This window comes from Hyaena hyaena, unplaced genomic scaffold (assembly GCF_003009895.1).
Source record: "Hyaena hyaena isolate Hyena2069 unplaced genomic scaffold, ASM300989v1 scaffold_98, whole genome shotgun sequence".
Classification (NCBI taxonomy): Eukaryota; Metazoa; Chordata; class Mammalia; order Carnivora; family Hyaenidae; genus Hyaena; species Hyaena hyaena.
This window is the reverse complement of record NW_024080730.1, coordinates 3438422-3505249: the sequence shown is the minus strand read 5'-3', so window position 1 is coordinate 3505249 and position 66828 is coordinate 3438422. Positions and strand designations below refer to the sequence as shown.

At 64.8% G+C, this 66828-nt stretch overlaps 4 protein-coding genes and 1 long non-coding RNA gene across 8 annotated transcripts in view; 1 reads left to right on the top strand and 4 right to left on the bottom strand.

The window, feature by feature from the left end:
• Window positions 1-4622: 4622 nt before the first annotated feature.
• Window positions 4623-7117, bottom strand: CDKN1C (cyclin dependent kinase inhibitor 1C). Its single transcript, XM_039235351.1, has 4 exons — window positions 6967-7117; window positions 6081-6739; window positions 5409-5543; window positions 4623-5309 (listed from the first exon to the last, which is right to left on the bottom strand). The coding sequence occupies exons 2-3, from the start codon at window positions 6727-6729 to the stop codon at window positions 5410-5412; spliced, it is 783 nt and encodes a 260-aa protein (XP_039091282.1). The 5' UTR covers window positions 6730-6739; window positions 6967-7117; the 3' UTR covers window positions 4623-5309; window position 5409.
• Window positions 7118-16206: 9089 nt separating this feature from the next.
• LOC120233914 lies at window positions 16207-20994 on the bottom strand. The gene is made up of 2 exons (XR_005528944.1): window positions 20957-20994; window positions 16207-16428 (listed from the first exon to the last, which is right to left on the bottom strand). It is a non-coding gene; the product is annotated as an uncharacterized LOC120233914 (long non-coding RNA).
• A 350-nt stretch (window positions 20995-21344) lies between these two features.
• SLC22A18 (solute carrier family 22 member 18) lies at window positions 21345-39003 on the top strand. The gene is made up of 10 exons (XM_039235472.1): window positions 21345-21488; window positions 23689-23786; window positions 24483-24643; window positions 24997-25129; window positions 31838-31950; window positions 32362-32469; window positions 33229-33329; window positions 36449-36550; window positions 36761-36881; window positions 38770-39003. Exons 1-10 carry the CDS (start codon window positions 21345-21347, stop codon window positions 38946-38948), a joined length of 1260 nt encoding a protein of 419 aa, XP_039091403.1. The 3' UTR covers window positions 38949-39003.
• Window positions 39004-40691: 1688 nt separating this feature from the next.
• PHLDA2 (pleckstrin homology like domain family A member 2) lies at window positions 40692-41547 on the bottom strand. The gene is made up of 2 exons (XM_039235477.1): window positions 41070-41547; window positions 40692-40966 (listed from the first exon to the last, which is right to left on the bottom strand). Exon 1 carries the CDS (start codon window positions 41473-41475, stop codon window positions 41080-41082), a length of 396 nt encoding a protein of 131 aa, XP_039091408.1. The 5' UTR covers window positions 41476-41547; the 3' UTR covers window positions 40692-40966; window positions 41070-41079.
• Window positions 41548-50868: 9321 nt separating this feature from the next.
• NAP1L4 (nucleosome assembly protein 1 like 4) overlaps window positions 50869-66828 on the bottom strand; it is a 44687-nt gene continuing 28727 nt past the window's right edge. For 3 of the 4 annotated variants that reach the window (XM_039235394.1, XM_039235393.1, XM_039235391.1), the window contains 7 exons: window positions 63559-63698; window positions 62306-62451; window positions 60511-60533; window positions 60123-60242; window positions 57709-57738; window positions 57264-57320; window positions 50869-51839 (listed from right to left, as the gene is read on the bottom strand). In XM_039235394.1, coding sequence (XP_039091325.1) covers window positions 51801-51839; window positions 57264-57320; window positions 57709-57738; window positions 60123-60242; window positions 60511-60533; window positions 62306-62451; window positions 63559-63698 — 555 coding nt within the window. In that variant the 3' untranslated portion in view covers window positions 50869-51800. Of the gene's footprint in view, window positions 51840-55624; window positions 55659-57263; window positions 57321-57708; window positions 57739-60122; window positions 60243-60510; window positions 60534-62305; window positions 62452-63558; window positions 63699-66828 lie in introns of all 4 variants that reach the window. The other variant, XM_039235392.1, reaches the window with a different exon arrangement.

The window sequence follows — 66828 nt, the reverse complement described above, 5'->3', positions numbered from 1 at the left end:
GGTTCAAGCCCCGCGTCGGGCTCTGTGTTGACAGCTTGGAGCCCAGAGCCTGTTTTAGATTCTGTGTCACCTCTCTCTGCCCTTCCCCCACTCTCTCTCTCTCTTTCAAAAAATAAACATTAAAAATTTTTAAAAACAAAAAGAAACCACGCTCGGGGCACCTGGGGGGCTCAGTCGGTTAAGCGTCCGGCTTCAGCTCAGGTCATGGTCTCACGGTTCGTGGGTTCAAGCCCCGCGTCGGGCTCTGTGCTGACAGCTCAGCCTGGAGCTGCTTCAGATTCTGTGTCTCCCTCTCTCTGACCCTCCCCTGCTCACGCTCTCTCTCTCTCAGAAACAAATAAAACATTAAAAAAAAAAAAAAAAAGAAACCACACTCTGGATCACATGGCAGCCGAGGCTATGGGGGCCCAGGGCTGAGCCGCCTCCTGGCTGGTGACCCCAGGCCCCTTGCTTTGCTTCTCTGAACCTACTGTCCTTGCCTGTAATGTGAGCGCTACCACCTCATTGAAAAAACCAACACGCGTCCACAGGGCCTGGCTGAGAACGGGAATCAGGGCAGGGAATGGCAAGAAGGGGCTTTGACCCTGCTGCCCCGTCCCTGGAAAGGCCTCCTCAGCTCTGAGAATGACCCACGTGCCCACTTACAGGAACCACGGAGGCCTCCCCGCCCCAGCTTTCCCCTCCGGCCCAGCAGCAAGCCCGCCCTGCAGGTCCAGGTCAGCCCTCCCGACCCCACCGGCCGCCCCAGCCCCTCTGGCCCATTACCCCGTCGCCACCCCAGGCCTCTGGGCCTTTGCCCTGGCCGTTCCCTCTGCCCGAACTCCTCTCCCGGTTAATCCTCATGGCTCGTGCCCCTCGCCTGTCGGGCTCGGACATCACCTGCGGGGGGGCCGGGGCGGGGCTTCCGGGCAAGGCCTGCTTTAAACAGTGAGTGATGCATTGCGGAATTCTACTCCTGACACCGATACTGCACTGTGTGTTAGCTAAAATTTAAATTTTATTTTATCTATTTTAATGTTTATGCATTTTTGAGAGACAGAGAGAGACAGAGCACGAGCGGGGGAGGGGCAGAGAGAGAGGGAGACACAGAGGCGGAAGCAGCTCCAGGCTCCGAGCTGTCAGCACAGAGCCGGATGCGGGGCTCGAACCCACAAACCCCAAGATCATGACCTGAGCCAAAGTCAAGCGCTTAACCGACTGAGCCACCCGGCTGCCCCTAAAATTTAAATTTAAAAAAGAGAGCAAAGGAAAAATTAACATTCCATTTCCCGTTGGATAAAAAATAAGATAAAATTTATTGTTAAAAAAAAAAAACCCCGCAGCCCCTTGCCCTCTGCCCTGGCGGGTGGCACTCACCGCCTCCACGGTGGCTCATGTACCGCGTCTGAGGACATCACCTCCCACTACAGGCGCAGCCCCTGCCGGCGAGGACCCTCCCCTTCAGTCACTGCCGTGGGGCGCGGCCCAGAGCGTGGGGCCCAGAGCGTGGTACAGCTTGGGGGGGCGGGCAGAGTGTCTGCCCGCTGGGGCCTCTGCTCGGATGCCCTGCAGCCCCTCACCGACCCCACCTCCCCCTGCACCCAGCTGCCTCGCCCTGTTTGTAAAACTGGGCAGCTCATTCCGTTGAGGTACAGCCACGGACTCTTGATTTCGGCTCAGCTCAGGATCCCAGGGTCACGGATGGAGCCCAAGTCCGGCTCGGGCTTGACATTCCCTCTTTCTCTCCCTCTGCCCCTCCTCCCCCTTCTCTCTCTCTCCATATGTATGTATGTATGTATGTATGTATGTATGTACTTTTTTATGTAATAAAATAAAATATTAAAATTGCCTTGGGGGCGCCTGGGTGGCTCAGTCAGTTGAGCGACTGACTCTTGATTTCATTTCAGCTCATGTCAGGATCCCAGGGTCATGAAGTGGAGCCTGCATCTGGGTGTGGAGCCTGCTTAAGACTCTCTCTCTCTCTCTCTCTCTCTCTCTCTGTCCCTCTGCCCCTCTCCCTGCCCACCATATGTATGAAATAAAATAAAATTAAGTAAAATAATAATATGATAAATAAAACAATATAACAATTGCCTCATTCTCGTCACCCCGGGGCCCTCCACTTCTGCAGACTAACCCAACCTTCGACCCCGGCCCAGCGGACCCCGGGAGGCCCAGACACCCAGAGGAAGAGGGCAGGGAGGGAGGCCCGGCAGGCACGCCGCACACCGCACTCGTACGCTGGGTCACGTCCGAGCCGCGTGTGGGCCCCACGCACCTCCCGGACCTGCTCTCCGGCCTCGTCCGGACCCCCTGGCTCAGACGCGCTCGCCCGGCCTCCTTCACGGCCTCCGGCCTCCGTGGCCTCCAGACCCTATCCCACCCGAGCACACAGCGCCACCCCGTCCTGCAGCGTGTGGCTAGAGCCCGGCCCAGAGCCCGGCCCGCAGCACTGGCTCAGTCGGACCAGTGGGAGCCTGCAGAAGACAATCGTCCCAGCCCCTGACGCTCGTGCACGCCGACGGTGTGTGTGTGAGCTCACACTCCCCTCCTGCAGCCCTGGGGGCCTGGCCCCCTCCCCACCTCGTGCCTGCGCGCCAAGGGACAGACAGTACGGTGGGCGGTCCCGAGTCCCGCAGCCCTGCCCCTCAGTGCCTCCTCCTCCCGCAGCTAGCCCCATGCCTCAGTTTCCCCTGTAGACAAAAGACGACGGGGCGGGGCCACACTGGCAGGATGTCGCCGGGGAAGAACTCAGGCTGGTCGTCATGGTGTGGCTGTTAGGATTAGTGCTACTATTGTCATGAATCCCCAGGGGACCTGGGCTCAGGCCCTGACTGAAGGCAGAGCCACCCCACACGCTTGCTGACCGCCCGGCCTGCTCGCCGGTGCTCTGGGCCTGGGCAGGGCCCGGGGGTCCGGAGAGGAAAGGGCCGTCCCGAGAGCGGGGCACACACTCCCGCTCTCCGTCAAGAGCACAGGTGAGAAAAGAGATCCGGGCCCGTCGCGTGTTCCTGTTCCCGTAACGTCCTCATGTGAGAACCACGGGGCAGCAAAGGCAGGAAACCGAGGCCCATCGAGGGAAAGCAGGGCTTGCAGGGGCCACGCGTGACTCCAGATCCAGTGCTCTTCCCCCGGGGAGGACACCGGGTACCCACTACCACTGCCCGCGGGGGTGCTGGGGGGGGCCCTTCCCAGAAACCATATTAATGTGTGTCCTCCTGCCCTGCTTTTGAGAAAGCCCAAAGTGGGGGCGGGGGCGGCAGGTGGGCGCACTCGGGGTCGCAGGCCCGGGCAGTGCGCACAGCGGGGTCGCAGGTCTCGGGAGGGGTCTGCTCAGGGGCTCCTTCCCCACCAGATTCGGTCATGGGCGACCGTTTTTAATTCAGGTAGATTGGTGGGGGGAGGCGCTCTGCCAGGGGCCGGGCCCAGCAGCCCCCCGTTCACACCTCCTCCACCAGGCTGTGGTCACACGGGGGTGGGGGGGTGGGGAAGGCCCCCTCCCCACAGGAGAGGTCCCGACAGGCCCGGTCCCCAGGCGCCCATCAGGCTGATAGCAAGTGGAGGCGGCAGGGCGCCCCTGCTCTCGGCTCCTGGGCATCTCCAAGTGACCTGTCCAGCGCCACCCCCTCCTCCAGGCCCGTCTAGGCACTTGGGGGAGGTTAATTACGAGTCTAGATGCATCTTCCAAAGGGAAGGTTGGGCCCAGCCTTTGTCCCTGACCCGAGGGGGACGTCAGTGCTGCGCACGGCCCCAAAACGGTTAACTTAAAAACACCGCCGGTTCCGCTTCTCGGGGCCCAAGGCACCGGCACAAATACTGCCAGGCACAAATACTGCCAGCCGTCAGTTTGTGCCACTTTACGTCACCCTTTCCATTGTAAGCCATAATTTTCAGAGGTTTATAGGTCAGCTATAAAAAAAATAAAATAAAATAAACCTCCTCTTTTCGACTAAAAGAGAGTACTTTGAAACCAGGAGGCTGGTGGGTGCGCGCCGTGGATGCGACTTGAGTTCCTGGACTCCAGCTCCTCCGAGGCCGCGGCCGCCCCGCCCCGCCCCCACCTGGCCCCGGGCGCCTCCCCCTCCCCCGTGCCCCCCACCGTCGCAGGCCTTCAGGCTGCCCCTCCCCCACCGCTGGCGCGAATAGGCCGGCAACGAGTCAGGGCTCCCCTGGCCCCACCGTGGGGGACCCCGGCCCGCGAAGCTGGTGACCCCGGAGCCTTCGGGGCTCCACCCCGTGCTCTGCGCCCCCCCGAGCGCCGACGCCGCCATAGTCGGGAGGGGGGATGGGCCAGGGCCCAACCCCTGCCAGGTGCCCACCTGGGCCCGATGCGGGCTCAGCCCAGCGCAGCCGAGTGTGGGCCGTTTCCTTGCCCCCAGGGCGCCGCACTGAGCCCGCGTCTCCTGGGCCTCGATCTCGGCGCACAGCCACGCACGCACGCGAGGGGGGCGCACAGAGCGAGGGCGGGGCCGCTCATCCCTAAGTTAGGGGCCTGGAGCAGGTGGCCTCGGGCCAGGCCTGCGGAAGAGAAGTCCCTCTCCCTTCGGAGTGGATGCCTACAAAGTAGCCTGGCCGCCCCCTCTGTCCAGTGTCCTGTCTCCCTAACTCGTGGGGGCGCCAGAGAAGAAAGGTGGGAGGCCGAGTTCAAGGACACACGGGCTGACTTGCCTTTATTTGGAACCCGGCGGCCGGGGCGCCAGGCAGCGGTGCGCACGGCCCGGGAGCGTGTTAACAGACTTGTCTCCAAGTTCAAAATAGGCATAATAATAAGAGAGACAGAGAAAGCGCGAAGAGAAGTGCTAGCTAGCTGGGCGTGTGCGGCGGCTACAGCTGGTGAGCGACCCCCCCAAGTCCGCTAGGAGAATAGATGTCACACTTGTCGTAACCAGATGCGGTGCGTGCCTGTGGGTGACGCGAGCCGAGCTATCGCGTGGCAGAGCGGCCCACGCCCCGTATAAATAGAAAATATAAGTTAGTATCACTTTAAAAACTTTTTGTACAAATATACATGTTTTTTCTTTTTTCCTTTTTTTTTCTTTTTTCATTTTTTTTTTTTTGCACTGAGTTTCAGCAGAGATTAAACATTTTATATAAATGACTCTTAAAGCTTTACACCTTGGGACCAGTGTACTCTTCGTGCGGAATACATTTAGATATAAAAGACGTTATTAATACATTGCACAGTTTTTTTTAAATTTTAAACATAAAACCGAACGCTGCTCGCTGGCAGCTGCCGCCGGTTGCTGCTACATGGACGGTCCCAGCCGAGGCCCAGCGCTCCTGTCCTGTCCGCTGCCCAGCGGGTTCCCTCGGGCTCTTTGGGCGCGAGGCTGCGGGAGAGAGGCCGGTGAGCGACGCGCGGGGAGACGCGGGGCCGCGGGGCGCGGGGGCGCCCCCCGCCCCCCCCCCGCGCGCCCCGCCGCACCCACCTCATCGCAGCCGCTTGCGCGGGGTCTGCTCCGCCGAGCCCACGGCCGGAGCGGCGCCAGGGGCGGCGCAGCCCGCGGGCACCTCGTTCGACGCCTTGGCCTCGGGCGCGGGTCTCTTGCGCTTGGCGAAGAAATCTGCGGGCGACACGCGCGCGCGGCCGGTCAGGGCGGGGTCGGCCGGGGAACCCTGGAAGGGGGCCGGGATGGGGAGCGGGCGGCGGGCCGGCAGGGGGTGGGGGGGGTGGGGGGCGCCGTCCCCGCCCGCGCCGAGGTCCGCGGCGGGTCAGCTTTGTTTACGTCGCCGCGCAATGTGCTGTGTAAGCATTTCTCCTTGTCCCGCGGCCAAGCCCCCCGGGGCCGCCGCCGCGCTTAACCCCCTCCGCGCCGCGCTCGCCGCGCCGGCCGCGCCCGGGGAGGGGCTCCGGGGGCCGGGGAGAGGCCCCCGCGCCCGGGGGGCCAGGCGCGCGCCCTGCCGTCCCCCCCGCGCCCGCCGCTCGGGAGCACAACAGCGGGGCGCGACGCGGTGCGGGCGCAGCCGCGCCCTGCGCGCTGCTGGCCCTTTAATGCCACGGAGGAGGCGGGGACCGAGTGAGGCCCCCGAGGCCGGGGGAGCCCGGCCGGCCGGACAAAGCAGGGCCGGGCCGGGCCGGGGCGGGGCCGCGCGGGACTCACCGGAGATGAGAGGCCCGGGCAGCTTCTTGATCGCGGCGCCTCCCGCGGCAGCGGTGGTGGCAACAGCCGCGGCGGCGGCGGCGGCATTGGCGGTGGCGGCGGCGCCGGTGGCAGCGGCAGTGCCCGGCGCGGGGCGCCCCGAAATCCCTGAGTGCAGCGGCTCGGCGAGGGGCTCCTGGCTGCGCGGCGGCGGCGGCACCGCCTCCGGCTCCTCGCTCTCCTGCGGCGCCGCGGCTGGGGCCGGGGCGGGAGCCACCGCCGGGCCGCCGGACGGCGGCGCCGGCGCCTCCCCGAGGCCGTCGAGGGGCTCCTCGGCCGGCGGCGCGGGGGGCGGGCTGTCGCCTGCGCCCTCCGGGCGGGGCCGGGGCGCCAGGAGCAGGCGGCAGCGCCCCACCTGCACCGTCTCGCGGTAGAAGGCGGGCACGGAGTCGCTGTCCACCTCGGTCCACTGCAGGCGCCCGGGGCCCCGCAGCGGCACGTCCTGCTGGAAGTTGTAGTCCCAGCGGCGCTGGTCCTCGGCGCTCAGCTCGGCCAGGCGGACCCGCAGCTCGCGGCTCAGCTCCTCGTGGTCCACCGGCCCGAAGAGGCTGCGGCAGGCGCTGGTGCGCGCGAACATGGGGACGGTGCGGCGGGCGGCCAGGCGCTCCATTGCCAACGCGCTGCAGAGACACACGTCGAGCCTGGCCCGGGGCTGCGCGGGCCGGGGCCGCGGGAGAGGAGAGGAGAGGAGGAGGAGGAGGAGGAGGAGGAGGAGGAGGAGGAGGAGGAGGAGGAGCAGCAGGAGAGCAGAGGAGAGGAGGGCGGAGGCCGGGTGCAAGCGAGACCCCGCGCAGTTGGAGCCTGCATTTGCAAAGGGTCGCGGCGGGAGGGCGGGCGCGGCGGCTACCTGGCGGTCGGGCCTCGGGCTGCTCCTGCGTGTCGCTTGCGGTGTCGTCCGGCCGGCGGCCGCGCCCCCTCGGTGCCTGTCCTCGCCCGCTCGGCTCGCCTGGGCCTGGCTGGCACCCACCGAGCGCAGAGCACTTGGCCTGTGGAACGCCCAGCCCTCGCGCGCCCCTTTATACGCGAGGGTCCCGACCCCCCCCGCGCGGGGGCCCCGCCGCGATTAGCATAATGTAGTATTTTCAGTTTCAACAACACCGCGGCGATTGGCCCGCGCCGCTCTGCCCCCGCCCCGCTGGCGGCCCGGCCCCCGCGCGCCGCCCATTGGCCGCGTGCACACACCCACCCGAGGGCGGGGCGGGGCGCGCGGGCCGATTGGCGGGGCGCGGGCCGCGCGCGGCGGCGGGCGGGGGGCGGCGAGAGGGGCGGGGCCCGAGTTAAAGGGCGCTGCGGGCGGTAACGTGACACCGCGGCGCCCCGCCCCCTCGCCCCATCCCCCCCGCCCCCCACCCCCACTCCCGCCCCCCTCCGGCTCCTTTGTCTGCCGGCGGGGGCTGCGAGGCGGCGGCGGCGGCGGCGCGGGCGCCCCCTCGGCCGGCGCTCCCTCCTCGGCGCGGCGGGGCCCGGCGTCCGGCCAGTTCCGACTCGCCCCCCGGGGGCACCGGCCCCGCCGCCCGCGCTCACCATTGGGCCCCCAGCGCCAGCTGACGGGGCTCGAACCCGCCGCGGGCGTCTGGCCCCTGGCGAGGCGGGGTCTTCGGCTGCCCCCGCGCGGCCTGCCCCTGCTGTGCCCGGGGCTTGAGTCCCGGGCAGGGTTCCGCGCACCTGGAGCCCTAACACACCTGCTGGCCCCAAGGCCCTCGGAGCGAGAGGGCAGCCGGCGCCACTCTTCCCCCGAAGCGCGCAGTCTCGGGCAACTTGGGAGCCTTTAGCCCCTGCGCACGGAGTGGGAAACGGGAGCCCCTCCGAGGCTGTGCCCGTCATGTCATGCACCAGGTGCCCAGCACCCGTCAGGCTTGGCCAGGCCACCCTAGGCTTGGGCCACTCAAGGTCCCGCTGCCCATGCCGGCTGGAGGCTCTTGTCCCCGCTGGGCATACTGGAAGGCGCATTAGAGCCTCCTCCCCGGGCTGGGCCTGGCCCTGCCTAGCCTAGGGCCTTGACTGGGTATACTGGTCCTCTGGGCCAGCTTTACGCCCCCATCACACAGGGAACCCCCAGGTGGGAGGGGGCCAGCGGCGGGCAGCAGGTGCCCAGGCTAGCTGCTGTGGGAGCTGTATCTGTCCCAGGGTCCCGGAAGCCTGGCACCCCTCACTGTGCCCAGCAAATAATTGTTGGTTCCTGGGAAAGGACAGCCCTGAGAGTAACTGGGGATGCGAGCCAGAGGCCCTACTGCAGTTGCCAGGGAGGCCGCCTCCCGGGGCCCAGACCCCGTCCCCCCGACACGCAGTGCTCCCCAGCGGCACTCAACCCCGCTGCACCAGAGGGACCATTACTCTCTGCTGCTTTCCCCTTGGCCGGGCCTGTTTGGGGGCTGGGAGCCCAGGAAATGCCTCCAGACCCGCCCACGAGATAAGAGCAGCCCTGGGCTGGGGGCGGGGAGGGCCAGGCACCTGTTGAGGATCCAGCAGGGCCCTGAGCTGTCAGCCCCTGTCCCCAGTGAGCCCGTGAGCCCCGCCAGAGGAGTAAGGCTGACCCAACCTCAACCTCAACCCAGACTGCCTCCCCCACAGGGTCGGGCGGGCTCCAGGACACCGCGCGGATGGGATGCTGTGATAACGTGCAGATGTGTCCTGGGGGAGGGGTCCCGGGTCCCGGGTCTCCGGGAGGCCAAGTTTGAAGCGAGGGCATGAGACAAACAGAAGGGGGCATCAGCGCAGGGTGAGGGCCGGGGCAAGGTGCCGGACTCTAGATAGAAGGACCGAAGGCAGTGACTCATGATCGGCTTTTATTCTGTTCTGTACACAGCATTCCAGAGTCCCCACAGGCGTGGATGCTACCGTTGTTTATCTTCAGGAAAATAAAGAAAAGCTGGTGACGGTTTCCGAAGCCCTGTGGACCCTTCATGAGGGGTCATCACCTGGCCTGGGGTTACCCTGCCCAGCCCCGGTGCCCTGGTCACACCAGCTTCCCCGGAGCCACAGCGGGTGGTGACCACAAAATGTGGAACCAGGTGGCCACCAGGATTTCCCAACAGGTCCAGATGCCGTGGCCCCCGCCGGAGGAGTAGCCCGCCCCCAGCCCAGATTCAGCCTCCAGGTGGTATCCCTTCCTCTGGGAAGGAAGCCACCCTGCTCCCAACCCCACTCTGGACGCTCAGCTGGCCTGAGCTCTCCTCCCCAGCAGGGACTGCCTGGTGCTCTGGACACCAGTCTGCCCTCGGCCCCCTAAGGACAGGGGACCTTGTAGGTGCTTAGCAAGTGTGCAGGAGCTGACCCTGCCCTCCCCATGTGCTGTCCAGGGCTGGGATGGGCTTAGAGGCCTCACGCTGACACCCCCATGGGTGCCAGCTGAGTTCAGACACTTGGGTCCCAGCACTTCCTGCCCTCCCTCCCCCCGCCCCAGTGACAAGGCTAGCAGCACGTGACATGTCCTGCCTCTGAGCGCTGGGAGTGGCGGTCCCACACACCTCATGTCACATGGTGTGGCAGCAGTGGCTGCCCTTAGCTGGCGCCGAGGGCCGCCCTGATGGTTTTGTGAGGCCCCTTGGTGGGCCTCGCCTGTTGTGGGGATGGAGCTCTACCGGGAGCACTAAGCCACCGGCACAGGCGGGGAGGGAGCTGAGTCGGACTGAACCTCCTCCAGCTGCCCGCCTTTCTCTTTGCTCTCCCTCCGGGCTTCCTGCCCTGCCTTCTATTTCTCCAAAGGCCTTGGGGACATCTCCCCTCTAGGCCTCGCTGGGGCAGGGAGCGGACCGCCTCTAAGTATGTGACTGAATTTGGGCAGGGGTGGTGCCCGCCGGCTCGCCGACCTGCAAGTCCCAGGAGTGGGGCTGAGGCCCTTCCCCTGAGCCAGGGACAGAGCTGGGGAGGACGGCTGGGGGGCTGGGGGCTGAGAGAAGCCCCGTCCTCCACCCCCAGGCGCCCCGAAGCTTGCAGACACCTCCCTGAGTACAACAGCCAAGCTCTACTTTTGTAATTAAAAATATATCTGAAGGAAGAAAGGAAACACAAGGGACAGTGTTTGTACTCTGGATTGCTGCAGGTCACAGAAGCAGGGGGGTGCGGGCCCTCGGGGCAGCAAGGACAGGCTCCCTCGATGCTCCAGCACCCCCAAATCCCGCAGGCATGGGATGGGGGGAGCCCGAGGGCAGGGTGACGGGGTCGTAAGCCCCTGGGGGCTTCTCCAGTGTGCACCTCTGTCCTTCTTACCCCTTCCGCGCAGTGCGTTTCTTCTTCCTCTGAATGAACAGAATAAGGGCCATGTCCCCAGCCCCTGTGCAGCCGGGGGGGGGGAGGGGGACGCCACCAGTTTGGGCCACAGATAGGAGCAGAAATGCCCTGTACCACCTCCAGGCAGGGACCCATCCAAACCAACCAAGCTCTCCTGTCCCCTCCCCCACTGCTCTGCCAGCCAGATTGGGGGGAGGGTGCAGCAAGGGGCTTCTGGGGACAGCAGAGCCTCTGGGTGACAAGCCCTCGATGACCACAGGGAGCAGAGCCACCCCACCCCCAGCTCCCTCTGCGCACTCACCTGACTGAGATAGGAACGAGAAATAAAGGGTTATCGCGGTTTGAGCTGCTATGAGCGAGGGGAGGGGGGTGTCAGAGCAGCCGGCACCCCCCCCCTGCCCCCGCCGGACTCACTGCGTGGCACCGGCCTGTTTGAGGTGTCATTTTTCTAGAAGAGCAGACAGGCCCGGGCAGATCGAAGGACTTACTTGGTCCCGCTCAAGTGCTTACGACAGCTAACCCCAGAACCCAGGCCCTCGCAGGGCTATCTCCCCCCACGGTGCCCCCGTGGTCGGCCCAGGGAGTGGGCCCCTTTTGCAGTTGAGGAAACTGAGGCTCGGAGGGAGACACTCTTGCCCGAGCAGCGAGTGGCAGAGCTGGGCGGCCGGGCAGCGCCGTCCTCGGCCACATGCTGCCTCCTGGTGGCCGCCTCCCGCCCCAGCGTCCCCAAGCTCCCTCCTCCCGGGGAGCCGCAGGGACCTTCTGGAAGCCCAGGACGCTGGGGCCCAGCCCGCGTGCACCCCACAGGGACCCTGCCAGGGTGTGTGTGTCTTTGAGGCCCCCGGAAGCCTCCGGATGGACGGACGGCTGTGCGGGGCGGTGCCCCCCCGGGGGAGCGGTGTTATGAGTGCCGACAGCACCGGAGACCTGGAGCCGCCCTGCACCCAGGCTCAGCCCCCGGCCTCCCTTAATCCTTCCAAGAACCGGGACTGGGAGGCATTTTGATGCCTGTTTTTGCAAGAGAGGAACGCACCAGACACTCTGAGAGGCGAAGCAATCTCCTCGGAGCCCAGCGGCCGCAGATGCGTGCCTTTCTCCAGCCCCGGGCCCCTCCCGCACTTGCATGAGGGGCTGGGGGGCCGCGAAAGCAGGAGAGGAAAGAAAGCAAGAATTCCCTGCAGCCTCCCCGCCTAGAGCCGGAGCTGGCGTCTGGGCGGGGGGCAGCGGGCTGTGGCCCTGTCCTGGGATGGTGACCCCCCCCCCATGTGCCTCCCACCAGCTCTTGCCTGGCTCAGCCTGCCCTCTCCTGTGCGGGTCTTGGCCTGTCACCACATACCCCACTGGGGCAAAGCCCCGCTGCCCCATCCACACCCCTTCCCCTGCCCACAGCCCCGGGAAGGGCCGGACCTTTGGCCTCAAGCCACTTCACCCAACAGTGGCCCTGAACCGGCCTGGCCAGACCCCTCGGGGCGGCTGCTGCCCCTCAGAGCTTCACCTCCACAAGATGAGGCCTGGAGGCCTGGAGGAGTGTGGAGAGTTACAGATTAACTAGCCAGCCTCCGCGACAGGCAGCCGGCCCAGCTCTGAGCCGGGGCTGGCGGGAGGGGGCTTTCTAGCACACTTGGCCGGGGCCCAGCGCGGCGCAGCCAGAACCTTCCTCCCCGCACCGACTTCCCGCGCTCTGCTGGCCCCGCCCCCAGCCCCCCCAGGACGGGCTGTTCTCGGGGCGGCTGCCAGGCACGTCGTCCGCAGGTGCCGGCCTCCCTCCGGTGGCGCGTCCACATGCCGCACAACGCGAATCCAAAGCTCGGATTACAGGGGCTGCCTTGTGCTCCGGGGCCGGCTGGGCCGGGGGTCCTCACTCCCCGGGAATTAGCAGGAGGGGCCGTGGGGGAGGCGCGGAGGAAGCAGGGAGCAGCACCGGACGGGCCAGGGGCCGCTGCCCCTCGGGGTCTCAAGCAGAGGGCCCCCTCATCCCAGCTGGTCCACGACTGTTCGGGGCTCAGCACTGACCATCCCAGGAGGTCGTGGACATGGGTTCTCCCAGCTCCCAGCAGACCTTCGCGGGGCTGGGGAGGGTCCCCGGGGTAGGGGACAGGCAGGCATGGACTGGACAGGTCTGAGGACACTCTGTGGCCAGCGGCCAGCTCTGAGCGCCTCCTCTGCACCCACGGGACACACACTAGGCAGCTCGGAGGCTCCCTCTGTCAAGGAAAGAGCAGGAAAAGCGAATCCCTTCCTGGGTCCTGTTCCGCTGTGCACCCCGGCTTCCTGTCCAGTCTTGAGCAAGCGGGCACCCCTATGAGTTAGCACTCTCTGTCCACGGGGACACCAGGGACCCTGGCTCCCGCCCGGTTTCCAGCGCACCCACAGGGTGCTCAGAGAAGCCCCAAAGCCAGGGAGGGGGTGTGAAGGCCCGTCCGACCCCCGCCCCTCCCCTCGCCCTGCGGTTAGGAGGAGGGAGCCCACCAGGCCCCGGGCTGCCGCGCATGGACCGGGCGGTGCATGCTGGGCCGGGCGAGGGTGAGCTCCCCGCCTCTGTGACCCCCTGATCAGGCTCCAGGAGCAGGTCAGGCCCCCGCTGGGCCAGGGAAGCAGGAGGCCCCCACCATTCCACCCGTGCAGCCACTTACTACATTTCCTACCCACCGTGCCCAGGGTTTCAAAGGTGAGCAGTGGGTGGTCAGCACCGAGGCCAGGAGCCCCGGGCTGTCCCTGCCGCCCAGAGGCCGCGCGGAGTAGGGGCTCGGCAGATGTCCCCTCCCTCCCTCTGTGGCCCAGACACAGCTTAGAAAGCCGCAGAGGCGCCAGAGGTTAGAGCCCCTGAGCCCCGGGGCTGCCGGGCCATAGGCCCTGAGGCCCAAAGCTGGGCGCTTGCTGCCCCCTAGTGCCCGTGGATGGCACTGCAGCCAGGAGCCCGCCCCCGGGCCCGCCCACCTGCCCGCGCACTGGCCACTGGGAAGGAGAGCCTCGGGGGACCCCAGCGCAGCCCTCGGGGGGCCCCTCGTTCGTCCCTCACCTGGTGAGGGAACTTGGGCAAGGGCCTGGCTCTGCGGGCCCGCAAGTCTACTCTCTGAATGGGGGTCGGCCCAACATGGCCGGGCAGGGCTGTGCAGGCGGGAAGCCTCGTTTGCAGAAAATACCCCAACCCCCGTAGGTGTTGGGGGGACTGTCACGCATCAGCGGGGAATAGCAGTGGCCTCCCCAACTCCCCTACGTCCAGTGGCTGGGGGGCGGGGAGCCAGGTGGCCAAGGAGCAGGGAGAAGAAGGGGTGAACCCCCGACGTGCCAGCGGGCCCCTCCCTCTGGTGCCCCTCAGCCCTTCCCCGCCCCCCCGCCCCGGGTCCTCCTTCCCTCCCTGCCCTGTCCCCCCATCGCCCTCTGCCTCCTCTCCCTGCACCCGTGCAGCTGGTCGAAGTCCCGGGCAGTGGGGAGCAGAGCTCTGTGGCCCGCCTGGGCCGCCACCGGTTAGGCCTGCCCCTGCCCCGGGGCCTGACGGCCCAGCCGGCCACCGTCACCAGGCAGCCCTCCAGCCACCCCTCACGACAACACCCACCAGGCCAGTGAACCCGAGTGCATTTCTGGGCCGGGGGAGCGGCAGATAAGAAAGCAGGCCTGCAGACATGTGCGCGCCACAGTGTCTGCCAGCTGCCCCCCAAAATAAGCCTGCAACTGAAGGGAGCTCTGGGCTACCAGGGAAGGCCCGGGTCCGCCCCGGCGGCCAGGCACAAACCCCCAGCCTCCTCTGCTGCAGGGGTGTCCGTGCTTGGATGGCGGGACGTGCAGTGCAGCAGGAGCCCCCAGAGGAACCCACCCCAGGTTTGGGAGGAGGAGCAGAGTCCTGGCAAGGGTGAGGGTCCCAGGCAGGGACGTGGCCAAGCCCAGGCCCTCGCCAGTCCCGGCTGGTACTGAGCGTGAGCCCAGAATGAACCGGATTTCCAGAGAGGGCTCCAGGGGCCTGGAGTGCAGCCCAGGCACGGGTGGCATCGTGAGGGTGCCGAGGAGGCTTCGAGACCTCCGGCCTGGGGCCTGGGGTCCCAAGATTTAACGGTGGACACAGGTGCCCCGAGCAGAGGTTGGAAGGGGGTGTTGAGGAATTGCTGAAGTCAGGCAGGCAGGAAACCGGTGCCCCAGGCCAGGGCAGGGGCTGGGGACCCCGGAGGGACGAGGTCAGAGGGCACTGGGACCCTGGGATGTGGGGGCATGATGAAGGGGACAGCAGGCCTTTGCTGGGGGGATGGGGGTGTGGCCATCTTCCACAGCAACCCCCCGTGTTGGTGGCCCCCATTCCTGCTGGTGGCCACCTCGCTCTTCCCCGTCTGGCCGCTCTATGCCGGCAGTATTCACATGGCACGGGGGCTGGGGCAGGGGCCAGGGAGGGGCACTGCCTGGCGAAGGCACAAACCTCAGGCTTCGGAGTCAGATAGCAACTGCCTCTTGCTGGAGCTGTGCGACAGTGGACAAGTCGCTTAACCTCTCTGTACCTCTGCTTTCTCCCGTGTAAGCTCCTGATGAGGCTTCGGGGGCCATGTCCTTACGTGCCGGGCGCAGCGGCCAGCACCGTCCCCACAGTCACTGTCTCTCTGCACACCTAGAGGGGAGGCCCCTCCAGCTGTCCCCGACATTTGCCCTGAGTGCAGGGACCTGGGCTGCTGGGGAGACTCAGACCCCGACGTGGCGGGTATGCCCCCCAACCTCCCATCACATGCAGGCCCCTAATAACTGTCGGGCCGGGTGCAACAGCGTTCCCACGCTGGGCGGCTCGGACGGCGCTACCACCCCCTCCAGGGTCCTGGGGTCCACGGGGCACAGGTCCCCATGACTCTGCCCGGCACTCAGCAGTGCTCTCGGCAGCCCCCGCAGGACGCTGGACAGTGCGCTGCTGGCCGCACACCCTCTCTGTGCCGGGCAGCCCCGGGCACCGTCTCACTGAATCCTCCCAGGCCATTTCACAGATGCGGAAACCTTCTCAGGAGGCCCAGCCCCTTGCCAAGACCTGGTAAGTCCTGGATGTGCCAGCCTGGTGGGGCTGACAGCCAAGCCCCTGGGCTCCATCCCGAGCACAGGCCCCGGCACGCACACTGCACGCTGCACGCTGGCTGCTGGGTCTCGAAGTTGGGGCCTCCGGCTGAGCCCCTCCCCCGATGCTCTGGATCCCGATTTATGGAAAACTGAAGCGAGTGGCTGCCTTGGGTTGGACATTAGCCATGGGAGCCGGGCAGGCCACAGTTGGCAGCATGACCTTGAGCAGGCCCTCCTCCTCCAATGTCCAATCAGGATCCAGACCAGGAGTGTTTCCCCGGGACCTCAGGGGGGGCCCTCTCCTCCAGGGACTTCCAGGCCGGTGAGTGGAGTCAGAAATAGGTGAATAAACCAGGGCGGGGCTTGGGCCGCCAAGGGGCCCCCTGCCCAAGAAACCGGCTGTGTGAGTCCCATGGGGGAAGGGGCTGAGATGCTGGGCTCTCACCCGTCCCACTTTACAAAGCGTGTGCAAGACACCGTCGCCGGAGCCAAGCGGGGGACCAGGGGCCTTGGGGTGGGAGGCGCCGGGGCCCCTCGAGTCTGGCCCAGCCGGGTTCTGGGGCACCCAGAGTATGGAAGAGGGGCCACTGTGTGTGGCTGCCCCCAGCACAGACCAAACACCCAGGCCTCTAAAAGTGCCATCCAGGGGCACCTGGGGGCTCAGTCGGTTGAGTGTCCGGCTTCAGCTCAGGTCATGATCTCATGGTTTGTGGGTTCGAGCCCCGCGTCGGGCTCTGTGCTGACAGCTCAGAACCTGGAGCCTGTTTCAGATTCTGTGTCTCCCTCTCTCTCTGACCCTCCCCGCTCACGCTCTCTCTCTCTCTCTCTCTCTCTCTCAGAAATAAATAAGACATTTTTTTTAAAAAGTGCCATCCAGGCAGGCGGAAGTGGCAGGAAGGGCTGGCGATGTCTCTTCTGGCCCCTGGAGGCCCTTCCTGGTTCTTCCTGGATTCCATGCAGCTGCCAGCGGGCCGAGGTTCTAGAAGGCCCTGGATGGTCAGAACTGGTATCATCCCTTCCCGCTGGGAGGTGAGGCTGCGGACAGAGGAGGCCGTGCCTGGGAGCAGTTCGGGTCCGTAAGAGGCTTGCACACCTGCAGGCCCCTCAGACGTGCCTGTTGGGACCAGACAAGTCCCGAAGCGCCGGGAGCACGCGAAGAGGAGCGTATTCCTGCCGCCTACTCTGCCTCGGTTTCCCCACCGCAGGCCGGTGAGGAGGCGCGGGGCGGCTCTAAGTGCTGCTCTCCTGGGGAGTTCAGAGGCCTGTCTCCCCATGATCGCGAGCTGCCCTTCCACCCTCTCAGGCCCCCTCCGAGGCCCCATCAGGCCAGACCCCCGCCCCGGCCCCTTCCGCCCCAGCCCCCCTGGTTGGACACCCCGACTTCGAAGCTGTTGTTTTCTCCTGAGTGCGGAGGTCAGGGCCGGGCATCCCTCCGGGGGGCTGGAGGTGGGGCCCCCACGACCTGGTGTTCCCACCTCCAGGCTGCTACCCCCGCGCCAGCGCCTTCCCTCCCTTCCTCTAGGCCAGCGTGGTGACCTGACATCCTGGTTTGTCCAGAACCGTCCGGGTTCTTACCTGGAAAGCCCCGTGGCCCTTCTAGAAGCGTCCCGTCCCCGGCAAGCGGGCGCCTCATGCCAAGCCCGAGTTTCCCTAGGCCAGGTCCCCTGCTCCCCCTCTGCTCTGGTGGGAAGAAGGGGACATGACCTTCCCAGACTGTACCCCGCCCGTCACCGGGGCCCCAGGCCTCCCTGGCCGTGGCCGCTGGCCGGCATGAGCCCCCGGAGTGAGCGACCCCACGCCCAAGGGGCCCTGCGTCCCCGCGCACAGGCAGGACCAGAGCGGAGCTCGGTGTGGGCCAGGTGTGCTCGTGCGCCGGGACCCCAGTCCTCTGACCCTGAGCAAACCACTCGGTCCTTCTGGAAGCCTGACCCGCATCCCCGCATCGCTAGAGGCCGGTCGAGAAGCCCCCGCCGCCGGCCAGCGGGGCCTCCCCGGGGCTGTGGGCCTGCTGTCACCTCAGGCTCAGTCCCCTGACCTGGCGCTCAGCTCCAGAGACCCAGCTGTGCACACGGGCCAGCCCCCGTGCAGACCCCAACCCGGGGGGGGCCTATCCCGGACTCCAGCTCTGGAAGCTTCCTCGGCACCTGCCGGTCCAGCCCCTCGGGTGGTACCTGCACAGGGACTTTGCCCTCTAAGACCCTCAACCTGAGGGCCTCCGGGATGGAGCTGGCGAGCTGAGGCCAGGCCCCCGATGCCCACTGCGGGCTGGGGGCCCCTCGGAAGGCTCTGGTTCCGAGGACAAGTCAGCAAGTGGGAGTCGGAGTCTGACATCCCCCACGCTGGGAGGGGCCCCCGGGTGCTGCGGGGGGTCTGGGTGCCTGTGGGCATCCCTGAAGGGGTAACGTTGGAGGTGGGCCCTCGGGAAATAGGAGGAGGAGGAAGCACTGCTGACCCCCCTCAACCACGAAGAGCCTCATCGGGCTGAGGCTGAAGCCCTGGCTTGGGCCACGGTCCCCCACACACTCTCCCGCACCTGTGCGCTGACCCACGACCCCGCCCCCTGAGCACCGAGTTCCAGCACGTTCTCCCTGGAAACCCTCTCGGCTAACACTGCGGGGGGGGGTCCCCTGGCCACGCCCAGCCCCTCAGGACACTGTCATCTCCACCCCCTCCGTGTGTAGAACCCTCCCCCACCGCGAGTCCAGGCTCCCTCCCATCTGAACCCCCATCACCCTGTGGGCGCGGCAGAAGCCTCCCTGTGCCAGCCTGAGCCCCTCGGTGCCTGAGGCTCCTGGAGCAGCGTGCCAGCTCTGAGCCTGTGGGGGTGCCCTGCACCCAAAACAAGGCCACACCCTCACGGTCACCGTGCAATGTACCCATCACACGTGCACACGCACGCACACCCTCACGCTCACTCTACCACAAGCCACTAGGGCTGCCACATTTGTGGGCTGTGTACCCCAAACACCGGCCCAGAGCCCAGCACACAGTGGGCGCTCAATAAACACTGTCACGCTCAGCAGGGCGGCCTCACGGGCTGTCACCGGTTTGGATGCGCAGGCAGTGTGTGTGTGGCAGGGGCCCCCAGCCCCCGGCTCCTGCCAGCTCTGGGGTTCGCACCTGGGGCTCACCCTGCGGGACGGCGGAGCCAGAGTGGCCTCCTTGGCACCCCCTGCCCAGGCCTCTGGAGCTGCCCAGGGGTTTACTATGGCCTGGGAGACCCCCTCAAGAGCTGCCCCCCACCGCCCTCCAAAATTAGCTGTCCCCACACACGCCATCACGGGCTCGCAGTAAACACCGCAAGCCTGGCTCTCACCCCTCCGCCTCTGTTCACTGTTCCCTCAGCCTGGCTGCCCCTTCCCGCACCTGGCCCAGCCTCGCTTACCCTTAAGATTCCTTGGAGGCATCACCTCCTCTGAGAAGCCCTCTGCCCTAACCCCAGCCCTGATTCCTCCAGTGGGTCTGGATCAGCCGCACCCTGCTGAACAGTCAGCTTGTTTCTGGGAGAGGCAGGCGGGCCGCTCGGATGGCCCTGGGGCCACAGTGTGTCCCGGGGAAAGTGCAGAGCGTTTGTTGAGTGGCTAAGTGAGTGGAGGTTGGCTGCTCTGGAGAAGGAAGACCAGGCCCGGGGATGCCAGGGTTACGGGCGCTGCTCTCTCCTCACCCAGCCCGGAGGCCGGTTTTCCCACCCGCTCGGGACCAGGAAGCTCCCCGCCCACACTGGAGCCTGTTCATGACAAATACTCTCGCTGGAGCCCATTACTTCTGCTCCGACCAGTTCCCAGCCTCCAAACGTCCTGCTAGAGGCAGGAGGAAGGGAGAGGTGAGTGACCAGCTCCTTGCTGCACCCCGCGTGCTGCAGGGTCCCCCCGGCCTCCCCGACCTGCCCTGGGGCGGGCTGGAGACTCACCCGCTCTTGCCTCTTTACCCACAATTCCTGCCTAGAGAGTCCAGAGGAGCCAGATGCCGTCCCAGCCTCCTGGCCAGGTCTCTGGGGAGCCACAGGCCCTGGGGGGAGGGGAGGCTCCTGGGGACATCCGGTCCCACCCGCACCCCACCCCCACCCCACCCCCACAGGGCACAGAACCACCTTCCTCCCACCTGAGCTCTTAAGCACCATGTCCGCCTGCTTCCCAGGCCAGCCTCCTGGGCCGTTCTTCCAGAAGTCTCCTGCGGTGCACCCGCCCCAGCTCTGGGCTCTCAGCACGACCCCTGAGCCCAGCGGGGAGCAGGGGACGCCGTCCTCACAAACACCCCCCCACCTGCCCTGTCCAGACTGAGCGCTTCCTCAGGCCCGGGCCCACTGTGTGGAGGGGTGGGGTGAGCCCCTCCCTGGCGCCTTGGGGCCCGCTAGCCTCTGCCCCAAACAGCCGAACAGCCGGACGTGGGTACCCGTCCCCGCCCTGGCCGGCCACCGCGGGAGGACTCGGCTCAGGGTCCCCGTGCCCTGCAGCTTCCTGCTCCGCTGAGCTGCGGCTAACACCAGGCAGGGGGACTTGGGGGGTTTTGACGTCTGGGCCTATGGTCTGGCTGGGGGGGGCGGAGGGGGGAGGAGTGGGGAGCAGCAGAGTCCTGGCCCAGTTCCTTCTCTGGGGATTGTGTCTGACCCCGAGGCCGAGTCCGCATGCTCCAGGGGACTCCAGCAGGGGACGGGGCTGCAAGCGCCCCCCTGCGAGCCCCACAGAGGGACGGCTTGAAGCCATGTGCACCTGCAGCCCAGGCCTCTGGCAGCCCCGGCCGAGGGGGTAGAGTCGCTGCAGGTGCAAAACGAGGAAGTAGTGTCCACCGGTCTGCAGGGGGGTGGGGAGAGGGCCCAGGAGCTGTTTCCAGAAACGCTGCTGTCTCCCCCGCCCCTCCTCGGGGTCTCTGTGCAGACCCCAGGGAGGGGGCAGGCCGGACGAAGAGCCCTGCCTTCCTCTCCCTCTCCCTTCCCTCCACCGCGCTCCCCTCCTCTCCCTTCCAGCCCCTGGCCCCTTCCCTCTGCCCACCCCATGCCCGGACTGGACGCCGCACTGCTCTGAAAGTCAGAGTCCCTGCCGCCACCCCCCTCCCCAGTGAGAGCGGAGGCTGTGTGGGAAGGGGGGGTGGGCGGGTGGGGCTTCCCCCCAGGGCCGGTGCTCTAGGGCAGGGCAGGTACCCAAGCTCACTGTGGCCAGGACCCCTTGGGGTGCAGAGCCTCCACACCCCAGCCTCCCTGAAGCAGGGTGGGGCGGGGCCAGAAAGGGGATCCTTGGGTTTCCCCCTGCTGTCACCCCGCCCCTCTCCCGCCCCTGGACCCCGGCTCTGAAGGCCACCCTTGGGGCTCACTAACAGTCGGTGTTGATTTGGTGAAACTTAACCGAGGTTCCCTGGACCCGCAGAGTCTAGTTTCTGCCATGGGGGGCGCTGGAGGGCAGCAAGGCCTCGCTGTGTGGTCCCCCCACCCTCAGGCCACCCCGGAAGCCCAAGTGGTGTCAAGCCTCCCTCTGGGAGCTGCCCGTAGCGGTGGAGGTCACACCGTGGGCCTAAGGAGCCTCCCCGCCCCCCTCCCAACAGCAGGGACCCAAAACACATCAGCCCCACACACACCCCAGGGGGGCACCTACCTGAACTGCAGTCAGCACCCATCTGGGCCTCTAAAATGGGGTCTCCCTCTTACAGCGGGGTGCTGGTGCCTTCCCGCGTCAGGCACGTGCGGCGCCCAGCCCGCTCACGGAGGCTCCGGGGAGCTGTGTGCCCAGAGCCCCTGGGCTGGCTGGGGCAGAGGGGCAGGAGGCGGCCAAGGCCACGCGGCACGTGGCTGGGGGCTGCTTGGGGTCCCGCAGCCCTGGCCTCTCCCACAGGCCCTGTCCCGGAGGTGAGGCCAGCCTGGGCACCGCCCGCCTCGCGCCCCGTGACTCAGCGCCCTCGCCTGGCACAACAGGACTTTTGCCCCCTGTGCACTGTGCCCGCCTCCCGCTCTGATCCGATCCCCCGGGCTCTCCCGCCGCAGGGATGCAGGGAGCGGGAGCCCCCCTGCGCCGGGACCCCTCCTCCAGGGAGATGGGTGCCCTGGGCCGCTCAGGGGTCATACGACTCACCTACGCGCTGGTGACCCTGGCGCTCACCTGCCTCTTCATGCGGTTCTCCATCATGCCGGTGAGTGCCCGCACCCGCAGCCCGGCCCCCAGCAGGCCACACTGCACCCCTCGGCTCCCGTCTGTGCGTCGGCAGGGCCTCGGGGGCGGGGCACCCACCACACGGAGCGGAACAGGCTGAGGAGCCTGGGGACCGTTCTCTCGGTCTGGCCATCGGCACGTCTTGTGCCCTGGTGCCCGGCCAGCCCTGCCCTCTGCCTCGCAGTGCCCCTCCCCCGGGCTGGCCCAGCTCGGGCCCTCCCGCCCCCACTGCCCTGTGACCCCGCCCGCCCTGACGCCTGCTGGGCTCCTGACCCTCCTGCGTTCACCCCTGCCTGGGCCCTAGGACTTCTTCCCGCGTCTGGGTCCTGCTTGGCTAGTCTACCCACAGGTTGCCTGCACCCCTGTGCCCGTTCCACGGTGTGAAGTCGCTTCTGTCCCCCCACCAGGGCCGGGAGGGCGGGGCTCGGCGCATCTCCTCCCACCCCAACCCCCCTCCCGGGCCTGGAGCGCTGCCTGGGGCTGCCAGGCGGTTGGTTAAGCCCCGTGGTCAGCACTCAGCGCCCGCCCGCCCACTTTCCATTGATTCCACCTTTGAGCCCTTGCTTCTTCATTCAACAGACCCGAGCGGGGCTGGCCCGTCTCACCCTCCCAGGGCAGCGGCACCCGGGGGAGCCCCAGAGCCCCTTCTCTGTCTGGTCTGGGTGGCTCACGGCACAGCCACCAGGGGATCCTCGTGAGCAGGCTGTGCCTGGGGACCTGCCGGGGAGGGGGCACTGTGGGCATGGCAGGAGCCCCCAGCTGGGCGCTGAACCCTAGCCCCCTGCCCAAAAGCCCACCTCACACCTACCGGACAGCCTGGTCCAAGCCCTGACTACCTTTCTTAGCGGCCGGGGCGGGGGGTGGGCAGATGCTTTGAGGTCCCCTCATGAAATGGGTCACAGTGTCCCTCCCTGGAAGGGGTGGTGCAGGGAATGACCAGGGAATAGTTAAAGGCACAGAGCGAGGACGGCTCTCCGTGGAAGTTGTTTGTATCGTTCATCAGATGCCCATTGAGCACCTACTGTGTGCACTTGGTTCTCAGAACTTGGAACACAGGGACTAAACCATCCTTAGACTGTACCGTGCGTGAGATCATGGTGCGTGCGGGGGCTGCTGGGGGTGCCCACAGACGTGTGGTGGACTTGGGGTCAGGAGAGCCTTCCTGAGAAGGCAGGCTTAAAGGAAACAAAGAGCAAGCCTGGCTAGTGCAAAGGCCCTGGGGCAGTAGTGAGAACAGTGCCGCTAGAGAGGAGTGAGTGGAGGGGAGGAGGGAAGGCCAGAGAGAGAGGCTGCCAGGACCCCAAGAGTGTGCTGCTGTGGGGAAGGCTGGACGCCGCTGGCCTCAAGGTCTGCGAAGGGTGAGCCCAGGAGCTGCCGATGTATTGAATGGGGCTGTGCATCGGTTCGTGAGTTCGAGCCCCACCCCGTGTTCGGTGCTGAGCGCAGAGCCGACTTGGGATTCCTTGTCTCCCCCTCTTTGCCCCTCCCCTACTTGCTCTCAAAAATAAACATTTTTTTTAAAAAAAGAATGTGGCTGTGCAAGAGAGGGGTCAGGGATGACACCGGGGATCTGGCCCTGAGCCGAGGAGCCTGTCTTCGAGGAGACCGTGGGGAGCCAGTTCTGGATGTGCTGAATTCCAGATGCTTCTAAACATCGAGTGGAGAGCCAGGGGCAGAGCAGGAGAGAGGTCCCCCGGACAGCAGCTGTCCTGGGGACCCAGCTAGGCTGCCTGGAGTGAGGGGCGCAGAGCCAGAGGAAGGGACACAGGACGGCGAGTGCCTCCGGGTCTCTGGAAAGCCGCTGCCTTTACCTCCCCAGGTGGGCCTGACGCAAGAGGGGGCGGGGAGGCTGGGGGGGCACAAAGGCCTGTGTCCTCTGGAGGTCATCAGGGCATTTGGAGACAGTGTCCTGCTGGCCTGGAAGACGCTACAGTCCGCCAGGCACTTTGAGTGAACGAGGCCAAACTGGTGGGGGCTGGGGGCCCCCTCACCTGTTTGAGGTGCGCCCCACAGGCTGCCTGGCGAAGCCTGGCCCACAGGCCCCGCAGGCTCCTCGCTGTGAGTCCCAGGCCCCAGGGCCCCTCCCAGAGCCACCGCAGACCCACTCCCGCCCTTCCGGGGACCCCGGAATCCAGATCCTAACCCTTCCCATGCCCCCCACCACCACCCTGTGTCTGCAGTACCTGACCCGGAGGCTGGGCCTGGACTCTGTCGCCTTCGGCCACCTGCAGACCACCTTTGGGGCGCTTCAGCTGCTGGGCGGGCCCGTGTTCGGCAGGTACCGTGGGGCAGGAAGTCGGGGGGCCCTCCCCCCACGATGACCTGGGCCTGCCCCCAGAGGTCGGGGGCTGGGTCGTGCCAGCTTCCAGACCTGACACTGGGCGCACTGGGCCCAGCAGCCCCTCTCGGGCGGGCGCAGCCCTGCTCCCCGGGGGCCCTGCCCTCCTCTTCCACTAACTCGGGTTTGTGGCCAGAGAGGGGATCGTACTGGCAAGGCTGTCGCGGCTGGAAACGCCCAGCGTTGCTGAGCTGGCGGTGCCCCCCGCGACGCCCCGGGACCCCCCCATCCCCCACCGGCCCCGGGGCTGCTGGGGCCCTGGGCTCAGGGACAGGAGGGCAGGCGTCTTCCCGCAGACCCTGAGGTGGAGATGGACGTGGCGGGAGTCAGAGCTCTGGGGTAACTGCGCAGAAAGGGGGCTCCAGAGGTGATAATGGCGGACAGAGCAGGGGCTCCCAAGGGTCCCCTGGCCCTGCTTGGAGGCGGGGTGGAGGGGGTGGAGACACTTCCTGTGGAGCCGCAAGGTATTCTCAAAGGGAGACAGGCAGACACCCCCAGGTTACGGACGGGGAAACTGAGGCTCCAAGAGGGGAACACTGCAGCCTAGCCCCTCGGCAGCCCCAGAGGGCGGGCGTCAGGGGCAGGGCTGGGAGGACCTGCCTGGTATCTGTGAGGCTCACAGGTCCGGGCCCCCAGGTTCGCGGACCAGCACGGGGCCCGCGCCGCCTTCACGGTCACCTTCCTGGCGTCCTCCGCCTTCTACCTGCTCCTGGCGGCCGCCTGCAGCCCGGCCCTGCCCGGCGTGGCCCTGCTCTACGCTGCGCCCTTGCCTGTGGCCTTCATGCATGGGATGCCAGGTAGGGCCGGGCAGGGCGCCCTCGCGCTGCGGGAGGACTGCGGGTGGGGGTGGGGGCTGTCGGGGGAGCCCGGGCCGAGGTCGCAACCTGAGTGGTGCGGGGCGTCGGTCCCCTCTGGGTGCCAGTCTAGGCCAGAGAGCAGGACGGAGGTGGAGGGGGTGACGGGGGGCGTGGGCTGGGGGGCAGGGGGCTGAGGGTGGGGGCGTGGCCGGTGCGGGGGCAGAGTAGGTCCTGGGGTACGTGGAGGAGCTGGCCTTGCGCGGGGCACCTGCGGCGTGGCGTGCGGGGTGGCGCGGGGTCCGGGCCCGGGCCGCCCGGGGGTCCGCCCCGCTCAGCCCCCGCCCCGCTCCCAGTCGCGCAGATGATCGTCGCGGACCTGTCTGCACCCAAGGCGCTGCCCGCGGCCCTGGGCCGGCTCGGCCTGTGCTTCGGGGTGGGCATGATCTTTGGCTCACTGCTCGGCGGGACCCTGAGCACCACGTGCGGGTGAGTGGCCGAGGCTGGATCTAGGCCCGGGGAGGGGGGGGGGCGGGAAGCGGGGTGGGGGTGCCGGTCGGATGACCGACGCTGGGTCCGCCCAGGCCGGCCACCGTTTCTCCAAATGCGCGCTGAGCATCTTGTGTCAGTCCCGAGTGGGAGGTCAGCGGAGAGCCACGCGGTGGGCGTGGCTGGAGGGGCGTGGCTAGCTGGTGGGCGTGGCCTGAGGGGGCGGGGCTAGACGGTGGGCGGGGCTGGCAGGGACAGGAGCTGGACCCGAGGAGGTGGCACTGCCCTCGGCAGTCCCGCAGGGGCTGGGGCGGCGCGGAGGGCACCAGGAGGTCCCGGTCTAGGGGGCCGCGCGGCTGGCCGGGGTCCCATGGAAACCAGGCTGGACCCCAAGAAGTTGGACCGCAGGCCCTGGGGGCGGGTCCCCGGATGACCCGTGGGAGCCCTGCGGTGGGGGCGGGGCTTCGGGCGGCCGGATCCCAGCTTCCGGAGGGCGCAGGCGGCCTGTGGGCGGTTCTGTCGCCTGGGGGAAGACAGTGACCCTGAGCCCAGGACAGCCAGCCCGGTGGAGGCCCTGCAGGGCAAGGGAGGGAGTCGCACTTCCGCTGCCCCGCCCTGTTCCTCCTCCCTCTCCCCAGCCGCCCAACACCCGCTCAAAGTCGGCTGCTTTCATAGGAGTGGACCTTGCTCCTTGCCTTCATCCGACCCAAGTCTTTGCTTTTGGTCTGGAATGTGTGCCCAGCTGTGGGTGGAGGCCCCGTGCCAGCTGGGGACCCGCCCCGTTCAGGCCTCGGGGAGTTGCCCTGGGGCCCCATTCAGGACGGGAGTCTTCCTGGTGTCTGAAATCACACACACGCACACACACGCACACACGCACACACACACACAGGCACCTCTGTTGACAGCATGCCTTCCAATCTCGAATGACCCCGTGCTGGCCCTGGGCCTCCCCCCACCCCCCACCGCCCGTGCCTCTACCCAGCAGCGGTAGATGCAGCTGGTGACGGCTGGTCCCCAGGGAGGGTCCCGTGCCGGTTCCACCAGCACCCCTCCTCCCCAGGGTTCTCATCAGTCTGGGGTGCAGACGTCTGCCTCCACCAAGCACCTCAGCCAGGAGGCTGCAGTGAGGACAGAAGTCCTTCCATCCGCTTCCTCACCAGTATTTACTGAGCAGCCACTAGGTGCCCTGGGATTCCAGGTTCTGGGACACAGCGGTGGATAGGCCAGGCTGGGTCCTCGGATGAAATGGGAACGATAGGTATTTCTAAAGCATCAGGGTGAACAGCACGGTGTGAGAAGTAACACAGCACGGTTGGGGGCCAGACAGACGGGTGGCCACCAGGGTGTCACCTGCAGGAGATGGGGGGGCAGGATGTCTGGGGAGGCTGGTGTGGCTGGAGTTGGGGAGCAGGGAGCACACGGAGCAGAGGTGGGCGGGGGGTGGGGTCAGCCTCGGATTTGCTGATGGCTGGGACGTAGGTGTGACCTCAAGGCCACGCCTGAACTCTGGGGCTGGCCTTGGGAAGCCATGAACTTGCTGAGATCTGAGCACTGGGTCGTGCCAGTGGGGTGGGTCTCCATTGGGCTGAGTGTGGTGTCCGTTAGGCACTCCAGGCGGCTACGGATGGACAGACAGCTGAGTGAGGGCGTCCGTGGTTGGACAGAGCAGGGCTGTGGCCTCGCGTGGGTGGTTTTCAAGCCCGAGGGACGGGTTTAGGTCCAGCCCTGAGCCCCGAGCTGGCATTCATATTAGAAGCAGGGGTCGAGGAGGAGGCACAGTGAGGGCAAGAAGGGAACAAGACCCAGGAGAACACTCGGGAAGCCGAGAGTGTGTGCAGGTCAAGGAGGGGAGGACCCCCCGCGCCTAGAGAGGCGGCCATGACCACGGGTTCTACCTGCACGCGAACATGAGCTGTTGGGACGGATGGGAGCCTCAGCCGCTAGAAGATCGGAGAGAAAGAGGGTCGGGAGGGCGTAAGGGGGGCCGTCAGGGCATAAAGAGGTTGCGGGAGAGGGAGAGGCAGACCAGGGAGGAGCCTCCCCGCCCCCACGCTGCCCCACCTACCTGGACTCAACATCCCAGCCACCTGTTACCATGGTCACCTTGACAGGTGTTCTCGCCTGTGAAACGGGCCACCCGCGCTTGCTCCGGGGTGTGTGAGCTGTCTCAGTGCCCAGGACTTCCCCACACCCGCCCCCCACATCCCGCTTTGCCATCACCTTCATTCTCCATCTCAGCGGCTGACCCAGAAGACACCACTCACCGCCCTCTGCCCTGAGCTGCCCCCAAGATTGCCCACACCCCTGCCCTCATGTTCCAGAAACATCCATTTACGTCCCTGCCTTCTTTTATCCCAAGATCGGAGGTGATTTATAGCCCCCGTGTGTCCTCTGATGGGTGGGAAAACGGAGGCTCCAGGGAGAGCGAGTGTCCCCTGTCCAAGGCTCAGGGGAAGTGGGCTCCTGGGCCACAATGCCCCGAGGCACGTTGTGAGGGCCCCCTGGCTGCCATCTTCCTGCCCCCCGTGCCACCCCAAAAGGCATCCACAGTGCCCCCCCACCTCCGGGAGCTGGCAGGGACAGAGGAAGTGGCCTTGGGCACTGGTAGAACTGGTTTGGGCTCAGCCTGGAGCCCCGGCTGGGAGGCCTGGCTCTTGCCCAGGGCCCAGGCCCTGAGTCACCTAGCAGGTGGGGGCCGCTCTGTGACTCACGGCCCTGAGCCCAGCACCTCACAGCCCGGGGAGGCCTCCGTCACACCCTTCCCACAAGTGCGCTGTGTGCCTCAGCGGTAGGCAGCACCAACCCAATTAGCCCACCTGAGTCAGGTCCCGGGGGGTGGGCCCGGGGATCCCCAGAAAGGGTGACCACCCGTCGGACGTCGAGCCAGCCCCCAGGCCTGAACGTTGGACTCAGGGTGGGCAGGCCTCCCCCGCTGAGTGACCAGGGGCCGGTCCACACGCAGTCACAGGCCTGGCCTGGGCTCTGGCCCCTGGAAGGGGTCGGGATTTGGACAGGTGCCGCGGAGGGAGGGGAGGATTCAGGCCTGGCTGGGGGGCTGGGCCAGCTTCCAGCCACAGACCCTGGAGGTCAGGCAAACTGACAAGGTGTCAACGGACTCATTGTCACTGGCGCCCTTCCTGGGCGCTAACTCGGGAGGGGGCCCCTCTGGCCCCAGAGCCAGCTTTGCCCAGTGAACACCAGTGACTCCGAGGGGATTTACTACCCTCCTTTCCTGGGGCCCCAAAGACCGGGGACTGTGCTCAGCCTTTGGTCTGGCCCAGGAGTAGGAAGCCTTACCCTGCTCACAGAGGGTTTCCGCCCCCGCGACACGGTCGCTTCCCCTGGAAGTTAATGAGTAAACACTCAGGGCTGCCCTGAACGGCTCTGGGACAGGAGCGACTCGTGGGCCAGACAGGCGGCCTGCCCCGCTCGGTGCTCACGATGGCTCATGGAGGTTGTGCAGGACCGGCCTGGCGTGCGGCCTCCCCACCTCGGGGTACACGGAGACCTGACTGAAAGACCCTGGGTGCTCCCAGCATGGGGAAGTACACACACAGGGCCCAACCGGCCGAGAGTAAGCTCAGCTTAGACCCGAGAGGTGAGAGAGAAGGCAGCTCTTGAAGGTGTGGCTGGGATATACAGTGTTCCAGGCAAGGGGGGGGGGTGGCTGTGCAAAGGCCCTGGGGCAGGAAGGAGCTTGGAGCTTGCTTGGAGGCCTGCGTGGTTGGGACTGGAGGGATCAGGTGCTCAGGGAACACAGAGGGCAAAATGTGAGGCCAGACAAGGCTTTTCGGCCTATGTTCTGGGATCTAGAAGCCAGCGGGAGGCTGAGTCAGGAGTGGCCCCAGAAAGACTTCCATTTTCAGACGTGGTTCTCACCACAGCGTGGTGAGATGCGAGGAGAGCGGGGTGACTCCTCACCCCAAGCCCCAGGTGGGATGCCAGTGACTCTGGGGACTCTCACGGCCAGGGGCGCCCCCAGCCTGCCGTCCAGGCTGGACAGGAGAGGGGGGAGCCACCCAGGAAGCCCTGCGTCCCCTGGGGCAGGGGAGCCACAGAGCGGGGGGAGGGCGGCCCCGGAGACACTGTCACCAGGTGGCCGATGGCCCAGCCCCCCGCCCTCCCGACAATGTGGCAAACTCCAGGCTCTCGAGACAGGAAGAGAGGTTGCGCTTGCAGCCCGCACCGTGTAACCAGCGTGGGCAGCCAGCCATGACGCACGGGGGCCGGGGGCTGGGCTCCGGGACGGCCCGCTGGCCCCCGGGGACCCGTGCGGCCCTTGGGGGAGGGGGACAGGGTGTCCCTGGGAGGGTGAACCTCATTTGCATCCGAGGAAAGGAAGTCACCCAGCAAGGTCACCACAGGGAAGGGCAAAAAGACAAAAGGCTGGGCGCCCTGGGTCTGCCCGGGTCCTGCCCTGGTCTCGTCCCTCCAGCCTCCTGGCCGTCCATCCAACCGAAAACAGAAAGGGGCGGAAGGACAGAGTCGCCACGTGACGCCCGCCCTCGTGCTCGACACCCGACTTGTAACTCGGCTCCAAGGAGCCCACAGCAACCGGCCGCAGCCGCCCCGCGTGACCCAGCAGAGCGAGCGGAGGCCCCAGCGGGGAAGCTGACTCCGCCTGGTGCTCAGGGCGTGCTGACCCGAAGGTCCTGGGGAGGGCACCTCCTCCGGGAGGGCAGCGAGGGCTGGGGGGCCCCTCCACGCATGAAGTCTTTTTGGCATTTTGTCCTGGGGGAGCTGGAAGGGGCTCTGGGGGAGGGGGAGGGCACTCGCTCCCCCCAACGCCCCCCGGGAAGCTGTGGCCCCCCCGACTCCCTCCGGTGTCCCCGGGGCCCCTGTCCTTCCTTCGGGTTAGCACGCCGGGGGGCGGGGAGAGCCCACCAGAAGGGGCCTGGCTCCTTGCCACCCAGCCTGCGCTTCTCACCAGCCTCCCAAAATAGCCATCTAAGTGGCCGCCTCTGCTCCCACGAATTTCCGGGGCATCTGGCAAAGAAAGCAAGTTCCGTCCCTGCCCGCCAGGCCCCGCGCGGTGACGTCTTCCCCGGGGTCTGAGCGCAGGCCTCTGACCTCGGGCCTGTCTGTCCGTGGGAAGGCCCGTTCATTTGGAAGCCTGAGCGCCCGCCGGCCTGGATGCGGGCCGGTGGGGGAGGGGAGGGTCAGCCGCAGGTGCGGGCTGAGCGCTGACCAGCTGTGTGCACCTGGGCGGCCCCGCCCCCACCGGCCTCGCTGACCCCACGGGGACACAGGGCCCTGCCTGCCTGGGGCTTCCCTGTGTGCGAGCGCGAGGGTGTGCGTGTGTGCACACCTGCAGCTGTGGGGGAGGGGCGGGGGCACTCCGGGCAGGGCCAAGGGCGGCTGGTGGCTGGCCTTGCTCGGAGACGCAGGGGACACTGACGCCCCACTGGTTCCGCGCTGCGCGGCCCTGCACGGGGGCCCCGCTGAGGGTGGGGCAGGGCTGCGTGCGTGTCAACAGCGCTCACCTGCTCCGCGGTCTCGGCGCAGGGTCCCGCCCAGGCCCGCTCGTCCTCGGGGTCAGTGCGCCCGGGGAGGACCACCCGGGCCCCGGGAGAGGGGGTCCTGTAGGTGGGTCGGAGCTTCTGCTGCCCTGAGGGGAAGGGCTCCCTGCGCCAGCCTGGAAGGTTCCGGCTCAGGCTCAGCATGAGGTCCCCACGTGTTCCTGCCTCTCCCCCCGACCCCGGGGGGAGGAAACGGTGCTGGTCAGGAGGGCTGGCCCCCTGTGCCCGTGTGGTCAGGTGACACGGCCTGGCCGTGCCTTCCAGACAGGTCACGACCCGAGTTTCCTTGTGGTGACTCACAGCTCGGAACGGTTTTCTCCGGAACTGAGGGGCCCACCTGAGTCTGGGTCCTGGGTCTGGGCGGGCGGGAGGGGGGCGTCCTGAGGGGGGCAGGGCTCTCCCCAGGAGGGAAGGGGGGCAGCCATGACGGTCCCCATGACACGGCTGAGGCTGTGGGGGGTCCCCCTTCCATGCAGGTGGGGCCGAGAGGCAGAGCCGAGCCCCCTGACCGCCCCTGCACCTCGGGGTCACCGGCACCCCCTCCTGGTGCCCCGTCCCCAGTGCCGCCTGGTGTCTCCCCATCAGCCCCAAGGGCCAGAGAGGCGTCACCTAAAGGAAGCGTCGAGCCACCCCCACCCCAGGAGGCCCGTCCCGCTGGCAGGGCCCTTCCTCTGGGAACCCAGTTTGCTCCTCCGTAAAATGGGTAGACCCCGGGAGCCACCCACTCCGTCCAGGGCTGTGCAGGGAGCTCCCGGCGTTGAAAGACACGGCCTGGAGCTGAGGCACAGCCCCCCAGGGTCTGATGCCCCTGCCCCGCTGGGGGCCTCCCCGTCCCTGGTGCCCCCTGGGAGAGCCCGCCGCAGCCCGCCAGGGCTCACCCCCCGCTCGTGCCATCGACCGCGCTCAGGGGCCCAGGCCCACATGCTGTGGCTGCCGAGAGCCGCAGCTGTGGCGTCACCGTAGGGCATGGTGACAGCTTCGTCTACTCCTTCGTTGTGTCCCCTAATGAATATGCTCCGAGGGTCCCGCCCCTCCCTCCAGCTCACAGGCAGTGGGGATGTGGCTGGTGGGGTTCGAGCGGTTCCCAGCGGTGGGGACCTCACTGTGGCTGACGGGCCGGTCAGGGCTGCGTGGGGCGCCTGCACCCGGGTCCCAAGTCGTGTGTGACCACTACTGCCCCCCTCCCCAGGATGCAGTGTCCAGCGTCCGTGGCACTTGTGGCCAACCTCGTGGGAGCCGTCCTCAGCCTCACCTGTATCCCTGTCAGCACTAAAGGGGCTCGTGCCGCGGCTGCCCCACCAGGTAGGCCCCCCTGGGACCCCGCCACTGAGCTGCCCCGGAGTACCGGGCGTCCCCTGGCTGAGCCCAGCTGGGTACGAGCCACTCCCGGGTCACGTGGGCTGGGGGAGTGAGAGCCAGGCCAGGTCTCCCGTGCTTCCCGAGCGCCTCCCAGAATTCAGGGGCTGCAGGGTCGGTGGGGGCTGAGGGCACAGCCCTAGCTGCCCGGTGCCCCCAGAGGGGCCAGCAGGGGGTGTGGGCTGGGAGCTGTCGGCCAGAGGGAGGAGCGGCTGCTGAGGGCAGGTGTCGGCATGGGTGCGGGATGCCAGGCTCAAGAGAGGAGCCTCCCGCGGCCCCTGCAGCCCGGCCAAGACCCAGTCAGGGGGCTGAGGATGGGCTATGCGACGGCGTGACCGGCCTCTCCGGGCCCCCCAGGCAGACCCCAGGCCAACATGTTTGACCTGAAGGCCATCACCCACCTGCTGCTGCAATCCGGGGTCTGGCCTGTGTTCCTCATCAAGGTGGCATCCGGCCTCCCCTTCGGTGAGTGTGGGACCTGGCGCCACTAAGCGCTGGGGGCCGCGGGGCGGAGGCCTGCGGTCAGGGCACCCCCTTCTCCACCCTGTGTCCCGGGCCGTGCTCTCCCTGTGCTGTTGCCCGTCACACGTGTCCCAGGGAAAGGAACGGCCCCCTGGTTCCTGCTGAGTGGCTGCGGGGGGGGGCGGGGAGAAGGCGACAGCCGTGCCCCCTTCCCTCCAGCCGCCCAGGGTCGGGTCCCCCCCACACACAGTCCGAAGCGCCCTGTGGTTGGCAAGTCCTCCAGGGTGGGTCCCAGGCAACCCCGCAGTGGCGTCCGGCAGCCCCCGTCTGGGCTCCTCTCCTTGGGGAGCAGCACAGAGGACGGATTAGTGAGGCGCTCAAGGGCTAATCCCGCACCTGTAGAGGGTCTCGCCCTTGCAAAACTGGGCTACACATCTCAGGGTCGGGGTCCATGGGGCTGAAGCCGCGTGGGGGGCCTGCCTGGCTGGCACCTGCAGTCTTGGGACCAGGCGGGCTCTTCTGGGACACCATGACGTGACCTGAGTGACCGACTTCATGGGGGCCACCAGCGGATCCAGCGTCAAATCTTCCCGTGTGGCCAGCCCTGGGCCCCCACCTCCCGCCGGCCTTCACACAGGACGCCGTGGGCTCAGGCCCCGCCATGGGGGAGCTTCCAGCACCTTCGGGCGCCAGAGATCCACCCAATCTCTGGGAGGCGGCCAGGGCGCCACAGTCACCTGCCTCCCCTCCCCCCCCCCCCAGGGCTCTTTATGGTCATGTTCCCCATCATCTCCATGGACTTCTTCCAGCTGGACGCCGCCCAGGCTGGCTACCTCATGTCCTTCTTCGGGATTCTTCAGATGGTGAGTGGGTGCCGGGCGCACAGGGCTGCGGTCTGCCAGCCTCGGTTTCACCTGCGTCACTGTTCCGTACGGTTAGCTTCCGGCTGCCCTCCCGCCGCGGGACTGTGCCCTCCCCTCCCTGCTCCAGGCAGCCACCGAAGGGCCTGCGCCTGGCTTGCAGCCCCGTCTGCCCCGGAGGGGGGAGGGGGAGGCTGGCACCCAGGGGAGGTGCCCGTCTGCAAGCATGCGTGGGCCCGCGGTCCTCCGAGCGAGCAGCTGGGCGCTCCTCGGCAGAAGGACGGGGCGGCAGAGAGCCTGGTGGCCGCGTGCAGCTCCTCAAGCTCTCGGAGCCTCTGTCGCCTTGACCATCGAGTGAGGCAAAGCACCGTGACCCTTGTGGGGTCGTTTGGTGGATCGAGTGAGCTGAGGTGGCACAGAGCTTAGCCGGGGCCGGGCAGGGGTGCCTGGGGGTTCAGCCAGATAAGCGTCCAACTTCAGCTCAGGTCGTGATCTCGTGGTTTGTGAGTTCGAGCCCCACGTCGGGCTCTGTGCTGACAACTCAGAGCTGGAAGCTGCTTCCAATTCTGTGTCTCCCTCCCTCTCTCTCTGTCCCCCCACTTCCCACTGACATTCTGTCTCTCTCTTCCTTCGAAAATAAATTGAAAAAAAAAAAAGAAGAGGCCGGGCACCTTGTGAGCCCCATCCAAGGGATGGTCACTCCGTCCTTGTGAGATGCCCTGACTGACAGCCGGTGGGATGGTGGTGGGGCCGCCAGGGGCCCCAGCTCCTCCTGGCATCTGCACCAGGCCCTGGGGGGCAGGGACAGGTGGCGGCGTGCCGCCGGACAGCCAGGGTGCAGGAGGGGCTGTTCCGGGACCGTCCGAAGGGGAGGGAGCTCTGGGGCTCCCCGGGAGCCGGTGATGTCCCTGCACCTCCAGGCCATCTGCTCCCCACGCCTCTGGGCCCAGGACTGGTCTCAGCCCTGGTGCAAAAGTGGCAGCCACCGCGGGGCAGGGACACCTCGGCGCCGCTGCAGGCCGGCCGGGGGGGCGGGGGGGGGGGCATCCCGGGGCCATACACAGAAACGACAGCACCAGCGCTCCAGGCCGGGGGCCGCGGCTCCTAAGGCCCTGGAACCCAGGCCCGCACCTGTGCTGAGGCCAGCAGGCCCCAGGACCCTCAAGGCGGACACTGTAGTCCCCAGTGGTGACCCCGCCTGAGTCGGGCCTGGGCTCCGGCACCTGTATGGATGGCGGCCCACCCTTGGGGGAGCTGGGGCCCCGGCTGTGTCTGGAACCTCTGTGGGCAGAGGGTGGGGTTTGGCCTGAGGCCCCCTCCGTCGGGCACGTCCCAGCCCCCAGCCCTGCAGGGTAGGGCTGGTCACTGAGGGTCCGAAGAGGCAGCCGGGGCTCCTGCGTGCTGCCTCCCTCTGCAAACCGCCTCCTGGGTCCTCAGAAGGGCTGAGGTGCAATTTTAGGCGGGGCAGTCAGTTGGGGGGGGTGCGGGTTGGAAGGGGTTGCAAGTGTAAAGGCCCTGGGGTGGGGAGCACACGGCTGCTGAGGTGGCTGAGGCTGCAGACTAGACTCTGAGGACGTGGAGGGGAGGGTTCTTCAGGGCCAGGAAGGACCTGGATTTACTCAGACTGGGGTGGGGGCTGTGGAGAGGGTCCACGCAGAGGCTGGACACGGTCACATGAGCTCCCCCAGCTCTGCGCACTGTTAGAGAGGGGCTATAGGGAACGTGGGTGGCCCACGTTCACCCTGGGAGAGGCATCCAAGGACGGGCCTGTTTGTTAAGTTCTGGTTTCGTGTAATAACCTGCCAGCCACAGACGTTTTAGGCTTTTTTTTAAGTTAATGGGGAAACTGAGGCAGGACAGCACTGCGTCAGGGTTTGGGTCTGGGTGTTTGCGTGGATGCTGAGGCCAGACCTCACTCTGCTGTGGTGCCGTGCCACGCTGATGGCCACGCCAGATGGACTTTCCTTTACAAGAACAAACAAACAAACAGAAAATGTAACGTAAAGCAAGTCTAAAAGTAGGATTTTCTTTTTTTTTTTAATGTTTTTTTTTTTTTAATTTATTTCTAGGAGAGAGAGAGAGAGAGAGACAGCGTGAGCAGGGGAGGGTCAGAGAGAGAGGGAGTCACAGACTGAAACAGGCTCCAGGCTCTGAGCTGGCAGTCAGCACAGAGCCCGACGCGGGGCTCGAACCCACGAACCGCGAGATCATGACCTAAGCAGAAGTCGGACGCTTAACTGACTAAGCCACCCAGGCGCCCCTAAAAGTAGGATTTTCTAAGGGGACATGTGTGGTTCCGGTTAGAAGCAGTTTCATCAGGCCAGGCAGGCAGTGAGGGGAGTAGGGGGCCCCGTTCCGCAGGCCTGGGCTGGGGCCGCCCCAGGACCCACGGTCCGCACAAGCACCCGGGGGCACCGACCCCCAGCCCGCACACAGCCCCTGGGGGCACTGAGCACTTGTGGGTACTGGGCTTCCACCATCCATCACCCCAGACTCCACTCCAGCTCTGGGACCTTGGGTAAGTAACGTCAGCCCTCGGGGCCTCAGTTTACCCAGCTGTACCCGGGGCGCGGTGAAGTCGCAGAGCTGCTGGCCTGGTCCTGGCACAGGGGTGGGCTCTGGTGGACAGCAGCCGAGCTGCCTGCCAGGGCCAGGCCTCTGCGGCCCGACCTCCAGGAAGGAGGGGGGCTGGGCTGAGGAGGAGTGGTTGACGGGGAGGGGCACGCGGGGGCCAGGTGACACTGGACGGGGCTTCCCAGGGCCTCAGTGTCCCTGGGCTTTGCAGTCAGGGCCACACGATACCCAGTGCTTTTTACCCCATAAGCCATTGTCCCCCGAACCGACCTGTGAGCAGCTAGCCGGCCCGCCCTTGATGAAAATGTGTTCACGCCTGAAACTAAGGACGCAGGACCCGCTTTGGAGACGATTGTTGGAGTGAATGGGTGCCTGCGTGCTGTGCCCAGGCCACCCCGTCTCTCGGGGACCTTCCCGCAGACATGAGACGTTGGGGCCCCAGCCTTCTCCTCTGGCCTTGTGGCTGCTGGGGCTGGGAGGGGACCCCAGCTGTGGGGGCTGCCGCCGTCCAGACCCCTCCCACCCAGCCTCTCTCTCTGTCTCCCCAGGTCATTCAGGGCCTGGTGATCGGGCGGCTGAGCAGCCGCTTCTCGGAGAGGGCACTGCTCCGGACCAGCGTGCTGGGCTTTGTCCTGGTGGGACCGGCCATGGTGAGCGCCGTCCCGGGGGCTGCCTGCACAGAGGGCGGGATCCCGGGCCCACCACCCCAGCCGCCTGCCCGTGCCGTTTGCACCTGAGCCCCAGGGCTGCCTCCACCCCCGCCCCCACCCGGGGCGCCGCCAAGGGGCTTCAGGGCTGGGCCCTTCCACCCGGTCCCGTGTGCCCCGCCCACTCGCCACGGCCTCCCCGCCCCATGCCAGGCACTGATGTCCAACGTCTTCCACTTCTGCCTCCTGATGCCCGGCCTGGTCTTCAGCGTGTGTGCCCTCAACGTGGTCACCGACAGCATGCTGACCAAGGCTGTCCCAGCCTCAGCCACGGGTGAGCCAGCGAGGGGCCAGGGAGAGCTGGGCCCTCCTCTCTGGAATGCTCTCTGGGCAGTTTCAGATAGAGAGCTCCCCCATGTCAGGCCGGGTGTGCCCAGACCCAGCGAGTACTGAGAGGGGTGGGTGGCCCAGGGTCCCCGACAGCGGGGTCGGGGTGGTGGGCTGCAAGATGGCTCAGGCGAGAATTCTGGCAGCCACCCAGGCGGGGCTGGGCCTGGGGGCTGGAAAGAGGGCTTCCCAGAGGTGGTGTCTGGCTTGGCTCTGAAGCCGGGGCAGGATCCCCCTCTAAAGGAGGAATGGAAAGATGGTGCTCCAGGCCAGGACCCAGCTGGTCCGAGGTGTGGAGGGGGGTTGGAGCCGAGAGGCTCCTGCAGAGGCCAGGAAGGGAGACAGCCCAGGGGGCCAAGCGTGGGCAGCGCAGGGATGGGCTTGCCTGCGAGGCTGGGAGGCAGGAGCTGGTCCTCTGTTCCCTCCCCAGCACAGGGGGCAGTGCTGATGCTTCCTGAGCAAGTGAATGAAGGCACAGGGCCAGTTAAGCCTGAAAGCCCCCAGCCCCCCACCCCCCACTGTAGGACACAGATGTCCCCAGACAGGGATCCCATAGCCCTCACTCTGCACCCACCTTTCTTTCTAGAAGCCTACAAGACTCCAGACTTGGCTCCCTGCTTCTGCCCCGGAGCAGGGGCGGGGGGAGGGGGAAGGGTTTGGTGCAGGTGGAGTTCACAGGCTCCTGTGGCTGGTTGAGGCTGAAGAACTCTCCAGCAGGCTAGAAAGCCAACCGGACCCCACCAACCCTCCACCTGTCTCCATCCACCTGTGTGCCGAGGGGGGAGGGGCAGACCGAGGGAACCAGGTGGCTGGTGGGGGAGATCTGTCAGGGCTGCTCCTGTTCCGGGGAGGCCTGGCCAGGCCCAGAGGGCTTCCTGGGGGGCGGGGGGGTGGGGACCGGCACCCAGGAGAGGCCAGGAGGAGGCAGGGGAATGGAGCGTGGAGAGATGGGGGCAGGGCTGGCAGGGAGGAGGGCCACACTGCACCTGAGGCCCCGCCCCTCGGAAGGCGCAGGGAGCTGGTTCCCAGCACCAGCCTGGGAACGGAGACCACAGAGGGGGCGGTAATTGCTCCCGGGTGTCTGCAGGGCGTGTGGGCGAAGGGAAAAGCCGCTCTTAAATTCCCCCCACGCCAGCCCCTGAGCCCAGGCGGGGCCTCGCCAGGCGGCTCCCAGCTCACCCGGCGGGCTCTCAAGCCACGGCTCTGAGCCCCTGGAGCCGGGCACCCGCTGGGCACGGCTTATTGGCAATACAGGCTCACATGCGCTCGCCCACAGGGGACACAGAGGGGCCCGTGACGGGGGAGTCAGGTAGCGGGGGGCAGAGGCAGCCAGGTGAGCCCGAGAAGGAGTGGGCGCAGAGAGGCAGGTGGGCAGCCTCTCGTGTGTCCCCGGACCCCTCCCCGGTACTGCAGAGGGCATTCTCCAGTCCATACGGGGGGGTGGAGGCCGTGGGGGTGACACCGGCACTGTCGCGGCCCGCCCTGCACCCCAGCCCCAGCCTGCAGTCCGAGGTTCAGGAGGACTCAGGGATGCGCTCCCCAGGCTTGCGGCCTAAGGGGGCGGGGCCTGGCCCGCGACCCGCGGCTCCTCCTGCTCTTGGGAACTTTCTGGGGCAGGGGTGCAGGCACCTGCCTGACCCCGAGGTGCCAGGTGGTCCGAAAAGAGCAGTCTGGGCGGAGGGAGCTGGGGGAGCAGAGTGGACGGGAGTGGGGGCGGTCAGACCGGTGTCAGACCCCACCAGTCAGACCTCGGCTGTGTCCCAGAAGTGGGGGGCCAGGGCAGGAATACCGAGGGCCCCCCACCTCCGGCCTGACTTCCTCCCCCCGCCACCCAGGGACCATGCTGGGCCTCTGTGCCACCGTGCAGCCATTGACTCAGACCCTGGGGCCCACCCTGGGCGGCCTCCTGTACCGCGGCTTCGGGGTCCCCATCTTCGGCCACGTGCAGTTTGCCATCAACCTCCTTGTCCTCCTGGTGCTCTGGAGGCAGCCTGTGCCCCAGAAGAAGGACTGAGTCTGGTGACCAGTGGCCCCAGGGGACAGACTGGCAATAAACTCTTCCAGCCTGATTTCTGCCGACTCTCATGGTTTAAACAGGGGACCTGGGGCTGAGCGAGGGCCGGGGGGGGGGGGGGTCAGATGCTGGAAAGCTTCCTGGAAGAGGGGGCGTACAGCCAGAGCCCCAGGGCTCCGGAGGGAGCCCAGTCACCCACATTGTCCTTGTGCGGTGGGCCCTCCCCTGCCTGGAGTCCGCCCCCAGTTAGGAGGTCCCCCGCTGCTGCCCAGGCAGCTCAGCTCAAACCCCTGGAGACCGGAGCTGCCTACCCCCCAACCCCCACCACCGGCTTGGCCTCGGGGCTCAGCACCGGCTTGCCCTTGTCGGTCACCTCACGTGAATGGAAACAGGTTGTTTTCAAAGATGTGGAGTTTGAGGATTGCAAAGAGGCCCAGGAAAAATGGCCCTGCGGGTGGACCCAGGCCTGGGGAGCCCCTCCCCCCCAGATGTAGGGAGAAAGGCACTGGTGCACAGGGAGGCCAGCGTGACCAGTGTGGAGAGAACAATCCGGCGGGGTCAGCAGGTGACCCTGAGACCGTGAAGGCCACTCCCCACCCCCCACAGGCTGCCTGTGAAAGAAGCCAGTACACAACTCAGGACCCCCAACCCCGGAATTCCATGGTCCAAGCAGAAGGGCCTCAGAGAACAGAAGTCCATCCACCCTCCCGGCCCGAGAGCTCAGACCAGACCAGTTTCCGAGTGGACCCCACCGGGGATCAGGGGGGAGGGTCTCACCTTGACTTTCACCCTTTGTCCCAATGAGGGTCTGGGCAAGTCTCCAGGAAGGGGCAGCACGGGGGTCCATGGGGGCAGGTGCAGGCCCTGGGGCTGCGATTCCCTACCTCCCCTCCCCCACTGGCTCAGGGACTTCTTAAGTAGTGTTGTTTGGGGGAGGGGGCAATTCCTTGCAGGAAAGGGTTTCCTCGGGCTTCCCAGACAAGGGACAGTCCCCCACCCTCACCCCAGTCTGAGCCCTGGGACCCAGCGCGGAGGCCTACGCGGCTCCCCGGGTCCCTCCCGTGTGACAGACATTAGGGCCTCATTGTCGGTGGTCACTGTCCATGCCGCTGCCTCCCCCACGTGGCATCGTCCTTCCAGCCAGAAAGGTCCCAGAAGGGAAGGCCCCCAGCGGGCCCAGATCCGGCTTCTGTTCCGTGCTCTGGCTTACTTTCCGGCCGTGGGAACACACCCCCGCGTTCTCCCATGGGGCAGCCTCACCCGGCCAGCACCGTGCGTGCGGCCAGCACCGTGCGTGCGGCCAGCGGGGCCGGCCCGGCCAGGACTGAGGTCAAGGGGAGCAGAGCAGGGCCTTCCGGGGGGCTGGGGGGACAGGCGGCCTGTGGGCAGTAGGGAGCAGGTGCAGCGGGCACCCACTGAGTGCAGGGGCAGCTCTGACCTCAGCGGGGCAGTTTGCCAGTGAGCTCCCTGAGCGAAACCCGGGCCCTGTCCTTCCGGACGCACGCCCAGGAGCAGAAGTCGGCCAGGGCCAAACCTCAGGGCACTTCCCAGCTTCCGGAGAGGCTGCCTGGCAAGGAGGGTGTGGACCCGGCCCAGCGGATGACACTGTGTTCATTCAAAGTGCGCTGATGGCCTGGCCCTTCCCACGCCAGGGCTGCGGCTCTCCGCACCCACCCCCTCCACCCCCTCCGAAAGGGCCGCGACCCCCCGCCCCCCAGAGACCTCACACGCAGCACCGGCAGCTGGTAGAAAAGTGAACAGGCCCAGTGGTTTATTTGGAATGAACATATCGGTGCAAACAGTACATATTAAGACAGATGGCTCCACGACGAATAACCATCAAAATAAATACATAGATAGTCTGATAATTTAATGCGCCCGCTCAGCGGGCCGTGGCTCGGCGGCTCCGCACGGGAAGGTCCTTCTCTGTGGGGCAGGGACGTGGCTCTCTGTCCTCACTGTGGGTGGTGGGAGGGTGGCCCCGCGGCGGGCCCAACTCGTCGTCGAGTGCGCGGCTCCTGCGGGGGGGAAGGAGGAGGGTTAGGCTTGGGGTCCCCCCACCAGGCCCGGGACGCGAGGGGGGCGAGCCGCGGCCCCGGGACCCCCGACGGCCGCACTCACCGCGGCGGCCTTAGGGCGCGCGGCCCGGCCGGGGCTCCGGGGGCGCGGCGGGCGCGGCGCGCTCCTGGCGGCTGCGGAAGTCCTGCAGGGCGCGGCGGTTCTGGAAGTCGATGAGCGCCAGCGTGATGGCCGCGTTCCAGCAGCTCTCGCCCGCGCAGCGGAAGTCGATCTCCTTGCGGTCGGTGGTGACGATGGTGAAGTAGACGTACTTGCCGGTGCGCTCCACGCAGTCCACCTTGAGGATGGAGTGGAAGCGCAGCTCCTTGGCGCGCGCGCCGGGCCCGGCGGGGAACAGGCGCAGGCGGTCGGCCGTGAGCACGCCGCGCTTCTTCTTCCACAGCTGGAAGAGGCTGTCGCTGCGCTTCTCCAGCTCGCCCTCGCGCAGCACCTCGCCGGGCGTCCTCATGGCGGCGGCGGCGGCGGCGGCGGGGTCCGGGCGCGCGGGCGGCGGCGGCGCGGGTGCGGAGACCCGGCCGGCCCCGAGCCGCCTTTATAAGGCCCCTCCCGCGCCCGCCCCGCCCCCTCGGGCCCGGCCCCGCCCCGCCGCGCCCGCCCCGCCCCCTCGGGCCCCGCCCGCCCCGCCCCCTCGGGGGCCCCGGCCCCGCCCCCGCCGGCCCGGACCGCCCGCGCCCCTCCGGTTCCCCCGACGCCCCGGCTGCCGGCCCCGTGGGGTGACTCGTGGCCCACCCCCCGAGCCCCGCCCCGGACGCCAGCCTCGAGGAGGAATGCGCTGCGGCCGGCTCTGCCCGCGGTGACTCACCGGCCGGAGCCCCGGGAAGCACCCGGGCGGCCGACGGGCCCCGGGCCCCCAGCCTCCCGGCGCTCCGGCCGCTGGCGGACGCCTCCCGCGCCTTGGGGGTCCTTCCCGGGGAGACCCTCCGAGGGCCCTCCTGCCCCCAGCCCCCACCCTCCCGCGGGCCCACCGGGGCCGGGCCGACCCGCAGAGCAGGTGCTCTGAGCAGGCTTTCTCTTCTGGGAAATGGGGACAGTAACACTTTTGTTAGATTAGGGAACACGTGGAAAGTGCTAGAACAGTACCCTGGGGGGCCCTGTCCTCTTCCCTGGGTCCTCCTGGCGTTGGGCAGAGAGCGACTCCCATCGCCTGCACAGCCCAATGGGAAGAGGCCCTCGGAGCTGTGGGTGCTGGAGGGTCACCCGAGAGGGGTGGCGGGCGGCTGAGTCAGGGCTGTCTCCTCCCTCCGTCCCAAGGGTTTACAGGAGCGGGAGGGATTGCTGGCTCCTCCCGGCTCCTCAGAAGGGGTCTCTGGGGGCCGGGACCGATCCAGAGGACCCACCTTGCAATGCCCCCCGACCCGGCTGTGCGCAGAGGGGTTGGACCGAGCCCCCTGGGGGCGGTGGCCACACTCCGGGCCTCACACCTGCAGGGCGGGTACAGTGAAAACCAGGTCCCCATCCAAAAAGTACTAAAGTTTTCAAGCCGGTGACAAAGGAGCATTAAACTGAACGCAGGACCTTCTAGGTGCAGGACCTGGAAGCTGGCCCTGGGACGACGCTGCCCTGCCCACCCTCGCTGGGCGGCCTCGGCGAGTCCCCTAACCTCTCAGAGGGCGGCCCTTCCAGGCTCAGCGACAGGAACAAGGGCCCCGCCGGCTCGCACGACAGGCCTGTGCCAATGGCGTCAGGTGTCAGCTGCCCAGCGGTCCCCACCGGTGTGACCGGAGCTGGGGCAGGGTGGGGCGAGTGCGAGGGGCAGGTGAGGCCGGGTGAGGCCGCCTCCCGCCGGTCCAGGGCTCCTCTTGGCCCCCACTGGCGGGGCCTCTCCGGCGAGCGTGGACGGGTCAGGGACCCGGGGTGCTCTGACCGGCGTGCGTCAGAGGGAGCCGGGAGGGCAGGCGGAGCGCCCCGGCTCTGACCTTGGCAGGGAGACCCTGGGACAGGACAGCCCGAGTGGGTGGGTGGCAATCAGGCTGGGGGTTCCAGGGGGTTGGGGGTCGGGAGCCAGGCCCATCGAGGCAGCTACACCACCAACAGCCCCCGGCCTGGGGCCTGAGAGCTCCGTCCACCAGAGGCCCCGTGGGGAGCCCGGCGGCTCCTGCCCCCCTCTGAGCAGTGTTAGCCTGGAGCCCATTTGGGGAGCCCTCTGGGGAGGGGAGCTGGGAGGGGTGACTGAGGAATCAAGGGGCTGACCCAGCAAGCCCAAGGGAAGACCTTGCAGGGGGCGCCCCCTTTGTGCCGTCGGACAGCCACCAGGACGGCTTCCCGCCGGGCACCGGGCACCCCGGTGTGGATTTGGGCCGCACCTCAGGGGGAGCTCGGGCTCACCAGGCTTCCGGGCCCGGCAGGTGCCGGACCCCGTGGGCCGGACACACATACCCTCTGTGTCCCTGATGGTCCCCTACCGAGGCAGGGGCTGCGCTCTCGGATCTGCAGGAAATAGAGTGGGGGTCTCGGAGGAGTTAGGGACTCGGTGGAGGTCATACTGGCAGCCAGTGGGGTTCAAACCCAATCTGTCTCCTGTGCCCCAAGGTCTGGGGCAGGAAGTGGCCCCACCCAAACAAAGGGGGAGGGGCTGTGCTGGGCTTTGCCTCTGGTCTGTGGCGTCAGACAGCGTGGGTCAGAGCCAAGTTTACTAATATTTATCCGAGGGCCACATCTGGGCTTCACACAGAGCTTGCCTGAGGGGACCCCCCTTCTTCCCCCGGAGCACACAGACTGGTCTCCAAACTTCCGGCCAAGGTCACTGGCCGTCCTGTCCCGTTGGGCCCAGGCAGAATGAGAGCACCTCTCCGGAAGGTCCCTCTTGAGGTCATGCCCACAACAGCGAGAGGCTGGGCCCCGGATGCCCTTGCCGAACCAGCCCTGGGAACAGCTGCCTGTGAGGAAGCCGTGCGTCACAGCTGCATGTGCCTGGGGCTCGATACTACCCTCTTCCTGTGGGAGGTGGCGCTCAGGGACAGCCTGACTTGGGGTTCCCTGCTTCCCCTGCTCTGCTTCTCTGGGCCTCTTCCAGGAAGCCCCCTCGGGTTGCCAGGCGGGGCATGCCCTAAGGACAGCTCCCACGGGCTTCATAACTGCTGGGGGGGGGGCGGGAGAACCTCAGGAGGGCGGGGGGAGGCTCAGGCTGCCTGGAGTCACAGCACCAGAGAGGTGGCCTGATGCCACCTGACCTGAGTCGGGCAGGCCCGGTGGCCGCGGCCTGGGAAAAGTGAGAGGCCCCAGCCTGGCTTCGGCCCCTCAGACCTGTGTCTCTTGTCCCTCTGGCTCCCGGGGCCCCGTGGCTGGGGTCCCTCAGGTGGGGCCTGCCTCGTGAGACACTAAGGATCCAAAGAGAAAGGGCACAGAACCTTTCTCTCCTTGGCCCCTGGCGAGCCCCCGACCCGTCCCGCACTGCCTTGTTCAGAGGTCACTATCAGCTCCTGGAATGCAGGGACGGTCTCAGTCTGGGGGGCCCCCGGGGCCTGGCCCGGGCCCTTGGGCAACGTTTTTGGAAACAGTGGACCTAAAAGGCACCTATCTCCCTGACCAAGAGATGCGATCAGAGCGAGAGCCTGTGTGGAGGCCGCAGAACCAGAATATCAGGCACGGGGTCTGCGGGGGGAGCGGGGAGGGGAGGGCACTCCCGTCACAAGGCGGAGACCGCCCAGGGCGCCGTTCACGGGGCACGCGACCTCTCTGGAGCCCGAGAGAAAGGATGAATATGGATGAAGGAAAATAGAGGGAGGGGACACGGCAGAGGTGGACGAGGCTTGGCTGCCACCCTGTGGATGGTCGGCCCTCGCGGCCACTGGGCAGCGTCCGCACGGGACACACCGGCTGCTGCCCCCCCAGGGGGTCTCATGTATCGGGTCCAGGACAGGGCCCCATCATGCACATTTTAATCAAGACCTTTCCTACTTTAAAAAAATTACCAGAGGCGCCTGGGTGGCTCAGCGGGTTAAGCATCCGACTTCGGCTCAGGTCATGATCTCACAGTTTGTGGGTTCGAGCCCTGCGTCGGGCTCTGTGCTGACAGCTTGGAGTCTGGAGCTGCTTTGGATTCTCTGTCTCCCTCGCTCTCTGCCTCTCCCCCACTCACGCTGTCTCTCTCTCCTTCAAAAAAGAAACAGTAAAACAATTTTTTTAATTATCAAAATTAGGGCGCCTGGTGGCTCAGTTGGTTAAGTGTCCAGTTCTTGATCTCGGCTCACGTCGTGATCTCACGATCGTGGGTTCGAGCCCCACGCCAGGCTGTGCTGATAGCGTGGAGCCTGCTTGGAATTCTCTCCCCCTCTCTCTCTGGCCCTCCCCTGCTCACTCTCTCTCTCTCAAAATAAAAAATACATAAACTTAAAAAAAAATAATTACCAAAACTGTGACCAACTGTTGACATAAAAAGTGAAAAAGCTGAAGCGATTTCCAAGTGTCCTCACGCCCCACCCTGGGCCACTCTTGCGGTGGTGAGCAAACTTTCATCCTTTTTCAGGTGCATTTCCCCCCAAAATTAAAAGTCGAACTACCGTGTGATCCAGTACTCCCACGTCTGGGTCCACCCCCAAAAGTGAAAGCAGGGACGGGCCGCCACCCGGAGGTGGACCGTTCGCTGATGTTTACCCCAGGGTCGCATCCAGCATTCTCGTGGAGCCTGCCCGGGGGACGCCCCCTCCTGCCCCCAGGCCGAAGGACTGGTCCCCAAACAGGAAGCGACCCTGTGTCCGTGGACGGACGAATGGATGGACGTGGTCCGTCCGCACCCTGGATGTGGCTCAGCCCTGACGGGGAGGGACACTCTGACACCTGCCACACTGTGGACGGACCCGGGGCCGTGATGCTCACGTGTGACCCACTCTCGCGAGGCCCCTGGGGTCTCTGGGTTCCCGGAGACAGAGTGGACGGTGGGCGCCGGGGCTGGGGGAGGGGCTGGGTGTCCCTGTTTCACGGGGATGGGGTTTCCCTTTGGGAAGATGGAAAGTTCTGGAGACAGAGGCTGCACACCTGAGAATGGCTGACGGGAAGGCTACGTGTACTTCGCCACAGTGTGAGAACTGTATCCACGTGCGCATCAGCGGCGTCCAGATAGGAGCTGGCGGGTTTCACGGAAGGGAGACACCGCATACGTTTTGTTCCGTCTGTGTCCTGGGTGTCCCCCATGAATCTGCCTCCCTTCCCGGGAAGCACTCCTGGATTTCATCACCTCCCATAACACTCAGGCTGCTCCCAGGCTACTGCGATTATCTGTGGTTAAGCGATGCCACGCGACCGTCCCTGAACTTCACCAGGTGGGACGGCTGGATGTGGAACTGCCTGGGAAGCGTGTGGCAGCTCAGACAAGACGGTCTGCGGGGTGGTCTGTGTCCCTGCAGCTGGCCCTCCAACGGGCACTCTGCATTTATGTCACTTTTCCCCATGGGGCCCAACCCGGCGTGTCATCTCCACGGAACCAGTGAACGTGAGTGCGTGTGGTGAGAGTGGCAATCAATCGACAAAAGATGTGATTAAGGACCTGGAGTTCAGGTCACCCGGATTCCCGGGGTGGGCCCTGAATGCCATCCGTGTTCTTCCGACACACTCGGGGCGGGGGGCACGTGACCACAGAGGCAGAGGCGACGCAGGGGGAGGCAGGAGGGACCCTCCCCCAGAACCGCTAGATGGAGCATGGCCCCGAGCACATCTGGTCTCCGGAACCCAAAGTGTAGACTTCTGTTTGAAGTCCCTCGTCTGTGTTCACTTGTCACAACCACCCTGGATCTTATACAGCCCCGGGGGGTCTGGTGCCGGCAGATGAAGACCAGAGCGATGGCATTAACCGGTGACTTCTGAGCTGGGGTTTCGAGGATGAGTGGTTCCCCACATCACAGGGCCGTCCCCAGGCAAGGGCACGGGAGACGGACCCTCGGCGTGCTCTGCTCCCCCGGCCTGGCCTGGGACCCGGGGGCCCATCTCCTTCCAGGACTGGGCCTGGGGTGCATCTCACAGCCCCCTCCTCCAGCTGCACCGCAGAGCTGGGGTACGGGTGCAACCTCTCAGGGAGGGCAGCCCTACTGGAACCTTCCAGCCCCTGCCAGAAATGGGGGCAGGTGAGGCCCAGGGCTCACCTGCTGGCCAGAGGCAGAAGACCCCAAGCCACACGGATCCCTGCCTATGTCCCAGAGTCCTTCCTGTCCCCAAGGGTGCCTGCCCCCTCTCCTCCCCGGGCTCTCTCCAAGCTGGCAGGCACCAGGCCATCCGGCCTGGGCAGCCCTGCCCGGAACGCGGGTTTGGGAAGGGAGGTGGCTGTGGCCGTGAACCCCGGGCTTCCTCTCTGGAAGCCCTGGGCTGTGCTGGGAAAGTGATGGTGCTCTCCGTGTCCCAGATCCAAAATCTGAGACCCAGGGAGGCTCAGAGACCTGACGGACGATCCCAGACTTCCGGAAGCCCCCCCACCCCAGGTGGGGTCTGCCGCAGAAGGTCCCTGGTCACAGACCCTGCGAGGCCTGGAGCCAGGCTGGGCCGGGCCACGCCTGTCTGGGTGTCGGAGAAAGGTACATCCGGCCGCCGCCCTCGCGGGGCTGAGTCAGCGTGGCATCTTGGGGGCGGGCGGGCGCTCCGCCCAGGTGCCCCGGGGTGACTTGGCCTCCAGGAGGTGTGTCCGGGCCTCACCCTCCTGGTGGCTGGGGTCAGCATCTGGTGGGAATGCAGGCTTTCGCTGGCCACCGTGCCCGCTGGGGTGCTGGCTCCTGCTCTCCGGGCCTCGGGGCCTCCGAGGTGGGTCCCGGGCAGACACGGTGCCTGCAAATTCTGAAGAGTGGAAAGCTCCACCAGGGTCAGCTGAGGACGGTCCTGGGGTCCCTTGGGCACCCCAACCTGAAGTGGCTCTGAGGCTGGAGCGGGGAGGAGGGGTCTGGCTCTCGAGCAGATGGGAAGTTCAGGGGTCGAAGTTCAGGTGTGCCCAACGGCCGGGCCGGCTGGCAAGGAGCCGAGGGCAGCCTGCGCGGGGGCAGCGCTCTCCAGCAGGGGCCCGGCCCTGTGCCCGGCAGCCTCTTCCTGGGCCAGGGACTCGGCTGGTGGCCAGCGGTTCCCTCAGACCATGGAGCTAAAGGTCAGGGGGCACTCGTCCCACCGCTGGCCCCGCGGCCTGCTCGGCAGCCCACTCGGCGTTGCCTGTCCCCCACCGGGCACTTGGGGGCGAAGGAGGTGGGAAGACCTGTCTTCCCACAGGTCCTGGAGCAGAGCGCGGGCCGAGGGCAGCAGCGCCACCGGGACTGGGGGACTGGGGCACAGGGCTCGTCCCCGCAGCGGCGTCAGGTCTCCCTGCTGCGGCCAGGCCTGGCGGGGGGTCCCCTGGGGCCAAGATGCCCTCGGGGAGTGGGAGCTACCGGCGAACTTGGCCTGGTTCGGGACGGGCCGGGTCAGGCCTCCGCTCGGCCCCAGCCCCGCGACGCAGGGGCCACGAGCCCATCAGGCAGACTGGCCACCACGGGGCGGCAGGTGCGGGGGACACGCTGCTGAGTCGTCCACTGTGTGCGTGGACAGGGGCGTGGGCGACCTGGGCCCCCCGCTGGCCCTGGGAGGCCACGCTTCCCAACTCCTCATGGGGAGAACCAGGATTTCAGGTGCACTGACCCCAACTTGGGAGCACTTCTGAAAAAGCAGGTTTACACTTTGCACACACAACTGGGTGCGCTCACCGAGGGGCTTCTGCGAGTTTCGGCTGCCTGGCGGTGCCCCAGCGGCCCCGCGCCCACTCCCCGGTGGTCCCAGTTGCCGCACAGCCTCCAGAAACCACAGAAACGCGTCACCCGCACGCCCTCCCTCGTGTCTGGTTTCCCTCAGTCCATGCCCCCAGGGTCCCCACGCTGGGCCCCCACCTTGAACTCCAGGTGTCCATGGAAACGCAGGAACTGCCAGGGGCAGACCGAGTGCACCCAGAGGCTGGGGCAGGAGGCACTCAGAGCCGGGACCGTGGCCTCACAGAGCCAGGGTGGCCGGGGACAGTCTAAGGAGGGAGGAAAGGAGGGCGGGCACCGGGGGCAGAGGCGGTGAGGGCGGGGGGTGGGCCTGGCTTGCAGCAGTTTACGGGATTGGTGCGGACAGAGGTCAAGAAGCAGGGCCAGGCAGGCAGTTCTGGGGGCCCGAGGCGGTGGCAGCCTGGCCCCCGCAGAGCCAGCAAGGGCCCCAGAACTGCTGCCTCCTGGTTGCTCTGGAATGTTCCGGTGCAAGCGGCAAGGACCAAGTGAACCCACGTTGTGTCTGCGGTTTCCCTAAGGTGCAGGGCGGGGGAGCCGGCAGAGGTCCTGCCCTCCCTTTCCTGTGACTGTGCAGGGGTGAGGCTAGAGAGCAGCTGCGGGGACAGGAGGTGGGGCTGCAGTGGACGGCTGGGGAAGGCACGGCTCCTCGAGGCTTTGAGCTGTTTTGTCCAAATACGTCTGGAAGAAGCACACCTGCCTGAGGCCACGGAGGCCATGGGGACCCAGCTCGGTGACCACCCACACGCGGTGGCGGGGACAGGCTCGCACACTCTTCTCGTCGCAGGGAAATTCAGCCCAGGGTCTCTGCCGTCGGCCACCATCCAACCTCCCCCCGCTGCCGCCCGCAAGGCCGGGCTCCCGGCCCACTGACCCCGGGCCCGGCCGCTCTCTGCCGCTTCCCGTCCAGCTCAGACCCCGCGGGGGAACCACAGGAACCCGCACACACACCCCTGCTCTCAGGTGGCTACGTGGTCCGCCACGGCGGGTGGGCAAGGACGCGGCCAGTGTCTGAAGGACAGGATGGGCTCCCTGACCACGCAGGAGAGAGGCTTCCCCTGAAAGGTCAGGCTCTGAGCGCCCCCCCCCCCGGGCCAGGCCAGTGGGACAGATGCTCCCAGGGCGGTGACGGTCCCTGTGCACTTCCCGCTTGTCACGCAGGCACATCGTCCCAGGCAGGTGCTCCAGGTCCTGAGGTTACTTGGAGCCACAGGCTTGTGAACAGGTCCGCTGCGGACGCTCCAGGGTGCCCTTCGGGAGAACTCGGGGAGCCTGGACCGGTCAGGGTCTGGGGGCCGGGGCCAAGTAGCACCAGGCGTCCTCTCTGCACACCATCCTCAGGGACGCGGTCTGCGCTGCGTGTCGCAGGAAGAAGGCAAGCCTGGCACCTGAGGCTTCCTGGGTAGGGCGTGGGGGGCCAGACCCAGGTGGGGCTCACCCATGGGCCACACCGGACACCAGCTGGGGCCTCTGAGCCCAAGCTGCCATGGGCCCTTCGAGAACCAAGAACACTCTGACTCCATGGCCCTTCCTGCTCCTTCTCGTGATCGCCTTCTCCCTTCCAGCGACTCCCAGGGAGAAGGCGGCCCCCCAAGGCCACGGGCACGCCACGGGTGGACGGACACCGGCTCCCCGGCCGCGGGTCAGGAGCAGGCTGCGTGTCACCTTCTCCGGGCACCGGGTCCTTCTTGAAGGGCAGACAGACATGCCCACAGCCAGGTCCTGAGCAGGAGCCCGTGTAGCCATGTTTCGGGAGGCGGGGTGGGGGGGGGTGGCGCTCCCTCTCTGGAAGGAACGGAGGCTCCAGCAGAGAGCAAAGGTGGCCTCAGGCAGGAACTTCTGCATCTGGAAGGCACAGCCCCACGCGCTCTGGGACACGGCGCGCTCCTGGGGGAGAGCAGACCCTTTCCCGTGGCAGCGAGGGGCCTGCCCGGGGACCCGAGCCCCCCGCCGGTGAAGCAGGTCTGGGGGCCTGACGGGCAAACTAAACGTAGCCTCCTCCTGAGAAGCGGCTGTGAGAGCCCCAGAGACCACACAGGGAAGGCCTGAAGCCCCGGGTCCGCCCCCACCCCCAGGGCCCCGCGGACCCCCACCGCCCACCCCCCGGCCCTCCCACAGACACACTGCACAGCGCTGGATTCGTGTTTCACAACTTTAATAGAATATTCTAACTATTCTGTACAAATTGAAAACACCGTATTCAGTTACAAATGTATCGTAAGTAAGGCTGAGCACTCGACGGGCCTGGTGGCAGTGTGGGCACGCGTCCCGGCTGCCGGAGGCACGGTCACACACTCGGGAACCTCACACGCCAGCCAAGAACAGGGACGAGAGGAGCACAGGGCCGAGGGACGGGGGTGCTGAGGAAGCGAGACCCGACATGCACGCACGAGAAGCGCCCCCCGCACCCCCCCCAGCAGAGCCGGCGGGACAGGGCGAGGCTGCCTCCAGCGCACCCACCGGGGGGTCCCAAGTCGCCAGTCACACACAAGCGTTCAGAGACCGTACGGACAGGCGGCGGCAGGCGCCCCGGGCCCTCACGAGCAGGAAAGAATAAATAAATACGAGGACGAAGCACGAAGACTCGCGCCTCAGGCTGGGGTGCGCTCGCCCCCCGTGCCGCCCCGAGGAAGACGGAAGTGAAGAAGGAACACTCTAAGGAGAACAGGACTCGACTCTACCGGCTCTGGGGACCGAGGACAGCACAGGACACCGGGTGGCGGGAAACACAGAGCGTGTGAGTTTCTCCAAGTGAAGGAAGAATCCAGTCCGAGTGTGGAGTTACGGCGCCTGGATGCCCCGGACCCACGTCCCCTGACACCCGGCCCTGGCGTCGACGGGCCTCCCACCGCCCCCTCCTCCCGAAGGCAGGGCCCGGGAAAGCCCGCTGCGCTGCACCCCAGGCCGCAGAGGGTGCTGGAATCAAACTCCTATTTCTGAAATGCGTTTAAGTTGCCACTGTACAGGTTAAGCAAAATAATAAGGATAAAGGAAAAATTAACGTCAAAATCATGCACTTGAGAACGAGTCAGACGTGAGCGCCGCCGCCGCGGTCCTCGGGGCCGTCTTCTTACTGCTGTTTGCACTCGGAGGGCTGGCTGGGCTCCTTCTGTCAACGAGAGAACACAGCACTGCAGGGGGCTGCTGTCCCCAGCCGGGCGTCCCCACCCACCGGCGAGGCCTGGGGACGGCGCTGTGTCGTCCTCACTGAAGAACCGGCTTGTGCAGACACACTTTCCAAACAGTAACGAAGCGTCGCCTGGGGGGCGGAACTGGTGAAGTGTCCGACTCTAGACTGAGGCTCAGGCTGTGGGATCAACCCCGTGTAGGGCTCTGCGGCTGCTTGGGATTCTCTCTCTGCCCCTTCCCTGCTCGCTCGCTCCCCCTCAAAATAAATAAACACACTTAAAAAATTTTTAATAGTGGGGCGCCTGGGGGCGCTCATTCAGTGAAGTGTCCGACTGCGGCTCAGGTCACGATCTCACCATTCGTGGGTTCGGGCCCCCTGTCGGCCTCTGTGCTGACAGCTCAGAGCCTGGAGCCTGCTTTGGATTCTGCATCTCCCTCTCTCTCTCTACCCTTCCCCCATTTGTACTCTCTCCCAAACATTAAAAAAGTTTTTTTTTAGAATTTTTAAAATGGTAACACGAAATAAGTCAATTTCCCAGAAACCCCCTCAGTACGGCAGCCCGGTTTGTGTCAAGCCAGGCCCCGGAGACTAATCAGAACACGCGGTCACAAGGGGCTCTCAGGGCCGCAGAGACTCTGCACACATACAGGAGAGCCCGTGCTCCAAAGCTGCAAGGCAGCCCCGAGGCTTCACGGTGCCCCCCAAACCCTGCCCGCGTGAAACGGCAGCAGGCTCCCCCTTTCTGTTCCCGCCACCCCTAGACAGGCTCAACACGGGAGACAGAACTGGAGCCGCCCTGCAATGGGCCTGAAGCGGCCGGGCAGCTGCACCTGATGCCGGGCGGCCCCCGTGACGGCTCCACACACCACCCTGACCCCCCAGCCCCTCCACTAGTGGGAATCCTGCGCTTCTGGAGAAGGTGTCCGGGAGAGACCGTGAGTCCCCTCGGCACAGAGGGGCACGTTCACCTCAATACAATCGACCTCCTTCCTTTATGAGCACATTTAGCAAATCCGTGCATTTGTGTGGAGGCCACGAACAGCCCGCCACACGACAAGGTGGCTAATCATCCTCAGCATATACATTTACCAGTCGGTAGCCTACACTTCGTGGCTGCCAGGCTTATAAAGTACCCGGAATCCAACCTGGCAAGCCCACGGAGGCTAAAACCCCCTGCACTACACAGTTCAGAAGAAACTTCTGGGACAGCACAACTGACAGCTGCCACAGTTGAAGCTCCAGCTTGCTCTTCGGAAAACCACATTTAAGATCTGAAAAAAATACACGTAGGGGATGCGAAGAGACGAAACCATCACCTCGGACCCAGTGAAAGTGGAATGGAAAGAGCACAGGGACAAGGCCGGGCCCCAGCAGGTCAGGCCCCAGCAATGTGTCCAGCACTGCCCAGCAGCAGGGCCACTGGGGGGGGGGGGGAGGCGGCCCTGGCCCCGGCACCCGCCCATCACACGTTCATCTAAAACACTGCTGAAAAGCCCAGGCACCAAAACAAAACACACTTGACCAGAGATCCAGGCTGGAGCTGATCAAAGCCCCACCCCGCACACCTGGGGGCGGCCCAGACTAGTGGCGGAGGCCCCGGGGCCTCAGGCTCTCTGTCGGGGGGGGGGGGGGGCGGAGGTGGTGGGAGGTGGAGAGCAGCAGGCAGCGCCCGTACGCGAGGGGAGGGCGTGTGTTCCCACAACCGCATCTGCAGAGAGGCAGTGGTCAGAGGAGAAGGGGCCACGGAGGGGGGTGTGCAGGGGGAGAAGGCGGTGGGACGGGAGGAACTTCTATCTCTTTCTGCACATGAAGGGTTCCGCGTACACAGTGTTCTGCAGCCCTGGGTGGGATCCACTTCAGGACACGCGGTCTGAATGTTTTCGTGTGTACGTCTACGTACGTACAGGATTTAACCCGGAGAACGTGTGACCTACTTCCTTAGGACACACTCAGCTTAGGTGACAAAGGCCACTGGAGGCAGCAGGCCTCACGACAACTGAGACCAGGAGAGAGGCCAGCGGCTCCCAGGCCGGTCCCACCTCTAGGGACGGCGGCCACAGGGACACGGCTCCTCGCCTGCAGAGCGGACACAGAATGCCCAAGCTTCTGACATGAATTTTAGCAACGAGACACCAGCGGTTTTCAACCTGTGACACGGGCCAAAACCACACCTGCACCTGGCACCCTCTGTCACGTCAGAGTCTGATGACAGCTCAGCTCAGTCACTCAGTGAGTGCTGCTGATCACCAAGGGAGAGGAAGCAGGGGGCTCGAAGGCAGAGTCTAACAGCCTGAACCCTGCCTCTGCCGGAACCACCTAGAAGACAGGTTTTCAGACAACTGCCTTCTAGGAAGAGTGGAAACGTGCTACTAAGCACACAGGTGGCCAGCACCGCGTCACGGGGGCCCACAGCCCTGGGGCCGGCTCGACTATGGAGGGAACAGCCCCCCCCGCCCCCGGTCCCCTGAGGACATTGCCGCAGGAACGGCCAATACTGCTGAGGCGCTCCGGGGTTACCGGGGTGGCCCCACCCCAGAGGGTCCCTCTGTCCTGGAGCCACAGGCTGCTGGGGCCAGGGCTTGGGCGGGGCATGGCCAGCTGCCAGTCCTTCAGACAAGTGGGCGCAGTCATTCGTCCTGTACCCATCAATCATCAGATGGGACCCTTCAGACACGCAGGCCCCAAGTCCGTCCGTCCGTCCGTCCCCCTGCCCCCCGGCCAAAGCGCTTCCTTGGCCAAAAGGCATCTGTGCTTCCTTTCTGCTGTTGGTGAGAGCGAGCCCACACGAGCAGACAGGAAGGCAACGCAGACAGGTTCTCAGAGGGGCGTGGTCCAAAGGACCGTGAGGATCAGAGGGTCACCCGCAGCAGGAAGTTCAAGTTCCAGCTCGCAGGCTCTGCTGTGCAGACTGGGTGCTGCTGCTCAGAGCCTCGGGTGGAAGAACCCGCCTACTCCCGGTACAAACACAGCCACACGGTCTCCTTCCCCAATCCCGCAAGGGAGGGAGCTGATGACTGGAGCAGAGCACTGCTGTGGGGGACGGGGGTGGGGACGGGTGGTCCCCAAGAGACTGCTGCTAACCCCCCCGCAGCCCCTCCAGCACCTGCTACTAACACTGCGGCAACAGAAGCCACGGCCGCGGGCACATGGGCGGCGGGCCCGTCCGGCCTCCCGGGCTGCAGCGCGCCTGGGGCAAAAGGGCGAGCAATCGCTAGAGGCGCAGCAGGGAAAGGCACCAGGCTCGTTCCCGCTGCGAGGGGGGTGGCCGGTCCCAGCGAGGCCCACGCGACACGGTCTCCACCCCCCATGGCCCTCACACACGGTCCTCTTCCTGGAGGGCAGGCCCATCAAAATGGCACACCGGCCACGCCTTTGCTACTTGGTCAGCAAGGCACACGGGCCCGGTAAGCAGGAGCCAAATGGGCTCTGACAGTTTTAGAGAGGCACACACAACGGGGGCGCCTGGGCGGCTCAGCTGGTTAAGTGTCCATCTCTTGAACTCAGGGTTGTGAGTTCTAGCCCCGTGGTGGGCTCCGTGCTGGGTGCGAAGGCTACTTAAAAAAAAAACAAAAACGAAAACAAAAAAGCAGCATACACAACAGACGCCTGAGCAAACACACCGTTCTGGAGGAAGCTGCGTGCCCAGCCCCGCGCGCTGAGCGTGCCCGGCCTGCAGCTTCCTCTGAACACAAAGTCACAGTGAGGAACTGTCATAAAGCACACATCAGAAGACAGCATTACGAATGAATGGAATTCCACCTTACCTAGAAACGTATGAATGATTAACAAAAATTACACCTAAATGGGGAAAAAATTGAAAGGAACCGTCAGCATCAGGAAAATGAATTGCACAAAATCATACACACGGAAACAGCCACTTTCTCTGTCACAAATGGCTGCACAGTCTCCACCATGAAACGAGCCACCCCCCACCCAGGCCCCCGTCCCCGTAAGACCCGAACGGCCCCTGTCCCTTGTGAGCCCCCACCTGTGCAGACCCTTAGGGGACAAATCCCTCCGCGGCCCAGACTCGGGCCCTTCGGGCTGCCCAGGCCTGCCGGTCCGGGGAACTCATGCTAGTGACACTACTCTTTCGGCCACCGCTCTCCTTCCCGACTGACCCCACAGAGGAGAGCCACGCAGCGCCGGCCCCGACCGCCCTCCCGGAGACGGGTTACTTGCGAGAGGACGCCCTCCCAGCGCACGGACACGGCAGGAGACAGAAGGCTCGGCAAGGAGAGAGGGGAGGACACACAACAGAAGGACGCGACGACACAGCACGCAGCTCCCGCTGCCGACAACACGTGTGGCCTGGAGGCGGATGGGCCCCGAGTCTGGAAGCCGTCTCTGCAAACTGGCCCCAGTCTCTGCTCTAGAATCGCACGGTGAGTGTGCGCGCCCCCAGCAGTGCGGCAGGGCCAGGGGTGGCTCCGCGAAGACGCACACGGCCGTGAGCTTACTGCCAGAGCATGAGCGCCGTGGTGCGCCCGTGCGAGCCTGGCGCCTCTCTGCCTTCTGTCCCCAGAAGGAACTGGTGCCGGAAGCGCGCTCACAGACACGTGTGTGGCTAACGACAAACCACGTACAGCGCTGGGCTATTACCGAAAGTTTATACACACTCCGCTCTGGGCAAAAACGGGGGACGGACGGACAGTGCCTGGTCACACGGAGACCAGTTAGCACGGGACAGGGGGCGTCGGTGCCTTGCCACCTGCCACGGACTGACCCCTAAGCTGCACATGAGCCACTGATCTCACGCTCCCAGCATGACGTCCCTGGTGCAGCCTCAGGGCCGAGTCAAAGCGGTTCTGGGTGCACAGGCCGGGTCACGTGGCAGACGCATGCCCTTACGGGACGGGACCCAAGAGCGGGAGTCAAAGTTCAGGTCAACAGACACAAGAATGGAGTCGCCTGTTCCCCTCAACTGTCTGTCTTTTCAGGTAAAACTTCCTAGTTTATTTGCAATAGTTGGAGGTGTTTACCCACGGCTTCTGAGTGTTCTCAGTCCAAACACAATCATAACATTATGTCCACAACTTTACTACTCTTTTCATTAAAACAGAAAAATCCCGAAGCCCCTCCTCAGTACCTTTCCCAAAAACAAACACACAAAAGTTTATTGTGTCGCCATTTAGTCGTCACCTTAAAAGACCTGGAAAAAAGAGCCCGTCTCTTGAACTAGTTCATGAGAGTAAGCTCAAGAGCAAGCTGAAAAACATTTATTGGATATTAATACCTAACGCTAAGTCACACCGGAGCTGTCTGAATAGTCCCGGTTCAAGAGCTTTCTGCTCTGCTCTCAGGACTGACGGGAGGACCGAGCGCCCCGCGCCCGCACCGCCTCATGGGGGCCGTCTGAACGCACAGCACAGCGCCCGCAGGTGCGCGGCCCCCGACACTGACCTTGGGGTTGGTTTCGGCATCATCTTCATCTTCTCCCTCCTCATCGCCTTCTAATTCCTGCACGAGAGAGCAAGGAGGGTTGAGCAGACAGGGCTGGAGCCCCGGGGGCCGACCCGCCCCGCCCCCACTAACTAGTCCTTGGATTTACAGGGAACCAGCAGTCACTGTCTATAACCGACTAGGTCACTTCCTCCGACACAACGGCTCATGGGTACCTTTCCCCCTCACAGATAATGGACACAAACATGCTGCTGAAGACGCAGGCCCACCTAGACCCAGGGGCCGCCCTGCCGTCCCCAAGGCTCTAACCATATGGGTGCAGCCCTCGGAGGCGGCTCCGCACAAGCCAGACGTAACTGGTCTTGTGTTCGTGACCTCCGTGCCCTCGAGCAGAGGCAGCCCAGCGCGGCCGCAGGTTAAGGATGCTCCGCGCACCGTGTCTTACCTCCTCTTCTCCTTCCTCACCCTCTTCAAACTGAAAAAAGAAAAAGGAGACACGTTTTTAGGTCTCTGGAGTGCGAGGCCGCCCTAACCCAGACATAGTCCCTGCCAAGTGCCCCCACTGGTCAGGCCCGAGGGAAGAGGTCCGGCAGCGGCCGCTCCAGGCCTGGTTCTCAAGGGGAAGGGTCTGCTGCTGGGTATCATGGCCTCGAACCTGGGGACTAGGCTGTGGCCAGCGCCGTGGGGCTGCGTGTCCACGAGCCCACCATGCTCCCAGGACACCGGGAAGCTGGGAACTACTCGAAACTAGGCCTGAGGATGGGAGGGCGCAGGACGGGGCTGGTCAGTATGAGAATGTACTGGGTTCACCTGGGAACCGGCTAACCGATGCAAGATGGCAGCAAAAGTTTCCTACACAGACACGTGAATTTCCATGCCATTCTATGTCTCGTACAAGGGTAAACACTTATGTGTCCCAAGTACGATAAAAAACCTTGGTGCATAACCTTCAAAAGACTAAGGCGTGCAAAGGAGAGAGCTGCAACACCACAGCTTGCTGGTCCTGAATGCATTTCTTCCAGGTCCAAAGACCTCACTGGTCAGGCTCTCATTCAAGCTCCAAATATCAGACTCGGATCAAAAACGCAAAACAAAACAAACCTTATCGCTACTGCCTGCACAACACGATGACGCATTCAGTAGACTTTTTCTTGCCGACACTTTCTTTGTTGGAGCCCGCACACATATCCTTAGTGAGCGCTCACACAGAGCTCAGGAGAGCCGGGGGGCTGCAGGGGCCCCACTCGGGCACAGGGCCCAGCGCACGTGCCTTCCCGCAGAGGCAGGGCTCCGGGCACACCCCAGTGCCTTCCCCCGCACGCGTCCCAACCAGCCTCTGGCAGGAAAAGACCCAGGTTCGGTGACTGGTAGCTAACCGTGTTTCAGCTCCGGCTGGAACCAGCCTCACACGAGGCCAAGCGCGGCTTTCCTGAGGCTCCAAGCGGACCCTCTTACTCTGGACCTGGAGGGGCTGGGGCTCCTGCCGCAAGCACACCTCGCACTCCCAAGGGGCAGCGGCTCCCAGGTGGGGGTGCGAGCCGGAGAGCGTGGAGCACCAAGCCAGTCCCTCCTGGGACAGCGTGCGGTGCTTGTGCGAGGTCCCCACGCCTCTACCCAACACGTGCTCTTCTCAGAGCCTGATGGGTCACCAGAGTCCCCACCCTTAACCGCATGGTCACACGCGGCCATCGCAGCAGAGGCTGTACGGCTGCAGAGTAAAGTCAGGACCTGGTCCGAGCAGTCTGGGGCAGGGCCCCCTCCCAGCTCCAGGCTGCACCCAGGGCGTCGGGAGTGAGTGCGCCCAGGCAGAAGGCAAGGGTGCCGTCCGCTGTGGCTGCGTTTGAAGTAAATAATACGCAAGTGTTGCATAGTCAGGTCTGAAAATGCAGGGGTGCATGGTTAGAAAAGTCTGGGAACCACTGGCCTGGAGATGAACTTTCCAGTGCATGTAGTCACTAGATATTTTTTTGGCTAAATTAAAACTAAATGTTCAGTTCTTCAGTTACCAGCAATCTCACTTATGATCTTTATGCATCGCCCCGGATGGTGCAGGCGGTGGGAACAGCTCCACCATCTCAGAAAGTCTACACTGCGTGAGCTTCAGCCATAGCGGCTCCTCGAGTGCTGACACACCCGACACGACACCAGCCCGGGATGAAGGTTAGCTCATCTTGGCCCGTCTCAGGCTGTTCAGCTGACCCCCCGTCCCCACCCACCATGCGCACAGAGGAGGACTGTGGGAAGCAGGCCTGCACTGCCCCTGGGCGCCAAGCACCCGAAACTGGATCTGCTCCTGCGCCACCCCCCCCGCCCCCGCCATCCGAGGCCTCGGCAGACCCCTCACTCAGAAAGGAAACCTAGAACCATCTGGAAAAACCAGGAGCTCTAAAAGCAACAGGAGACATAGCATCTACAATACTTCCAGCAGCATACGACAAAACTCTATTTCCATAAACCAAGAAGACACGACGCCCCGGGCCTCCGTGGTGACAGAGAACTGTCTCCGGTGCAAAGGACAGCTCGCTAGGCTGTGCTCAAGCAGAGAGAGAGAGAAGGTGGCCCGCGCAGCCTGGCCACCCTCTGTGCAGCACGGGCTTTAATTCCTTGGGGCTGGCACACCACAGGCCAGCTGGGGCCAGCTCCGTGGATGCCCGTGCGCTGTGGCCACGCCTCTTTAAGTGACACTTTCCTCCCGTTTCAAAGTTGCCCAAAGCTTTCAGACATTGAGCAGGACTCGCAAGCACCCGGGGCCTTCCGAGGACAGGGCTGGCGCTCTGCTCTAGCCCTGCCCCACCCCTGCCCTCTGCCCCATTGCCAGGGGTGCCCCCAGCCGCCCCTCAGGGCTCCCCCCACACGTACATTGTCGTCATCCTCTATGGCCTCGCCTGTGAAGTAGAGCACGGCCCGCGGGACTATCCGCTCGCGAAAGAAATGTCCAATTTCGAAGTCGGACGCTAAGGTGAATTCTGAGTCTTCATCCTGAGAGGAAAAACCTCACCGTGAACTCGTTTCTGCGGGATGAGCACCACGCCCTCCCACCCGCGCTGTGCTGCACTCTGAGTGGCCTGGAGGAGGGGACACAGGGACGCGGGGACACGTGCTCCAGCCCTGCCCCATGGTGTAGGGGGCAGAAATGCCCCCGGGCCTCAGGGAGGAGGGAGCAGGGACTAAAGGGAAAGTGGGCAACGACTGCAGACGTGAAGAATTTAACAGCCGGACGGGAGACTGACGACAACCCAAATCTTACCAGTGATTCTCCATCCCCAGATGCTAGAAAGAAAAGACAAAACACACGAATGTTACGGGGACAGCCAGAGCCTCGGAAAGGACCCCGCAGGTGGCCCGGCAGACGGGTCAGTGCAGCAGCGCATGGCCCGGCCCTGCGCCTCTCTGACAGCCACCCGCAACACCCGCAGACCTGCACACAGGGCCAACGGGGGGAGGGGGAGCAGCTCCAGAAGGTTCTGGTTAACAGGGGGGGAAGGCCCACCGTGTGGCCACACCCTGTGGCCCCGCCGGCCCGCACAGGACCCCACCGAGAAGAGGAGCAGCAGAGCCCCTCGGCCGGGTCCACGAGGTGTCCTTCCTGCCAAGGACAGACTCCCTGCGGGCAGGGGGAGCACCCCACGCCTCGTCGACGAGCCGCTCGGCACACAGCTACCCCAGGACCAAGCAGGACAGGAAAGCCAGGGACCGAAAACTCTACAAAGCCCAGTGACGTTCAGACCCCCGACTTCAGAAGTGCTCGTTCGAGCCCCGGTCTCGTTGGGAGGTGAAGGGTGACCGCGGGGTGGGAGCTGGGCCCGGCGTGCCAACACCAGCCCCGCGGCCCCAAACCCCGCGGGCTGAGCTCCCTTGCCTTTGGGACCGTTTCTTAGATTTAAGGACAAAAAGGGCACTGGACCAGCCACCTTAGATTTCCTTCATTGCAAAGAGCATTTCACCACCAACTGTGATGCGTTCTCTTGACTTCCGTCACCACCCCGCTGTCACCTCGCACTCGTCTCTCACAGGGCTTACCACGCGCTGCGCTCCTCAGCATCGCCCCCGATGCGCCTGTCCTGCATCTCCCGCCTTAATTAGCTGTGGACAGGGCGCCTGGGGGCTCAGCTGGCTCAGAGTTCGACTTCAGCTCAGGTCATGAGCTCATGCTGGGGGAGGTCGAGCCCCGTATCGGCCTCACTGCGGTCGGCACGGAGCCTGCCTGAGAGCCTCTGTTCTCCCCTCTCTCCCCTCTCCCCACTCGTGCTCTGTCTCAAAAATGAACATTTAAAAACAAGTAAGAATAAAAACAGAGGTAGGATGTGTCATTTACCCACCACAAAACATGGGTGCACAGTTCAGTGACCCTGGCCCGGCTGTAGAGTGACACGACCCCACCAACACGGTTTCAGAGTCCCAGCAGCCACCTGCCCAAACGGAGTCCACTTAATCTCATTCTAACTTTATTCAGTTGCTTAACACGCAGTGTTAAGAAGACTTCCCGGGATGGGGCGCCTGGGTGGTTCAGTCGGTTGGGCGTCCGACTTCGGCTCAGGTCATGACTTCATGGTTCATGGGTTCGAGCCCCGCATCAGGCTTGTGCTGACAGCTCAGAGCCTGGAGTCTGGTTCAGATTCTGTCTCTATCTCTGACCCTCCCCTGCTCACGCTGTCTCTCTCTAAGAAATAAAACATTAAAAAAAATCTTAAAAAAAAAAAAAAAGACTTCCTGGGAATGCACTGCCTTTCAGAGGGAAGCCTTTAGCTCACGCCAAGCGCATGCAGGTGGCTGCCCCCGTGGCCGCAGGGCTCTCTCAAACCAGGAAACCTAGGAGCTGAATGTACAGCCGTTCTTACCCCCACACCGCACGCACTGGCGTCCCGGAGGCTCAAAAAAAACCCCAGAGAGAGGCCAGGCCAAACGGCAAAGGCTGAGCCCAAAGCGGAGCGGCTCGCGCGCTCCTGCACCTCAGATGTGGAGAAAACTGTGTTTGTGTGCATTTAAGCAGGTCGTGGGCCAGGACGGAGGCCGTCCGTACGCCCCCAACACAGCCCACTCACCTTTCAGCGGGCTGAAGAAGTTGAAGAAGGAGTCGTTGGGGACTTGTTTGGTGATCGTTCTCACCGTGCCTCGGCCCTTGTGTTTCTGCTTTTTCTTGATTGTTTTGACTGTGACATTTTTTCCTTTCTTCCAGTCAATAACACACCTGCGGAGACAGACGGCTGTCGCACACATGTGCACCTGCCGCGGAGCCCCCGCAAAGTACGGCTACGTGCCCCGCCGGCACCAGTCTGTCAGAGCAGCCCACCCGCCGGCCCCGTGCCCAAGTCCGTCCAGAGGTCAGCGACGGCCCGTCTGCCACCGCCCGGGCTCGGTGTCTCCCTGAGACATTCCGTACGTTTTCTGTGACGAAGCCCGGTCAACGCTGGGCTAAGGTGTCTGTACGATGCTCACGAGTTGTCCCCTGCTGCCTCCTGACCCCAGAGCACAGCTGAATTAACCCACTCAAGCGCCTGAAGTCCCCCAGCAGCTAAGCAAGCAGGACAAGCTGGCGGAGAGCGGCAGGGACTGGGGCGCTGGCTGCTGGGGGAGCCCCGCGGCGGGTGAGCCTGGCCGGCTCCCTAATCTTCCCATCCCTGTGCTCCACAGGCAACCCCTGGCATGTGACTAGCGTCTTCCCTGGAAACTGCTCCCACCATGACGGCCTGGCCCTGGGAAAGGATCTGACAAGGTCACTGTCGCCATGCGAGCCCAGCAGGGCCTTCGTGAGGCTCAGAGCTGTTGCGTGGGGAGACCCAGGGTGAGCGCCTGGTTCTAGCGACGAGGGTCACAGTTTCAGCTCAGAGACAGAACAGACCACAGGACCGAACTCCAAACCAGCCTTCTGGTGATCCCGGCTCAGGTCGCCAAGGGGCTCGGTCACGGCTCAAACCACTCAGCTGCCCCACCAAGAAGCAGCAACCGACCAACACTGCTCTGCCCCGACTCCTTCACTCACTGAACACGTAGCTGCTGGGGTGACTTAGTTCAGTGACGACAGCCTCGCGCCGGGCACTATGGGACGGTCCCTCCTCCGAAGAGGAAACAAGGCCACTGAGCCTACAGGCCAGCACACGTGACCTGATGAAGGACACACTTCCCAGAACAGGCCATCACATCCCCAAACACAGAGACTATTTAACTCAAATCTGTCCACTGGGCTTTTAAGAAGATGACAGACTTTCTGCTTTAGGCCCAATTCCTCTTCCTTGCAAAGCTCTGTAACTCGGCTGCTTCTGTTTCAGAAAAGGAAGCTGAAGCGGCATCTCCTTACCCGTCACAGTCGACTATTTCGGGGCCTTCAAAGGAGAAGGGATCAGCCTTGTCTGGCTCCGACTTCATCTTGTACGTTTTTGTCAGCACTGAGTTGGTAAAGTAGTCGTTGGGCTCAAAGTGGAACTCTAATACAAAAGACTGAAGACAAAAACTGGGTGAGCACCGCCAGGAGATACAGGCAACTGGCGACAGACCGCTCGGCCCGCACGGGGTCTCCTGAACCAGCTCCGTGCTGAGCGGACCACCACATGCGGAAACCGCCACCGCACAGCTCAGCAGCGGCGGCCGCGTGGCAAGGAAAACTCCTGTTACGAAAAACACGAGCACGGAGTTCAGACGAATGACAGGTGGGAGGCTGCGGGCCGCACTGCCGCCCCCGCAGAGCGCATACATCCCTGGAGGGCAGCCCCCCCCCCCCCCCGCCCCCCCCCCCCCCCCCGGGACCACTCTCCTGAGGGATCCCAACTTCTGTCTGCTGCCCCTGGCCCACCCACTCTGGTGCGGGGTGCGGACGGGGGAAACCAGGTGGCGGCCCAGCCCCCTCCTTCCGCCCTCTCCCGGCCGTGCACAGGGGCCAGACCCCGTGGGGTGCGAGCGCACTGACGGGGCCTCCTCAAACCACACCAAGGACAAGTTCATCCTTTGTTCACAAAGCACTCTATAACCCGAGATGAAAAATGGACACAAGCTGTGGAGAGAGGAGCAGCACGAACAGTCAAGCGGCCAGGAAGAAAGACCTCGTTGTAGTCCGCATGAAGAGCCCGGCACATGGGACACCAGGCACGCTCGTGCACCGCAGATGCCTTTACAGGGGGCCCTCCGGCAGGATGGCGAAGTTAATAGAGTAAAATAATCTGCCCCAGTGATTCTATTTTAAGGGATTTATTCTATTTAAGAAAGACACCTGGTTGGGGCGCCTGAGTGGTTCAGTCAGTTAAGCGTCCGACCTCGGCTCAGATCATGATCTCACGGTTCTTGAGTTTGAGCCCCCCAGCGGGCTCTGTGCTGACAGCTCAGAGCCTGGAACCTGCTTCACATTCTGTGTCTCCCTCTCTCTCTGACCCTCCGCTGCTCACACGGTCTCTCTCTCTCTCACAAATAAATTTAAAAAACATTAAAAAAAAAGACAGACACCTGGATGGATGCATCAATACATGCAGACGCTCACCTCAGCCCCATCTTAAGGAAACAGAGATAATCTTGGTTAAGAAAGTTACAGAGACTGTCTACAAGACTGACTCTGGGTTCTAGACACTTCTGCCTCTAAGTTCTGCATGCTTTTGGGAAGTTACTCAGTGTCTCAGTGATTCTGTTTCCTCATCTATAAAATGAAAATAACAATCTTCTCTCTTTCTCTCCGGGATGACTAGAACAGACGTTATGCAAGTTTATAGGCAATGCTTGCTAAATGTTAGCTATTTCAATTTCCATCATAATGGCATAATTATCAAATAGAAAAAACACAAATTAAAAAGACTAAGATAGGGAGCTCCGGGCTCCTGGCTTGTGCAGTGTAAGACTCAATCTCAGGGCTGTGAGTTCAAGGCCCACAATGGGCATAGAGATTACTTTTTAAAAAAAGCAACATCTTTAAGGAAAGAAAGGAAGGAAGGAAGGAAGGAAGGAAGGAAGGAAGGAAGGAAGGAAGGAAAGAAGGAAGGAAGGAAGGAAGGAAGGAAGGAAGGAAAGAAGGAAGGAAAGAAGGAAGGAAAGAAGGAAGGAAAGAAAGAAGGAAAGAAGGAAAGAAGGAAAGAAGGAAAGAGAAAGAAAGAAAGAAAGAAAGAAAGAAAGAAAGAAAGAAAGAAAGAGAGACAGACTAAAACCAAACCATTTCCATGAGGAGAAGAAGCAAACCTGACCGAAGAAAGAAAGAAAGAAAGAAAGAAAGAAAGAAAGAAAGAAAGAAAGAAAGAAAGAGGGACAGACTAAAACCAAACCATTTCCATGAGGGGAAGAAGCAAACCTGACCGAAGAAAGAAAGAAAGAAAGAAAGAAAGAAAGACAGACAGACAGACAGACAGACGGACAGACTAAAACCAAACCATTTCCACGAGGGGAAGAAGCAAACCTGACCGTCCAGAGCACGAGTCACTGGTCTGGGGGAGTAAAGTGTAGCGAGAATATCAAACGGAATCCCCCCTCTCCCCGTGGCCCGACCCCCAGGGCTGACACCACCACCCTAAAGGTGGGGGGCGAGCACCCAGTTTGGAGGCTGCAATCTAGCACTCAGGTCTGCTGGGGGGGTGGGGGGGTGAGGGACAAGCACAGCTGGACACCACACGGGCTTCCTTACATCTGCACGGACCACGGTATTCCTCTTCGCTCTCTGCCAGCTCCTTCCCTGCCAGCTTCCAAAGCAAGTGCTGCATTCCTGGTCCCTGGGTTTCCCTCCCCTCGGCCGGTGTTCTGTCCACCATGACCCATGATGGGGATGAATCAGGAAAGGGTTCAAAGGCCGACAGAAGACGGCCCAAAGACGAGGCCACGGCAATCACCACCCCCCTCCACAGCCGAGTCAGCCGTGCATACGCAGATGCTCCATCGCACTTGCTCCCACATGTAAACTCACACCTCGCACCTGCCCAGCGAGGTCCACACGGCTGCTACGGCCCGTGCTAGGCTCCCACAGAGACACCCAGGAGCCGCCGCACCCGGCACCACCCACAGCTCTGCTCTAAGCTTGCAGTGATTTCAAAACAGAGACACGGAAGCACGAGGACCACACGAGAGCGCGTGCAAACACCACCGGTGACCACACAAGAGCACGTGCAAACACTACCGGCAGCAGAGACGTAAAGCGAACCACCTCTGAGCCAAAAACGTTCCTCTCCTCTGACCCAGCAAAACCGCGCGGAAACGCATCTAAATGGAGGAAATCATCAGGACTGTAAACAGAAGGCCTGGTTCCCGAAACGCTGATCCTGACACAGCCCTTAGATGGGGTGGCGGCACCTCTGGGCACCACCTGCGGCTCAGCCGCCCCCGGAGGCGGGCGTGACTAGTTCCCACCGAGGCGGCTGTGCCCGCACAACCCTGTCCTGATGTGCCACCCCCTCTGCTGCGATGTCGGCGCGGGGACCCCGGGGCGGAGGGCGGGAGGTGTGTCCCGAGGAGAAGCAAGCACACTGGCCGCGCTTCATTCCGAGGCCGGGTGGGTTTATTTTTCTAACTTTAACATGTAAAGTATTTCATACTTAGTTTTAAAAAAACGACTCTGCGGAAATGGAGTGTACAGCTGAGCTACTTCCACTAGATGGAGAGCTTACCG

Bases quoted from the DNA above. Each gene is read 5' to 3' on its own strand.
- PHLDA2 (XM_039235477.1), bottom strand. From the start codon at position 41,475: ATGAGGACGCCCGGCGAGGTGCTGCGCGAGGGCGAGCTGGAGAAGCGC.
- CDKN1C (XM_039235351.1), bottom strand. From the start codon at position 6,729: ATGGAGCGCCTGGCCGCCCGCCGCACCGTCCCCATGTTCGCGCGCACC. The intron at 5,544-6,080 runs GTGAGTCCCGCG...TGTCGCCCGCAG, and splicing joins GCCCGGGCCTCTCATCTCCG to ATTTCTTCGCCAAGCGCAAG.
- SLC22A18 (XM_039235472.1), top strand. From the start codon at position 21,345: ATGCAGGGAGCGGGAGCCCCCCTGCGCCGGGACCCCTCCTCCAGGGAG. The intron at 23,787-24,482 runs GTACCGTGGGGC...CCGGGCCCCCAG, and splicing joins GGCGGGCCCGTGTTCGGCAG to GTTCGCGGACCAGCACGGGG. The intron at 31,951-32,361 runs GTAGGCCCCCCT...CGGGCCCCCCAG, and splicing joins TGCCGCGGCTGCCCCACCAG to GCAGACCCCAGGCCAACATG.